This window comes from Lontra canadensis, unplaced genomic scaffold, assembly GCF_010015895.1.
Source record: "Lontra canadensis isolate GAN:19392208 unplaced genomic scaffold, GSC_riverotter_1.0 scaffold70, whole genome shotgun sequence".
Classification (NCBI taxonomy): Eukaryota; Metazoa; Chordata; class Mammalia; order Carnivora; family Mustelidae; genus Lontra; species Lontra canadensis.
The window spans coordinates 166,699-229,139 of record NW_022631064.1 but is presented as its reverse complement, the minus strand read 5'-3'; the positions used below and the strand labels follow the sequence as shown (position 1 = coordinate 229,139).

At 40.1% G+C, this 62,441-nt stretch overlaps 1 protein-coding gene across 2 annotated transcripts; it reads right to left on the bottom strand.

The window, feature by feature from the left end:
* Window positions 1–7,410: 7,410 nt before the first annotated feature.
* On the bottom strand, window positions 7,411–46,307 carry HACD4 (3-hydroxyacyl-CoA dehydratase 4). 2 transcript variants are annotated; one of them, XM_032880501.1, is made up of 7 exons: window positions 46,181–46,306; window positions 44,731–44,834; window positions 42,348–42,475; window positions 27,031–27,143; window positions 21,546–21,652; window positions 9,112–9,237; window positions 7,411–8,247 (listed from the first exon to the last, which is right to left on the bottom strand). In XM_032880501.1, the coding sequence occupies exons 1-7, from the start codon at window positions 46,207–46,209 to the stop codon at window positions 8,165–8,167; spliced, it is 690 nt and encodes a 229-aa protein (XP_032736392.1). In that variant the 5' UTR covers window positions 46,210–46,306; the 3' UTR covers window positions 7,411–8,164. The 2 variants fall into 2 exon arrangements, with proteins under 2 accessions (XP_032736392.1, XP_032736393.1); XM_032880502.1 differs by lacking the exon at window positions 9,112–9,237 and having other exon boundaries at window positions 46,181–46,307.
* Between the last annotated feature and the right edge of the window lie 16,134 nt (window positions 46,308–62,441).

The following is a 62,441-nucleotide window of genomic DNA, read 5'->3' as shown; positions in this document are numbered from 1 at the left end:
CTGCTGTCCACATTTAAACAATAAGTATGCTGTGTGTTAAACATTAGCCAAATCCGATTCATTAGTGGTGGCTGTAATTTGCTTATGCTTGGGCCTCTTGAACGCAATTGAAAGTTCCCCAATTCAAAATAGCTCCAACCAAGGAGGAGAATATTGGGTCATAAGCCAAAAAGTTCAAGAGTAGATCTGAACAGGTCAGTCAGCTGCATCCAGTGAGTGGTGCCATTAGGGGTATAGACAGCATCACTCCTCGTAGTTGGTAGGATGGCGACCAGCCACCTCAAAGGGAAGGAATGGCATCTTTGCTTGTGGGTGTGGCAGAAGCAACCTGGAGAGGACTCTGGTTCTGCGTGGGTCATGTGAGAGTCCCTGCACAACTATGTGGGCCTTGGGAGTTGGGGTAATCTAATTGACTGGTCCTCGGTCCTACCTGAACTGGCTTTCCTCCAGGAGGAAGATGGTGGAAAGCTGGGCGGATACCTCCTTAAAAGAACAATGTGTTTTATTGTAAGCACACATCTCTGTCTCAAGCAGGGCGACTGCTGGCCTATGACAAGTAAATGAAGTCTGTGACGGTGTCCTCTGGGATAGCAGCTTACTCAAAGGTGTGAGCATCAGCCAGCGTTCGATCTGTTTCCTGCTTGTTTTTCCTTCTCGCAGGCATTCATCAGGGCGGGCTTTAAAAAACCAGGCACAGGAGTGTACTGCCAGGGCTCTGTGTATATACAGGGTCTCTGGGAAGAAAGGTTGTGCCACTGGAATAATATACCTTTGTGTCTTCCAGGCCATAGCGGTACCTGGTCCTTAAAAGCACCGTAGAACCTTCAGTATTATTCCTGTGTGACACATACATTCATGTTGTCACTAAGTGAACCCGCCGATGACTTAGGTTAAAAATAGCTCTCGATTTATTTTCCAAATATATGGATTTATGATTCCAGGTTTCAGATATTTGTGGTTCACTGTGTAATCCACACTCCGTTTTTTTCTTTTGCTGAACTTCAATACGACGCCGAGATGCTCACGGAAAAGGGAAGGGAGGGCGAGCTCTCAGGGAGTCACCTGCAGGGCCAACATTTCATTTTTATTACCTCCTCAGAGGCCGGGCTAGAGGGAAATGAATTTGAGGGAAGCAGCCGAACATGTTCTGGGAGCAGCCAGCTTCTCTTTCTTTCCCACTGCATGTGCTTTGTTTTACTTCCCACCAAACAATGATTGAAATTCATCTCGCATTTATCGTTAGGTGCCAGACGGTAAGTTCACCAGAACTTTCACTTGTATTATCTTATTTCACTCCTACAACAAGACTGCGAAGAAGCATTTCTATTTTAAAGTGGAGAAAATACATCTAATAAGAGGCAGAGCTACATAGAATGCCAAAGCCTTAAAGCCCCAGGTCCAGTACCCTTTCTGCTGTATCCAGGCATTTAGTGCCCATTTTCAGAAGAAAACTCCTATTAAGGAGGAAGCCTCACGCATGCGTCTCATAGATTGCTATCATCAGACAAAAGAGAGAACCCTGAAGCACAGGGAATAGAGTCAATAATATCGAAATAATGGTGGTGACGGATGGTGACTACACTTAGCCGTGGTGCCCGTTGCGTAATGTATAGGATTGTCAAACGCCTGTATTGACCCCTGAAAGTAATAGAATGTTGTATGTCAACTACAAAACCCCAAATCAGAAAAGGACACTGCCTCATGTTAAGAAGCTGCTGGAACTGGGAAGTTGAGGAGTTGTAGTGTTAAGGAACAGGTCTTTGCCAGTTGAAGGACTTAAATCCCTGGGCCGGCTTGCAGACATGGGTGGCAGAGAAGAGCAGCGAAGGGGAAGTGGGCACTGAGGAGCCTGTCTGCCCTTCCGCCCTCGGTCGGCAGGCAGAGCTTGCTAGTGCTGGAGGAAGCGATGAAGGACCAGCTTCTAAACCCAGCCTGCCCTTTTCTCCTCAGCCTGGTTTCTTCTCATTCAAACTTTGTCCCTGCTCCTGCCCTTGACAAGAAAACAGAAGAGTACAAAATGGAGGAAATAAAATCTATCTGTATCCCTTCTTCCCTAGCTACACAACCCCCCCCCCTTCCTGTTTTTGTTTTCGGGGGTCTTGAGCTTAAGATTTGTAGGATTTTCCTCTTCGTGGTCATCTCTGAAGAGTCAAAAATATAAGGTGCTAGGGGTGCCTGGTGTTTCAGTTGGTTAAGTGACTGACTCTGGATTTTGACTCAGGTCATGATCTCAGGGTCGTGAGATCAAGCCCCAAGCAGGGCTCCACGCAGGGCTTTCAGCTACTTGAGATTTTTTTTTTTTTTCCCCTCTCCCTCTGTCCCTCTCCTGCTCGCTCGAACTCTCTCTCTTAAAAAATAAATAATGTAAATTTCAAAACCTAAAGGTTCTAAAATCTAAACACACTAATATATTAGGTCACTGGAATAATAACACTCTTTCTCTTGGTTCCCTGTATGACTTCAGGTCAGAATTAAGTTATTTTCTCAGAAGTCTCTGCCTTTTTAGACCAGATGTTCCAAACTATGTATGGAAACACTTCCTTTTCACAAGTCATCTTCCGTTGGATTTTGAAATCACAAGTTGCCAAGACAAAGAGCATGCTGGGATATACTAACAAATGAACATGTGGGGTTAAAGCCTTATTATGTGTCTCAGAACACTCTGACTCTTGATTTGCAAAGTGTGCATTTGGAGCAGATGTTGGGATGGGATCCGTGCAAGGGCCTAAAATTATCTTTGTGTTTTGTCATGTAATGACTCCATGGTAAGTAACTACAACAAGGCTGCTAATTACCTTTTTTGAAGGTAACGGTCAGAAGTTCACTCGAAATGATTTTAACCAAAGATAGCGATATTGTAATTATAAAAGGAGTAAGACTTTGTTAGGGACGCAACTACTATCTCAAAATAACTTAGTCAGTTTGAAAATAAGCAGTTTTAAACTTTTGGTAAACATTTTCATAAATTGCTGTTTTCGAAGGGAGATCAGATCTTGGGCTTAGGAGGATGGGGCCTTCACTAAAGCCAGAGCTGTAGGTGAGGCCTCTGGGTGAGTCTGAGTGAGATGCCCCAACACGCCTATTTCCCAGCTGCAGGCATTTTGGATGAAACCAGGGGACCGGATGTGGCCAGAACAATTCCCATCCTCCATCCTACCATCGCAGAAAAACACCTCATGCTGTCATCTTTATCTAACTGTATTATCATCACCCCGGTCCTAGATGATGTAATATGCTTTTATATTTCCTGGAAGGAAATGCTTTATACTGATGCTAAACTCTCGAGCCTCATTTTTTAAAAAAATGTATGCTCTATATAGTAATTATGAAGTTGTGAGTGTGCATGGAATGTGTTAATCTTCATAAACAGTATGGAATTCTTTAAAATTGCCACCTAGATTGTCTGGTTCTTGTCAAACATAAGGAACTTGTGAAATAATTTCTAGCTAAATTATTGGACGTGAAACCAAGTAAAAATGACAGGGATGACTCCCTGATTTTGGTTTTGTTTCTTGGATACAAGGAATAACAACTCACAAGGATAAAAGAGAAAGGATACAGGATACAGAAGGTATACAGGATACAGAAGGTGTCCTGTATCTCACAATGATACAGAAATATGGTTTATAAATTCTAAAATGTAATAGAAATGTTATCACCTTTGTATGTTTCGCTGAAAATAGTTCTAACGCTTGGCGATCTGTATGTTAGGACTTGGGAAGGTAATGGAAATTTAACCAGTTCTTAAAACATTCTATAAGAAAGTAGCACATTAGGAAAGGATACTTAGAGAAGCTAAAAAACAAAAAACAAAAAAGTCCTTTTGTGTCTTGTAAATATGAACTGCCCTTTGAGAGTTATCAAATACAATGGAGATATCACCTAGTCAATCTGATATTTTTAAAAAATGTTTATTTATTTGACAGAGATCCCAAGTAGGCAGAGGCAGGCAGAAAGAGAGGAGGGGAAGCGGGCTCCTCGCTGAGCAGAGAGCCCCACATGGGGCTCGATGCCACGACCCTGGGATCGTGACCTGAGCTGAAGGCAGAGGCCCAACCAACTGAGCCACCCAGGCACCCCTATCTGATAGATTTCTTAAAACAGGACTTTTTCTGGAGGTACTGGTAGTAATCTCTAAAGTCAGAGCTGCACAGTTATGAGTGTGTACCTGTGCCCGGAGTGAACAAGGCATGATATGCCTGCCCTCACAGAATTTATATTCAGAAAATATAAATTAGTAAGCCATCAGATAATTTTAATGCATCCAGGAAACATGTTACAAATTTCCTGCTTCTGTGTAGCTGTTTATCATTTAGAGAGGTTTAGTTTACCGCACTGCATTTATTCTTTACAACAGTGTGCGGGCAGTGAAGGAAAGGAACCCTGGGCTCATTCACTTAGTAAACATTGGAGCTGGATATCCTATCAAACCCACTGCTCTTACTTCCATCCAGGCCACGTTCTCGGTTACAGGACCCTGTGGCTCAGCAGAGTACCACAAAGTAAGTATGCAGCGGACACCTACGTTTATTTGGTGAATTAAGGCATGTTCTCACTAGTTGATTTGCGATATGGAATTGGTTACCTTTACTTGAGGTTTTAAACTCTAGCTACCCTTAGCAAAGATAAATCCCTCTTTAACATCTTTAAAAACCAAACATAAATGCCATCATCTCCATTCTGAAAACAGAGAAAGCTACCTTGTATGTCCAAAGCTGAGATACTTAAACTAGTGTGTAGGAGGGGCATTTAAGGAGCCTGACAACATGTAGGTTCCTGGGTCCCAGTGGAGCCCAAGAGTCTGGGTCCTAGGTGGCTCCCTGTCCTAGGACTGTTGCTCCCTGGAATATACTTGGCAAGAGCGCCATATCGAAAGGTAACATAGCAATTAGACCTGGAAGTAGAAAGTAAAAGTTAACAAGGGGGCAAAAATGTTTACAAAAGAAAAATAAGCCAATGAGAGGAAGATGTGGGGGAAAGGGGAAATCATTTGTAGCATATTTTCATTTTAAATCATTGATACTTTAACACAATAAAATGTAACTGTTTTCTTTGTACATCAATAAATGTAAGATTCTCTGTGGAAATATTTCGGATACTGATGTTACAGCTACATTATCTCTTGAAAGAAACACAAAGTCTTATAGGTGACAACTTGCTCAAGGTAAGCAGAATAAGGTATCCTAAAACAAAATGGTTTTTCTTGGGGGCGGGGCAGGGGGCTTCAGTGCGATGTGGTACATTCTTTGGTAACAACTTTGTTTGCAGGAAGCCTAGTAAAGTTTTGTAATTTTGTGCCTTCAGTGCGTCAGGCGTCCCACAAGGTGTTTCTTGAACAAAGGTAGACACTTATGCAGCAACTAAGAATCAACTCATTCTAACGTTAACCTGTTTATTGAACAAAAACATAAGACCAGAATAACTGTGTGATTCTTGAAGAACATACTGGAGGGAAAGAAAACACATTAATATTGAATGGATACTTTTGGCAGAAGTGTTACTGCTTTTCATTCAACTATTTTGGTAACATAAAAGCCCAGGGACTTTGATGATATTACAGTGTCTCTGTGTTGTATTTTTTAGGCAGACTTTTGCTGAGTAAGGAAATTCTTCAAAGTAGTTTTCATTCAGAGCAGTTTTACCCCCCACTACCCTACCCTTTTAAGTCCCAGAGGCACTGCTGATGTTGATTACTACACCTTAGCTTGGGTTACTAGGAACTTGAGGCAATGGAACTTGGCATTGAAAGGTCCTGAGAGAGAAAAGGGCGTGGGGAAGGAGAAAGAATCTTAAGTAGCTCCACACCTAGCACAGGACCCAATCTCACGACCCTGAGCTGAAATCAAGTCAGACACTTAACCGACCAAGCCATCGAGGGGCCCTAAGAAAGATCATTTTAAAAGTTATGTGTTATGCTTCTAAAATATCTAACAGTTTGCTATTTCATCTATATTTATTATATTTGAGAAACCAAGCCTTTGACAACACTGAACAAAATGAAATAGAGATTTGATGGACATACAGTTTAAGAAATCAGCCAAAAAAATCAACTTTGCAATCTGGGTAATATCCAGTTAACTAGGTAGATGTTTACTTGTCTAAGTTTCTTAACCTGGGGAACATGAACTTGAGTGGAAGAGAAATGACATCCTTAAGTCCACTAACCTCTAATGAAATTTTTCTTTCAATTATGAATACAGGTAACCACCCGTAATAAGTTGTGACTGTGTTTTACCAAAGGAATCACAGAGCTTTGTTACAATTGTTGCAGAGACCTGATTTTCAATCCATAATTATAAACTGTGCTTTTTAGTCTGGTTTGAGAACTAGGCAGGCTCTTATGGTAATGTGGTTTAAAAATTAAATAACAAGATTTTAATTTCTTATAATAGTCCAGTGCGATATAGTTTCTCTAATTCTTGCTCTGCAACTTTAGTGATGCACGTAATGCTTTCAGCAATCTACGTAGCCATATTTACTGAGAGGAAGCTTGACTGAGTCACCTACAGTTTGCAAATGGATTTTGTTCTCTTTGTACACCAAAACTTTCAGTATTTTTTAATTTTGAAAAATAAGCTTTTTTAAAAAGCTTTTTTTTTTTTTTGTTAAAGATTTTATTTATTTATTTGACAGAGATCACAAGTAGGCAGAGAAGCAGGCAGAGAGAGGAGGAAGCAGACTCCCTGCTGAGCGGAGAGCCCGATGCGGGGCTCGATCCCAGGATCCTGGGATCATGACCTGAGCCAAAGGCAGAGGCTTTAACCCACTGAGCCACCCAAGCGCCCCTACATTTTGTTTATTTAAAGATTTATTTGAAAGGGGGATGGGTAGAGGGAGAGGGACTAGTAGACTTCCTACTAAGCAGGGAGCCCAATATGGGGGCTCGATCCCAGGACCCTGAGATCAGGACCTGAGCCAAAGACGCTTAACCAACTGAGCTACCCAGGAGCCCCTATTTATTTTTTTTAGAGGGGGGAGAGAGAAAGAAGAGGACTCCCTGCCGTGCATGGAGCCCAATGTGCAGCCTGAATGCACATCTTTGAAACCACAACCTGAGCCAAAATCAAGAATTGGATGCTTAACTGACTGAACCACCCAGGTATCTCAAGATGTAGCTTTTTAGAAGGGTAATTTTAAGTATTTTAAAATCCCAAATAGGATACTAAATTTATAAAGATATCAGTTATCTTTACCTAGTTACCAATTTTTTTGTAACTATATTTTACTACCTGGTTTTTATGTCATAAAATATTTAGTAACCTTTTTATATAGTTACTGGATAATAAGATTCTAGACTCCTTTCAAGAAAAGTGAATGTATACTGATGATACAGAAGTGATATTAGTCAGTTTTCAAAACTCTGTGACTTATGTGACAGTGGTTAGCAAAAATAATTCAATAGTAACTTATGTGACAGTGGTTAGCAAAAATAATTCAATAGTAATCTGAAACATCACTAATTAACTGCCTTATCTTCTTTAAAATAATTTACTCTAGATTTTTACCTTTTGCCTCCCTGTAAGGTAAGTAACATGGCCTGATTTCAACCCCTGCCCCAGAAAAGGAATATGGATCAAATAAATATTTGTATATTTACCAAAGATCCATTCTGTTTTCATCAGTCTCCTCTTTTTAAGGCATCAAACTCCAAATATTAATGAATACTTTCTCAGGGCTTGGAAAATGTAGAATTTTCTCAGCGTGTCTAATGTGTAAGATGGGGGTGAGCCCTGGTGAGGGTGACATCTGTCTATAAAATGTTATTCTAGACAACTGACACATATTTCACATTGTTGCCCTCCTGTGGAGTTGCTATTTGCAAACTCCAAAGTGAAAAGAAAAAGATGTAAACAGATAAAATCCCGGCTAACAAGTTTGGTTTCTCAATTTCATTGAATCCATTCCAGTGAATCTATTTCTCATTTGCCTTACAGGAAAAGAATCAATGTAAAGTTACTTGTATAAAATCCACAGCTTTGGTAAAGTAGGTTGCGTGGAACATGCAAGGATAAGAGTGCTGCGATCTGCCTCAAGCTCGAGAAGGCGGTTGTCGCGGAGCCGTGTCCAGTAGCAGGTATTTTTCCAGCAGGCTGCTTCCTGTGTTGTTCGTTGCAGCTGAGTCCACAAGCCTGTCCTTCCTTCTCTCACATCGGAATGCAGTGCTTCACATTTTCTTTTTCTTAAAGGGAAAGACTCGGAGGACGTCTCTTCTTTCTGAGTAAAGATGACTGTAGGTATAATACATGCCTAACACAGGGAAGGAAGTGGCAAGAGTAAGTAAGGTTGATTAACCATTTCTCTGGAAAGAACCATGGTTCTAAAATATAGTCAGAGTGCTGCTTGGAGTCTAAGGACAAGACACTTGCATGGGAGACTCAAAGAAGGACCATGTAAACAAGAGGCCAGGAAAGGGAAGTAAAGTGAACTCCTCTACACTCCTATTTTGTTTAAGGCAAGGAATTAATGTTTCCCTTTCTGGAGGGTAGCGCTCTCTACCAGCCCTGAAGTTTCACATCTGTCTTCTTCCTGATGCATTGTTCCTATCTGTCTGACGATGACTCTAGACCAACTACCTTGGGGATTTGTGAAGGTCAGAGCTGCAGAAAGTGAGATGTAATCACAGAAGTCCTTTGCCAATTAAATTTTCTTGACTCTTAAGTTTTTGTTCCACACATTTTTCTTGGGTTTTTAGCACCTACTCCCACGTGCCTGCTGGGAAATGCTAGCACAAAAAACCAAACAAACAGGAAACAAATAGATATAAATGGGAAAACCAGAAATGGCCCAGCCTGCTTAGTTTGACATCTAGGTTTTCTCTGTAGATCCCTGTATCCAGAGTCAAATTTCTAAAATTCCTACATAATACAGGTACTTTACCTGCTTGTAAACCTGTTCTTTATACAGTGAAACAGTGACATACTTGATCTTGTGATACCCTGCGAAAAGCGTTATAACTTCTAGGTGCTTTACTAACAAGGTCTAATTCACCATGCTGGGTGTCCTCCTCTATTTCTCCTATGTTCACAGACCTTTCTGTTAAAGTAGATAGCAGCACAAACCAGAAAGCACAGGAAGAATGCAGAAACAAAACAAAACAGAAAAGCCACTTACCTATAAAGAGCATCATGAGATATATTTTCAGCACGTATGGGAAATAGATTGATAAATCAAAGGGTAGCTTTGTGGAGTAAGTGCCAAATGATTCAAAATATGGCAGCGACTGATAGATGGCAAATGCTGTTGAAAGAACAGAGAAGGAATTGTGAAAGTTTCCCCTCATACTGCTACAGGGGTGTGTATATATAAATGTCTACAGAGCTCAAGGATATTTTGAATTTTATAATAATGGTTTTGACAGATGCTAAATCCTTTAGCTAAAGCTAGAGCTGAGTCAACTGGCAAGGCTGTTACGGCAGTGTGACTTGAACTTATATCCATTTTATACTTGGTTATACCTACAGAGAAATAATTTGTTTCTTAGAATGGTATCCCCCCACTACATATCCCCTTCTCACAGACAAATGAATTTGAAAAATGCTGCACAGAGTTACTTCTTAGAGTTTCAAAACACATTAGTACAGTAACACATTAGTACAGTAGAGATTCTGAAAAGTTCTGCAGTAAAGAAACTGGTTTTCCTCTACAGTTTCTCAGTGTAACTGGCCTTGGAAGAGCTCCTTCTCCCTCCTTACCCACTAGGAAAATTCAAAGAATGCTGAGGAACTCTGGGAGAAATGTTAGCCAAAACATTTTGAGGGGGGAGGCTGGTGTCAGAGAAAAAGATACGGAGGTTCAGAGAGGGGAAGATGGAGGAGGATCCTGAGCTCACCTCATCCCATGGACGCCCCAAGATAACAGATAGGCATGTACATCTATACAGCTCTGAAAACAACCTAAAGACAGACCAGACCTTCCACAGCTAGCTGCGGAGAGAATGTCACATGAAAAAGGGTAGGAGGTGTGGAGTTGTGGTTGGTGCCCTGGTCAGACTAACCACAAAAGGGAGGGACACCACAAAAGGGAGGGACACCACAAAAGGGAGGGACACCACAAGCCTGAAGAAGCCAGGGGATCACACCCCACACCAGAGATGCCTGGCATTAGGGATCTGCACTGGGAACAGAAGTCCCTATAACATCTGGCTTTGAAAACCAATAGGGCTTATCTTTGGGAGCCTTAGAAATCAGCAGGATACAAAGTTAGTAGAAGGAGGGAAATAGAGACTAAGAAAAAAAAAAAGAAAAGACCAGTAAAACCAAGAGCTGGTTCTTTGAAAAGATAAAATTAATGAAACTCTAGCCATGCTCATCAAGAAAAAAGGGGGACCAAAATAAAATCAAAGCAGCAGAAATAATAACTGCTCTATATAAATACAAAAGATTCTAAGACTTATGAAAATTGATATACCAACAAATTGGGCAACTTAAAAATATCTGAATAGACTAATACTTAGTAATGAAGTTGAACTGATAATTGAAAAAATCCCAACAAAAGTCCAGGACCAGGGGGATTTATAGGTGAATTCTAACAAACATTTAAGTTCATACCTATTCATGGCAATTTATTCCAATAGAAGAGGAAGGGAGGCTTCCAAATATATTCTATAAGGCCAGTGTTACCCTGATATCAAAACCAGGCAAAGACACTACCCCCACCCCCCAAAATATAGGCTATCATCCATAATGATCATAGATGCAAAAATCTTCAACAAATTAGCAAACACTTATTCAATAATCTTTCCCATAATTAAGTGGGATTTATTATGGGGATGCAAGGGTGATTCAATATTTGCAAATCAGTGTGATACACCATGATCAACAAAACAAAGGATAAAATCCCTGATCAGTAAATGAAGAAAAAGCATTTGACAAAATTCAGTATCTACTTATGATAAAAACTCAACCAAGTGGTTTAGAGGAACCATTCCTCAACATAATAAAGGGTATATATAAAAAGCCTAAGCTAACACCATACTCAATGCTAAAAAAACTGAGAGCTTTTCTTCTAAGATCAGGAACAAGCCAAGATGCCCACTCCTCCCACTTTATTTAACATAGTTTCTAGAAGTTCTAGCTCCAGCAATCAGATAAGAAAGTAAGAGGCATCCAGATTGGCAAGGAAGATGTTAAACTTACTGCACATGACATGACACTATATGTAAAACTCCTAAAGATGTCACAAAAAAACAGTACAAATGCAGTAAAGTTGCAGGATACAAAACTAACATCTAGAAATCAGCTGCATTCCTATACACTAATAACAAAGCGGTGGAGAAATTAAGAAAACAACAATCCCATTAACAATTGCACCAAAAAGAATAAAATACTTAGGAATAAACTTAACCTAGACGGTGAAAGACCTATACTCTGAAAACTCTAGGACACTGATGAAAGAAACTGAAGATGACACAAATGGAAAGATACGCCATGCCGGTGAATTGGAAGAACATCACTAAAATGTCCATATTACCCAAAGCAAACTATAGATTCAGTGCAATCCCTATCAAAATACCAATAGCATTTTCCATAAAATTAGAACAAATAATCCTAAAGTTGGTACAGAATCACAAAAGACCTGGGGGTGCCTGGGTGGCTCAGCTGGTTAAGCATCTGGCTTCAGCTCAGGTCATGATGCCAGGGTCCTGCGGTTGAGCCCCACATTGGGCTTCCTGCTCAGCGAGGAGTCTGCTTCTCCCTCTCCCTCTGCCACTTCCCCTGCTGTCCTCTCTGACAAATAAATAAATAAAGATCTTAAAAGAAAAAAAAAGTTAAAAAAAAATCACCAAAGACCTCAAATAGCCAAAGCAATCTTGAGAAAGAACACAGCTAGAGATAGCACAATTGCATATTCCAAGATATATGACTAAGCATAATCAAAATAGTAAACTACTGACACAGAAACAGACAGATGAAGGGGCACTTGGGTGGCATAGTTGGTTAAGCATGTGACTCTTGGTTTTGGCTCAAGTCATGATCTCTGTTCATGAGATTAAGCTCCTCTCTGGGTTCTGCACTCAGTGCAGAGTCTGCTTAAGACACTCTCTTCCTCTGTCCCTCCCACTGCTCTAAAATAAATAAATCTTAAAAAAAAAAAAAAAGACATATAGGGGTCATCTGGGTGTCTCAGTTGGTTAAGCACACAAATCTTGATCTCCACTTGGGTCTTGATCTCAGGGATGTGAGTTCAAGCCCCACCCTGGGCTCCACAATGGGCATGGAGCCTACTTTAAAAAAAAAAAAAAAAAGACATATAGATTAATGGAATGGGATAGAGAGCCAAGAAATAAACCCATACCTATATATCTTGTCATAACAAAGAAGGTAAGAATATACAATGGGGGAAAGAGAGTCTCTTCAATAAATGATGCTGGGAAAACTGAATAGCCACATTCAAAAGAAAAACTAGACTCCTTATATCATACACAAAAATAAACTCAATGGATTAAAGACCTAAACCTGAAACCATAAAATTCCTAGAAGAAAACAGGCAGTACACTCTTTAATATTTCCCTTAACAACATATTTATGTTGTTAAGCTCTCCTCAGGAAAGGGAAACGGAAGCAATATTAAACTATTGGGACTACACCAAAATAAAATTTTGCACAATGAAGGAAACCAACACAACAAAAAAGGCAATCTACTGAGTGGGAGAAGATACTTGCAAATTAATTATCTTATAAAGTATTAATATTCAAAATATATAAAGAACTTACACAATACCAAAACCACAATTTAACTGGAAAATGTACAGAAGACATTGAGCATACATTTCTCTGAAGAAGGCATAAGATGTTCAACACCACTAACCATCTCAGAAATGCAAATCAAAATCACAATGAGCTACCACCTCCCACTTGTCAAACAAGTGTTGGCAAGGATATGGAGAAAAGGAAACCCTCTTGCTTCCACTATTGGTAGGAATGTAAATGGGTGCAGTCACTGTGGAAAACAGTAAGGAGGTTTAAAAAAAAAAAAAATTATATATATATATATATATATCTCTCCCATATGATCCAGTAATTCCAAAACAGTATTTACCCAAAGAAAACAAAACCATTAATTCAAGAAGATACATGATTTACAACAGCCAAGATATGGAAGCAACCCAAGTGTCCATCAATAGTTGAATGGATCAGGATGTGGTATGTACACATACACACACATAAATATATATAATGGAATATTACTTAGCCATGAAAAAGGAGATGTTATCATTTGCAAGAACATGGTGGGACCTAGATGATATTATGCTAAGTGAAATAAGATACAGAAAGACAAATGCCATATGGTTTCATTTATATATGGAATCTAAAAAACAAAAGAACAAAAAGGAGAAACATACCCATAAATACAGAGAACTAATGGTTGCTACAGAGGAGGGGGTGGGGGGCTTGGGCAAAAGGGGTGAAGGGGAGTGGGAGATAAAAGCTTCCAATTATGGAATCAGTGAGTCACAAGGCTAAAAGGTACAAGATAGGGAATCTAATCAATAGCATTGTAACAGTGTTGTATGGTAAGAGATGGTAGCTGCATTTGTGGTGAGCATACTGTAACAGAGTTGTTGAAGTGCTATGTGTAGGGGCTTAAATCCAGGAATGTTAAGAATCAGTAGGCTTAATGCAGGGAGAGCCAGAGGGCAATAGGAAACTGAGTCCCCTCACTTAAGAACCCAACATAATAAGTAACTTGGCGGAGACACTGTGCAGAAGCAGCAGTTTGCAAAGTGCCTGGGGTATATGTCAAGAAAATTTATTGACTAGTCTTGGGTTGTGTGCTGGAAAGGCAAGGATCTTTAGGAGATTTCTCTGGGAACAAAAGTGCTGACAGGTGCTATTTCTCTTCCCCTCTCCCAGCCTAGATGGCTGGTCACTTAGGGGAGCCAGTGCTAACACTATCTTGCTAGCACCATGTGACTGACCTGACCCATCCAACCTGCCCCCTTCAGCAGGCAACCCTCAAAGGGGCTCGTGCCTCCCACACCCTGCAGAAAGCCCTGGCAGGGACAAAGCTACTCCAAAATGACTCCTTCCCTGGGGAGGGAAGAAATAAGCCCCACAAATCAGTGCACCCACAGTTTCAGCAGCCCAGGCTCTTAGCTGGCTGTGTAGGGAATAAGCCCTCTGCTTTGGTGGAACAGATGATGTGGCAGTGAGGCTAACTGCAGACACCTAGGCTGACTGCTGGTCTTCCCACCGACTAGTCACAGAGGCCTCAAACAGCACTCTCAACAGTGTAAGGACCAAACCCTGCCCAGTGTGCCTACAGCAGGCAAAGTGGGTCATGGCAGTTGGCTGAACTGAAAGCAACTGTGGTTCAGCCACAACAGTGGGGCATGTTTAGCCCACACAGTGCACATTCCCAAAGTGCCTGATTTTGAAGACCAAGAGGAAGTTGTGTTACAGGGCTCCACAGGGTGCCTTCAACATAAGGCCACTACTTTCTAGACCAGGAGACATAGCCAACTCACCTACTATACAAAAACAAACACAGAGTTAGACAAAATGAGGAGACAGAGGAATATGTCCCAAATGAAAGAACAGAATCACAGTAGAAGAGCTAAATGAAACAACCAATGTGCCTGATAAAGAGTTCCAAGTAATGGTCATAAAGATACTCACTGAATGTGAAAAAAGAGTGGATGATCTCAGTCATAACTTCAACAAAGGGAAAATACAGAGTTGAAGAAGTCAAAAAATGAAATAAATACACCGGAAGGAATCAAGAGCAGATCAGAGGATTCAGAAGAACAGATCAACAATCTGGAAGACAGGGTAATAGAAAGTAATCAAGGTGAACGGCAAAAACAAAAAAAATTAAGAAAAGAGTTCAGTAAAGGGGACTCAACAACATTGTGACGAGTAACAACATTCACATTATAGGGATCCCAGAAGAGAAAGAAAGAGAAGGGAGTAGATAACTTATTTGAAGAAATAACTGAAAACTTCCCTACTCTGTGAAAGAAAAGATCTATCCATCACATTTCAGGAAGCACAAAGAGCTCCTAACAAGATAAATCTAAGGAGGTCCATAGCAAGACACATAATAAATAAAATGGCAAGAGGCAGGGATATAGAGGGAGTTTTCAAAGCAGCAAGAGAAAAAACCCATTAACCACAGGGAAATCCCCTATGGCTATCAGCTGATTTTTTCAGCAGAAACTTTGCAGGCCAGAAGGGAGTGCCATAATTAGACCAGAGGGCCCTAACAGATATATACAGAACATTCCATTTAAAAAAACAAACAAACCAAAAAACCCCAATGTTCATTCTTTTAAAATGCAAACAGAACATGCTCCAGGATACATCAAATGTTAGGCCATAACACAAGTCTCAAAAATTTTTTTAAAAAGACTGAAGTCCTATCAAGCATTTTTTCAACCATGACAATATGAAACTAGAAATCGATTATAAGAAAAACTCCGGAAAGGATACAAATACATGAAGGCTAAACAACATGCTATTAAACAATGAATGCATCAACAAAGAAATCAAAGAAAATTTTAAAAAATACACGGAGACAAATGAAAATGGAAACATTGCAGTGAGAATCTTTGGGATGTGGCAAAAGCAGTCCTAAGAAGGTAATTTATAGCAATACAGGCCTATCTCAACAAACAATATGACTCTCAAATAATCTAAACTTATACCTCAAGGAGCTGGAAAAAGAACAAAGCCCAAAGCTAGCAGAAAGTAGAAGGAAGGAAATAATAAAGACTTTAGTAGAATTAATTGAAAAACTAAAAAAATAAAAACAAAAAAACCCCCAGATCAATGAAACCAAGAACTGGTCCTTTGAAATAACCAAAATTGAGAATTCTTTAGCCAGACTCATCAGAAAAAAGAGAACTAAAATAAAATTAAAAATGAAGAACTGATAGCAGAGAAATACAAAGGATTATAAGAGAATATGATGAAAAATTATATGCTGACAAATTGGACAACCTAGAAGAAACAGATAATCCTAATATACATCTCCCAAAAGTGATTCAGGGATGCCTGGGTGGCTAAGTCATTAAGCATCTGCCTTTGGCTCCGGTGATCCTGGGGTCCTGGGATCGAGCCCCGCATCAGGCTCCCTGCTCAGCAGGAAGCCTCTCTCTCCCACTCCTCCTGCATGTGTTCCCTCTCTGTGTCTCTCTCTGTCAAATAAAATCTTAAAAAAAAAAAAAAAGTGATTCAGGAAGAAATAGAAAATTTGAACAGACCAGTCACTAGTAAAGAAATTGAATCTGTAATCTAAAACTCCCAACAAACAACAGTCTGGGACCATAATAGCCTCACAGGTGAATTCTACCAAACATTTAAAGAATTATTCCAAAAAAACAGAATAGGAAGGGAAACTTCCAAATTCATTCTATAAGGCCATCATTTCCCTGACTTCAAAATCAAAGACACTGTTAAACTAAAACAAAAACAAAACCCTACACCCCAGTATGATGAACATAGTGCAAAAACGCTCAACAAAATATTAGCAAACTGTACACAGCAATACATTAAAAATATCATTCACCACAAACAAGTGAGATTTATTCCAGTGATGCAAGGGTCATTAAATATTTGCAAATGAGTCAATGTGATATATCACACTGACAAAAGGAAACATAAAACCTATAGGACCATTTCAATAGATGTAGAAAAAGCATTTGATAAATACAGCATCCATTCATGATTAAAAACTCTACTAATAAAATGGGTTCAGAGGGAACATACCTCAACATAATAAAGGCCATATATGAAAAACCCACAGCTAACATACTCAGTGCTTAAGAAACACGGGTTTTTCTCTAAGATCAGGAACAAGACAAGGATGCCCACTCTCACCACTTTAACTCGACAAAGTACTGGAAGTCCTAGCTGCAGCAATCACACAAGAAAGAGCAGTTTCCAGGGTGCCTGGGTGGCTCAGTGGGTTAAGCCTCTGCGTTGGGCTCAGGTCATGATCTCAGGGTCCTGGGATCGAGTCCCACATCGGGCTCTCTGCTTGGTGGGCAGCCTGTTTCCTCCCCTCTCTCTCTCTCTACCTGCCTCTCTGCCTACTTGTGACCTCTGTCAAATGAATAAATAAAATCTTTAAAAAAAAAAAAAAAGCAGTTTCCAAATTGGCAAGGAAGAAGTTAAGCTAACACTATTTGCAGACGACATGCTACACCACATACAGAAAACCCTATAGACTCCACCAAAAAACTATTAGAACTGATAAGTAAGTTCAGTAAATTTGCAGGATACAAAATTAACAGAATTTTGTTATGTTTCTTCTATATGCTACTAACCATTTATACATGCACCAAAAAGAATAAAATACCTAGGAATAAACTTAACTAAGGAGATGAAAGACCTATACTCTGAAAACTGTAAGACTTTGAAGAAAGAAACTGAAGATGACACAAAAAGAAGATATACCATGCTCACAAATGGGAAGACTATCATTAAAATAACCATACTACCCAAAGCAAAGTAGATTCAATGAAATCCCTACAAAAATGCCAATAGCACTTTTCATAGAACAAGAATAAGTAATCCTAAAATTTGTTTAGAACCACAAAAGACCTTGAATAGATAAATCTTGAGAAAGAAGAACATAGCCAGAGGTATCACAATTCCAGTTTCAAAATACGTGACAGAGCCATAGTAATCCAAGGATGGTAAAATGGATACACAGATTGATGGAACAGGAGATGGGGAACCCAGAAATAAACCCGTGCCCATACAGTCAGTTTATCACAAAGGCAAGAATTTAGAGTGGGGAAAAGACAGCCTTTTCAATAAATGGTGCAAAAAACAAAAAGCACAAAAAAACCTGGGACAGCTGCTTGCAAAAGAATGAAATTGGACCCCTTTCTTACAACCCACACAAAAACACAAAATGGATTACAGACCTAAATGTGAACCCCAAAACCATAAAACTCCTGCAAGAAAACATAAGCAGTCATCTGGACATCACCCTTAGCAACATATTATAGATGTCTCCTCAGACAAGGGAAATGAAAGCAAACTTATTTGGAAGTACATCAAAATAAAAAGCTTTTGCACAGTAAAGGGAACTATCAACAAAATGAAAGGCAACCTACAGAATGGGAGATGATGTTTGAAAACAAAATATCTGACAAAGGGTTAAAGTCCAAAATATATGGAGAGCTTACACAACTCAATACCAGACAGTTGGTTAACGCTCTTATTAAAAAATGGGCAGAGGACCTGCACAGCCGTTTTTCCAAAGACATACAGGTGGCAAACAGACACATGAAAAGATGCTCAACCTCACTCATCTATCAGGGAAATGCAAGTCAAAATCATAATGATATAACCTCACACCTGTCAGAATAGCTGGTATCAAAAAAACAAAAACAAAACCAAAAACAAAACAAAAACCGACCCAAAAAAACACATGCTGGTAAGGATGGGAAGCAAAAGAAACCCCATACACTGGGGTGGGCAGGTAAAGGTACAGCCCCTGTGGAAAACAGTATAGAAGTTCATCCAAAAAATTAAAAATAGAACTACCATGCCAGTGAGCTCACACTTACTAGGAAAGTTCACATTCAAATACTAATTAGGAATGGGTTGAGCAGTCTTACAGAGACCCTCAGGTTGAATAGACACGAGTGCACTGTATGTGTGAATGCTTCAAATATACCTAAGATTTTGTCTTAGATTTCTTCTTCTGAGAAATTACTGCTTAATAAGATGGGTAATTACAGTGTTAGCTTAAAAAAATAAAAGCAGTATCATATCCTCCAGTAATTCCACAACTGGTTATTTATCCAAGGAAAACAAAAACACTAACTGGAAAAGATAAATGCACCCCTATGTTTACTGCAGCATGATTTACAATAACCAAGATAAGGAAGCAACCCCAGTGTCATCAATAGATGAATGAATGGGTAAAGTACATGTGTTTATGTGTTAAAGATACACACACAGTGGAATGTACTTAGGCATTTAAAAAAAAAATGAGATTTGCCACTTACATGAACATGGATGGACCTAGAGGGTATTACGCCAAGTGGAATAAGTCAGATAGAGAAGACAAATGCCATACGATTTCATTTATATATGGAAGATAAAAAATAAAAGACTTAAATACAGAGCACCAACTTATGGTTGCCAGTGGGGAGGTATTTGGGGGACAGACTAAATAGATAAAGGGGATTAAGAGGTAAAAAACTTCCAGTTATAAAATGAGTAAGTCATGGCGATGGAAAGTACCGCATAGGGAGTAGAGTCAGTAATACTCTGAGAATGTTGTACAGTGACAGATGGTGGCTACACTTACTGTGGCAAGCAATGAGTAATGTATGGAATTGCTGAATCAATATGCTGTACACCTGAAACTAATATAACACTGGATGTTAATTACTCAATGATAATTCAATGAAAATAAAGAGGAGGTTCTATGAAGTTATATCTCACATACAGGTTTTTATGACATTTTATGAAATGATACTGTACTATGGTTATGTAAGATGCTGTTAGCATAAGCTGGGTGAAGGGCACACATGAACAATACACTGTTTTTGTAACTTCTTGTAAGTCTAAAATCATTTGTAAATTAAAAAAAAATTAGAGACAGAAGAAACGTTGGGCAACCAAGGCTGCTAGGGCTAGCCTGAGCAGGATGAGTGGCTCGGCCACAGGGTCCGCAAGTGACCTGCCGTCTAAGACTTCCAGATGCTGTGCCTAAGTTTCTAGCAGTTAATCGGTATAAACTGATGATCTGGCTGTCTACACACCTTGCTTTTGTCTTTGATGTTATTGGATGGGAAACTATAGTTATTTAAAAATATTAGAGTCATCAAAAGTCGGCCAGGTTTTCTTAACCACGTCTTTTTATACTTTAGGACATTTAAAATATAAAGAAACATGTGAAGGTTAAACTGCAGTTTCACCCATTTTCCGCCACCCAGAATTATTAACATTTTGTCACATATGCTTCCAGACTCCTTTTCTGCATATACACTTCGCTTTTTAATTGCAAGAATAAGTTAATGAATCTAATTTCAAAAAAAAAAAATGGGTTTTATGGCAAACATACTGGAACATGGCTTTCCCAGAAAGGTGAAGGCTTAACGTTATCAAATAATGAGAATGTACAAGTTTTCTATAGTTATTCATCCTTTATTTTTAGGAAAAGATTACTCCTGTCTCTACCTTAGTCCTTTATAATATATTCTTTATGGTATTTTTCATACAATATAATAAAGTAATTTACTTAATAAATGTTTCAATGAGTGAAGAATTTCATTCTCAAAGAAATGAGCAATCCAGTTTTTTTAGTTTTCAGGAGTATTCTCTAGATTCTTTTGGCTTAGTCTGTTCTAAAAATTAGTAATTCTTTTGAAAGCAAAACAAATTTTAAAGTTCTACCTAATATGATTTACTATAAATTTTTCTCTGGTCATCGGTACAAAACTATATACACTTTATGATTATCGCCAATGTCACTATTTTATTTTAAATTTCTTTTTCTATGTTTTCCCTTAGTTACTATATAATATGCTTTCTTAATTTCTTTATGCCTTCTGTTTTCAAAAATTTTAATGTTTCAGAAAGTTCCTTACCAGTCTGCCAAATCCATTACAGAAGGAAGCATATATTCCCCTAATATCCTCAAGCTTTTTGCAAACTGATGAATTTTATTTAAGTTTTAGGTTTACATTTAGGCTAAGTAACTAGCTGAGTTCATACTGTATTCAATAATTTATTCAGTGTTTATTGAGCATATATATTGGGTGCATGAGAAAAAGGGAAGCAAGGAAACAACAAACCCATATCCCCAAGTTGCTTAGAGGCTAGACAGGAAACAGAGATTATTCAAAGAATCACACAAACGTCTAATCACACCTGAGACAGGTCTTATGAAAGAGAGATTCATGGTGCTGTACTGCGGGCAGGGGGCGGGAAACAGACTTAGTTGAGAAAGTTGAGGAATGCTTTCCTGAGAAATCGATGACTGATCTAAACGTAGAGTTAACTGTTCCTGGCAGACAGTGTGATGCATGGTAGATAGTTAAGTAGGAAAGATAATCCAGCCAGGGGGAACTGAATTTCTATGCACTAAAAATAATCATTGGGGCACCTGAGTGGCTTAGTTGGTTAAGCATCCAACTCCTGATCTCAACCCAGGTCTTGATCTCAGGGTCATGAATTCAAGCCTCACCCTGGGTGTGAAGCATACTTAAAAAAAAAAAAAAAAAAAAAAAAATCACTGAGTCACTAAATGTTAAACCCCTTTTGGATGAGTAAACTGAGAGAGGTTAAATGATTTGCCCAAAACTCATACAGTGAGTTAATGAAGTTAAGGGCCTATACTCAGATGTCTTCATTCCTCATCTAATATTTTGTCTACTGTGCAAAGCTGCTTCCCTCTCTAATTTTGTTTCTTAATGTTTTGCTTTTTTGCATCAAGGGAAGTGTGCCAGGAATGATCCATTGAGTCAGCTGTCCGCTAGCAGTAGCAAAAATAGTAATTTAATCATCAAAAACTTAAGTGAACCATTATAAGCAGATTGCTTTTGTCAGGAAGCAATAATGCAAAGTCACTCTTACCTTCAGCAAGAACACACAGAGGATAAATGGGCATCCACAGTGTCTGACTGAGCCAGGTCAAGACGGCATAGGATATCCCTATGACTGACAACATGCTGTAAGTGTACCTAAAACAAGACAAGGAGCTCAGAAACATCATTTCCCACTGATATCTGGGAGAAGAAGAGAAGAAAATACCTTACACTGTAATTAAACACAGAGATACAAGTGGAAAGTTTAAATTCCAAACCTTATTTTCTACCATTTAAGCAGGAGGTTAAAAAAAATAATAATAAGGGGAAGAGAACTGTGTCAGTCTGGCTTGTCTCAGGGGTTGGATCATGGATAATTATGGAGGTAAACAAAGAAAAATGGAACCCTTACCCCTCAGCAAATTACACCTTTCCCTGATGAGTGAATTTAGGTTCACTCAGAAGCTAAGCCCATTTTATCCAGTATGCAGCTGGGTTTTTAAAAACAGACAGACTTGTAAATATTTAGGTAATGAATTTTTAAAACACAAGTGTGACTTCCAGGTCCTTATTGGTCATCCTTCTGCTCGTGCAGTTGGGCTACGCTGTGTGATCAGTTAAAGAGCCAGCCTTAGAAGCTTGTTTGGAGCGCAGTAGGTGGTTTTAAAGCTGCCTTTGTGATGTAATGGAGGAAGTAGTCTGCATCTTCTTGTTTCTCTGACTAGGCAGTGGTTCTCAAGCTTAAGCCGACATCAGAATCACCCAGAGGTCTTGCTAAAGCACACACTGCTAGGCCATATGCCCAGAGGGTCTCATTCTGTGGGTCTCAGGTAGAGCCTGAGAATTTCTATTATAAACAAGTTCCAGGTGATGCGGATGCCATACAGGGCTAGGGTCTGTACTTTTGAGAACTATTGGAATAGGCAGTACGTCATATGGCAAAACAAAATCCAAAACCTTGAAAACATGGAGAAAACTAAACCTTTCTCCCATTCTAGGACCTCGATTCCATTCCTCAGAGACAATGACCAATGCCAGTTTCTTATATATCCTCTCAAATACTCTTGCAATTGCTTATCTGTGTATATAAAAACCATATACCAACAGTGCAAGCCTTCACTAAACACGGCATGTTATCAAACTTGATCTGTACCAATCTCGAAAACAGCATCTATTTTTTTTAAAAGATTTTATTTTATTTATTTGACAGAGATCACAAGGAGGCAGAGAGGCAGGCGGAGGGCCGGGGGGAAGCAGACTCCCTGTTGAGCAGAGAACCTGATGCGGGGCTCGATCCCAGGACCCTGAGATCACCACCTGAGCCGAAGGCAGAGGCTTGACCCCCTGAGCCACCCAGGTGCCCCAGGCATCTGTTTTTTATTACAAGAGTAGACAAGCATCTTACATGTTTAAAACCACTTTTGATGAAGTCCAGTGTATCTTCTTTCTTCTGTTGCTTTGTTTTTGGTGTCTGAGAATCCTCTGCCAAATCCAAAATCACAAAGGTTTACCTCTATGCGTTCTTGGAGTTTTATAGGTTTAGCTCTTACATTTGGGTTTTTTGATCCATTTTAATTTTTTTGTATATGGTGTGAGGTAAGGATCCACGCAGATGGACATGTCATTGTCCCAGCACCATTTGTTGAAAAGACTATTCCCCCACTCCCATTTAATGGTCTTGGTCCCTTGTCAAAAATCAATCATCAACTATAAATGTGAGAATTTATCCCCGGACTATCAATTCTATTCTGTGCTATATCCTTATGCCAGTATCACATTCTTGATTATTATTGCTTTGTAGTGAGTTCTGAAATTGAGAAGTGTGAGTCTTCCCACTATGTTCTTCTTCAAGATTGCTTGGGCTAGTAAGTTCCTTGAATTTCCATATGAGTTTTAAAATCAGCTTTGCAATTTCTGCAAAGCAGCCAGCTGGGATTCTGATAAGGATGGCACTGAATATGTAGATCAATTTGGAGAGTGTTGCAGTCTTATTAAGTTTTCAATCCATAAACATGGGCTATCTCTTAATTTAGGTATTTTTAAATTTCTCCCAATAGTATTTTAAAGTTTTCAATGCATAAGTTCTGCCATCTCTTGTTGAATTTATTCCTAAGTACTTTATTTTTTGGATGCTATTAGAAATGAAATTTTTCCTTAATTTTATTTTAAAATAGGTCATTGCAAGTGTATAAAACACAATATACAAAAAGGATTTTGTATATTGGTTTTGTATTCAACAACCTTTCTTACTGATTTACTAGTTCTAGTACTTTTAGTGGATTCCTTATGATTCTATGTATAAAATCATATAACCTGCCAACAGACTTTACTCCTTCCTGCCTTTCACATCATTTTCTTGCCTAACTGCCGTGACAAGTATATCCAGTACAATGTTGAATAGACGTGGCAAGGGTTGTACACTCACCGTAGTTTCACTCATCTTAGGAAGAAAGCACTAGTCTTTCAACATTAACAATCATCTGGATGTGGGTTTTTTTTTTTTATAGATGCCCTTTTCTAGTCCTTGCATTTATTTATTTAAGATTTTATTTATTTGAGAGAGAGAGAGTACACACAATTAGAGGGGGTAGCAGAGGCAAAGGGAGCAGCAGACTCCTCACTGAGCAGAGAGCCCGATGTGGGACTCAATCCCAGGACCCTGAGATCATGACCTGAGCTGAAGGCAGATGCTTAACCAACTGAGCCATCCAGGTGTCCCTCTAGTCTTTGCCTTAAAAATAAAGGAATTTTAGGGTATGTTGGGAAGATAATTCCACCCCAACATCACAGAGGGAAAAAAACTGAGTTTTGAAAAGGCTACATGCTTAGAAATTTTACTTCCAAGTTATGAGAAAAGAAAGCCTATGTATATACAAAAGCTTGGATATGACTGATTATTCATAGCGATATTCCTCAGAACCAGAAAGTATGTCCATCAACTGAAGAATGGATAAATAAAAGTGGTATATTGCTATAATGGAATGTTATCCATAAAAGGAATAAAATACTGATAAAAAGGAATGAAATACTGATACATGTTATAACATAGATAAACCTTGAAAACATTAAGCTAAGTGAAGGAAATCAGTCACAAAAGGCCATATACAGTATGGTTCCATTTATATGAAATGTCCACAATAGGTGAATTCATAGAGACAGTATATTAGTAGTTGCCAGGGGCTGAGAGGAGAAAATGGGGATTTTACTGCTAAGGGGTTTAGGGTTTCTTTATAGAGTGCAGTGAAAATGTCCTCAAATTAGTGATGATAGTTACACATCTTTAAATACACTAAACCCCACAAATTTTCTATTTTACATGTGAATGTTGGGTGCCTAGGTGACTCAGTCCGTTAAGTGTCTGACTCTTGATTTCAGGTCTGGTCATGATCTTAGGCTCCTGAGTTCGAGCCTTGTATCTGGCTATACCTGAATGTGGAGTGCGCCTGCTTAAGATTCTCTCCCTCTCCCTCCGCCTCTGCCCCTCCCTACCCCCACACTTGCTCTAATTAATTAACTAATTAATTAAGAAATAAATAAAAGGTGAATGTTAAAGTACATGAATTATCTTAATTCTTTTGTTTTTGAAGGTTCAGTGGGATGTCCAAGATTATACAACAAGTAGTGGCTGTGGAATGCATCCTAAGATCTACTCTGTTAAAAAGCCCTTCCATGACATCATGATACTACTCTCAATGTTAAAATCATTTTGTTCTCTAATGGGTTTAACTGTGCTCATTAGAGACTGAATGGACACCGAAAGAGTCAGGCATACCAGAGAACAGTATGTCAGAAGGTCCCAGTCCCAGATGGGGCTCCTTGTCTCATGAACACAAAGTCATGGGCTACAAAAGTCCATGAAATTCACCCCAAGTCTACAAAACTATCAGTTAAAAATGAGGAATAACTTACTAAATTATATATACAAAGAATGCTACTCCTTTTCATTCAACAAAACATTTCATTCTAACTCACTCTAAGGCTCAACCTATTACTCAGAAATACTTTAATTCAGCTAAGTTACTGACAACATAGTAAATGAATAATTTATTTAACTCAGCTAATATGCTAGGGCACTTTTGTTACCTATCCACACCCAGATCTTGCAAATAGAAGGGGCAGTTCTCATTTGTGAAAGCCAAAGAAGCAGTTAAGACACCTCCCCAAGATGAGCCTCTGAGCAAAGGGGACTGTTTACCCAACTGCTGGTAGAGACAAGACTAGACCCATCTGTTTGCAAAGTTTTAGAAGTAGAAGGAAACTGAAGGTGATCTAGAGCAAAAGTTCTTAATCTGAGGTTCAAGAATTCCTAGGGTATCCACAAAATAACTTCAATAAGTCATTTGGACCCACTGGAATTGTATATAAAATATATCATGGAGATACAAGTAGAACCTAGGGGATATAGTAAAAAATATTGTCATAACATATGGGGACAGATGGTGACCACACTTATCATGGTCACTGCTGATTAATGTCTAGAACTGTCCAATCAGGGGCACCTGGGTGGCTCAGTTGGTTAAGCATCTGCTTTCTGCTCAGGTCATGATCCCAGGGTCCTGGGATCCAGCCCCATGTCAGGCTCCCTGATCAATGAGGAGCCTGCTTCTCTCTCTCCCTCTGCTACTCCCCCTGCTTGTGCTTGCTCCGTCAAATAAAGTCTTAAAGGGTGCCTGGGTAGCTCAGTGGGTTAAGCCTCTGCCTTCGGCTCAGGTCATGATCTCAGGGCCCTGGGATCGAGCCCCATGTCTGGCTCTCTGCTCAGCAGGGAGTCTACTCCCCCTCCCCACCTACCTGTGATCTCTCTCTGTGTGTCAAATAAACAAATAATCTTTTTTAAAAAATTGTACTTCAAAGAAAAACAACACAAAATAAATGTATGTGGAGGTACGTTCTTCCCCAGAGTGATAGGCCCTGTATTTAAAGTATTCTGGAACTCACAGAAAACAACTTTGTAAATCCTAAGACATAACAGAAGTCTTGCTTTGCTTGTTACAGTTATATGTACCAGAGCAATTTCAAGGAATGCCTTTCATTAGCAAGCAGCTGTGAGGTTTATCCCAAATTGGTGCTATGCCAAATCTTCTGCTGGAAACCTGAATGCACTGATTTGCTCTTGTAATACCACGGGAGGTTTGCATTACCTCCGACATGCCCATTATGGAAAGCGCTAAGAATACATTTCGATATCAAGATAAAATAATTTGGAAAGGGGTTATGTTTTCCTCTCTCCTTCAGGGTAACCAAATGTAGGCAGCTATTACTGGTTTCACTGTAGAAAAGCAACTTGGCTTTAAGATATTATTTTGCTGGGCACCTGGGTGGCTCAGTGGGTTAAAGCCTCTGCCTTCGGCTCAGGTCATGATCCTAGAGTCCTGGGATCAAGCCCCACATAGGGCTATCTGCTCAGCAGGGAGCCTGCTTCCCTTCCTCTCTCTCTCTGCCTGCCTCTCTGCCTACTTGTGATCTCTGTCAAATAAATAAATAAAATCTTAAAAAAAAAAAAGAAAAAAAAAGATATTATTTTGCCTCCTTACCTAACCATATCCAATAGATTCCAAAAGATGAATAAAACACACACCACATATTTTTCTTGGACTTCCTCTTGACTGGTGATCACCACAAAGAGGATGATTATTCTCTCTGTGAGCTAAGAAAGAAACAGCAAAGTCAAGAATTAGGATCCTCTGTTAAGCATGTAGGTCATTTTCTAATTTCAAAACCCAGAGTTCCTCTTCAAAGTAAGTATGCTTTAACTGGAAATAGGTATGCTGAACTGTTAACATGATCTCTGAGGGAGTAGGGTTATAGGTCAATTTCATTTCCTCCTTGCTGTTTTTTGTATTCTCCAAATTATATATAATGAATAAAAACATATTTTATGTAATCAGGATATTTCTCCTCCTGCGCTCCTGCGATATATGCACACATGTTTTTATTCACTTTGGTAAGCTTTTATTATATGTCCACTATGTATTAGATGCCAAGGTTTTTATACACACACACACACACACACACACACACACAGAAAGCAAGGTCCTTGCTCCAGAGGGTAGCAGTGGTAGGAGAATGTGGCGGTAGAATTATGACATAGTGTGAATAATGCTGTCATTTAAAGTGCTCTGAATGGGAGCACAGGTGAGGGACATAACTGCCTGGGGAAAGGATGCACAGATTTATGAAGACAGGCAACACCTCAGTTGGATCTGAGAGAAGAGGCAAGAGTTTCTTAGGTAGACTGATTAGGAAAAAGGACATCCTAGGTTAGGGGAACAGGAAAAGCAAAGAGGCAGAGGTGTGAAAATGCAGGTGTATTAGGGAGTAAGGAGAACCCCTGGAGGCTAGAGTTGGGGGAAAGGCTCAGAAAGGGAATAAATAGGAGATAAAATTGAAAACATGGCGGGTGCTGGGTTATAAAGGGTTTTGAATGACAGGCCAAGAAATTTCGATTTCATCTAACAGGGAAGCTATTGTAGCTTTTTTTAAGGGGGTGGATGGAGGGGGAAGAGAAGTAATATAATCCTAACCTTTATAAGCCAGTGGAAAATGAAAAGAATTCAACATCCACATTTTTTTCCAATCAGTAAGTGCAAATCATTGAGAATTCACACACTATGGCTTAGCTCCAATTACTGACCTCAAAAACTAAGTTCTTTCCCAATCTAAATATAATGAGCCACCTTATATCATATTAATGCCCCCTGCAGAGTCCACAGTTTTTGTTGTTTTTTTAAACAAAACATTCTACTTTGCTCTCAATGGTCAAAGGAAAATGTACTTGAGATGGAGGGAGCATATTAGTGATAGGAGAGGACTGCTTTATGTTTTTCAGTAGTTATCCTTATTTTTAAGGCAGATCAAAGAGAAAAGAACAGAACCATCTGTGACTTAGAATCATAGGCTGTTAATCCTGGAAAATCACCTCGTGCAGAGAAATCCGAGATTTGCCAACACTGGGCCACATGATCAGCTATGCTCTATCAGCATAGAGTGTACACGCTCTATCAGCAAGTGTGACCACAGCAGTGAGTCAAGAGGGTCTGTGCTTGGCTAAGGGAATTAGATATGATTCAAACCTTAGTCAATCTATAGAAGCCATTTACATAGCTGTACTGATTGTCAGTATTTCTTTAAAATGCTCTAGTTTCTTGATTTAATTATATTTATAATAATGAAGAATACTTAACTGCAATTATAATTACCAAATGATCCAAGCTTGCGGTCAATGACACCTGGCAACCTTTGGATAAAAGATCTTAGCAGCAAACAAGTACTTAGGAACCACCTAATCTTATGTTTGGTCAGTGCCTGCTAATTAGGAAAGTGATCTCCTTTTTTTTTTTTTTTTAAGATTTTATTTATTTATTCGACAGAGAGAGAGATCACAAGTAGGCAGAGAGGCAGGCAGGCAGAGAGAGAGAGAGGAGGAAGCAGGCTCCCTGTGGAGCAGAGAGCCTGATGCGGGGCTCGATCCCAGGACCCTGGGATCATGACCTAAGCCAAAGGCAGAGGCTTAACCCACTGAGCGACCCAGGTGCCCCTGATCTCCTTTTTTTGATAAAAATCTCAAGATACATATACATGAGTACATACACGTAACATATATTTCTAATTATATGGCTGACTACAGAAAGCAAAAACCTAGATAACTCTTGGTAAGATGAATCTCTAGGGTCCACTCTAGATTAGCCCAACCCCACCTTCTTACAAATAAAAAAATGAGGAACCAAAGAAGTGACTTGCCCTAGTGGCAGACCGGGAAACATATATCCCAAGTTTTGTGGTTTCCAGAGTTATAAGCTATCTGTGATGTCAGACTACCCATTAACTGATGAGTACAGGGAGGGAAATCTAAAACAGAAATGGTGCTGTACAATAGAATTCATCCTGTTGAAAATCATGACTTAAAGGGGGGGTCACCTGGGTGGCTCAGTCAGTTAAGTGTCTGCCTTCAGCTCAGGTCATGATCCCAGTGTCCTGGGATGGAGTCCCACATCGGGCTCCCTGCTCAGTGGGAGCCTCCTTCTCCTTCTCCCTCTGCCACTTCCCCTAGCTTGTGCTCTCTCTGTCAAATAAATAAATAAAATCTTTAAAAAAATCATCACTTCAGAGTGTGACATGTTACTGATGCAATCCCAACTACACAGAAATTAGCACTCAACATGCCCCAAACCCCACCATCACGTACATACATGTGGGTATGTGAAGACCCCTGCGACAATGTCAATTTAATTAACCAAGTGTCTGATGGTTACCTCTGACTTGACCATTCAATGGCAATACAATGTGAGAATAGCTCCACCTAAATGCTCCAAGTGGTAACAGCCATTATTTATTGGTTACTTTGTACAAGTTTCTGAAGATGTATCATATCTCATTTAATCTCCATGACCCTAACAAATGAATGTTATTATTTTTTGCTGCCTTTTATAAAGGCACTGCATCTTACAAAGTGAAAATGATGGGCGCCTGGGTGGCTCAGCTAGTTGCGCCTCGGCCTTCAGCTCAGATCACGATCTCAGGGTACTGGGATCGAGCCCCACATGAGGCTCCCTGCGCAGCCGGAAGTCTGCCTCTCCCTCTACCCCTCCCCACTCTTGCGCACATGCTCTCTCAAATAATAAATAAATAAATAATTTTTTTTTTTTAAAACAACAAAGTGAAAGTGCCTTCCCTACAGATCTGCAATAAAAACCTGGACAATGTGATTCTAAATCCCTTGTTCTGAAACACTAACAATTTCCCCCTTTTTATGTTATGTTATGTGCTGTCCTTGTGCCTAATATCCAGGTGATAGTCTATTGTTTCAAAAAGCCTCTCGGCAAAAGTTAAACCTTAAAACAAGAACCTCCTTCATATTCTAAATCAACACCAAAATGTTTCTGAAGAACAGATTTTTAAAATTTATTCCCTTTTTATGTATAATAATCTGACCAGTCATTTGGGGCTTTACACTTGTGAGAACTCAGCACTTTGTCATCTTAAACAAATCCTAAGAGAACATGACTAATTACTAATGGTCCTTTAGTGTTTAGTGTAGCTCAAACTAGGTAGAAAACAAGTACAGTAAAAAAGAAAAAAAAAACAAACAAACCCTATTAGGCCAAATTAAAACACTGTCTTAATGTGGTCTACTGAGAAGTATAGTAACTATAAAACAAAAATACTTTGCATTTTTAGGTTCTACTTGGGAATCCTAAATTTCAAATTAAGCAGTGACTAAACCCAAGTTGTTACTTAATAAATGGCAGCTGGCACTTCAGTTATCAATTATGTGATTATAAACTACTCCCTCTATGGAGAGAATTTCTAGAATTAAGTAGCAGAAAAAAGAAATTAAGAAAACAATCACATTTACAATTACATAGAAAAAATAACAAAATAACCAGAAATAAATTTAGCCAAGGACATGAAAGCTCTGTACTCCAAAAACTATAAAACTCTGATGAAAGAAATTGAAGATGACATGTAAATGGAAAGATATTCCATTATGGATTAGAAGAACAAATATTGTTACAAAATGTCCACACCACCCAAAGCAATCTACCGATGTAACGCAATCCCTATCAAAATGCCAACAGCATTTTTCACAGAACTAGAATGAACAATTCTAAAATTTGTGTGGAACTACAAAAGACCTCAAATAGACAAAGCAATCTTGAGAAAGAAGGACAAAGCTGGAGTTCCTACAATCCCAGATTTTAGGATATATGACAAAGCTGTACTAATCAAAAGACAAAGCTGTATTAATCAAAACAGTACGGTACTGGCACAAAAACAGATACATAAATCAAGGGAACAGGATAGAGAGCCTAGAAATGAATCCATGCTCATATGGTCAATTAATCTATAACAAAGGAGGCAAGAATACACAATGGGGGAAAGAGAGTCTCTTCAACAGATGGTGCTGGGAAAACGGGACAGCCACATTCAAAAGAATGAAACTGGATCGCTTTCTTACACTACACACCAAAATAAACTCACAATGGGTCAAAGACCTAAACATGAGACCTGAAACCATAAGAGTCCTAGAAGAAAATGTAGGCAATAATATCTTTGACATCAACTATAGGAACATTTTTCTAGATAGGTCTTCTGGGTCAAGAGAATTAAAAGTGAAGTTGAACTATTGAGACCCAAATAAACTTCTGCACTGTGAAGGAAACCATCAGCAAAAAGGCAACCTACTGAGTGGGAGAAGATATCTGCCAATGGTATATAGCCTATAAGGCACTAATTTCCAAAATATAGGAAGAACTTCTACAACACCAAATATACCAAATAAATTGATTAAAAATAGGCAGGGGACCTCAACAGACATTTTTCCAAGGAAGACATACAAATGGCCACAGACACATGAGAAGATGCTCCACATCACTTGTCATCAGGGAAATGCAAATCAAAACCACAATGAGATACCACCTCATATCAGTTAGAATGGCTAAAATAAAAAACACAGGAAATAAGTATTAATGAGGACATGGAGAAAACGGAACCTTCGTGCACTATTGGTGAAAATGCCTGTGGTGCAGTCACTGCAGAAGACAGTATGAAGGTTCCTTAAAAATTAAAAATAGAATTAGCATATGACCCAGTAATTCCACTACTAGATATTTACCCAAAGAAAATGAAAACACTAATTTAAAAAGATATACACACCCCTATGTTTATTGCAGCATTATTTATAATAGCCAAGGTAAGGAAGCAACCCAAGTGTCCATCCATAGAAAATGGCAAAAGATGTAGTATAATTATATATAATGGAATATTTTTAAAAATTATTTATTTAAATTCAATTTAGTTAATATAGTGTAGTATTAGTTTCAGAGGTAGAGTTTAGTGATTCATCAGTTGCATACAATACCCAATGCTCATTCCATCAAGCAACCTCCTCACCCAGCTACCCCATCCCCCTCCCCCAACTCTCAATTTCTTTCCTATACCTAAGGGTCTCTTAAGGTTTGCCTCCCTTTTAAAAAAAATTTATTTTTAAATATTTTTTTAAAATTTATTTGAAAAAGAGAGCGTGCACAAGCTGGGGGAGGGGTAGAGGAAGAGGGAGAAGCCTGCTGAGTGGGAACCTGATGCAGGGTTTGATCCCAGGACTCTGAGATCATAACCTGAGCCAAAGTCAGCCACTTAACCTACTGAGCCACCCAGGTGCCCCAACTCCCTGTTTTTATCTTATTTTTCCTTTCCTTCTCCTATGTTCATCTTCTTGCTTCTTAAATTCTACATATGACTGGAATATAACTCAGCCATAAGAAAATGAGATCCTGCCATTTGCAACAGCATGAATAGACCTACAGCGTATAATGCTAAGTGAAATAAGTCAAAGAGAAAGACAAATACTGTATGATTTCACTCATATGTGGAATTTGAGAAACAAAACAAATGAACAAACAAAAAGGAGAAAAAAAAACCAGACTCAAATACAGAGAACAAACTGATGGTTGCACAAGGGGGAGTGGGTGGGGGGAATGGGTGAAATAAAGAGGATTAAAAGACACTTATTGCGATGGACACTGAGTAGTGTATAGAATTGCTGAAATCATTGTATACCTGAACTATATAACACATATTAATTTTGCTTCATTTAAAAAAATACAGATTAGTTTTAGCCTCAAAGACTATAATTTTACTAAAATAATAACCCAAACTATTTTGATCCTATGAACTTTTGTTTAGAAACATATCCTTAATATGTTCAAAACCACCGATTACCTTCTTCTATGAGACATAAGCATTTACATATTTCTATCTACATATATTTTTTTATTTATCATTCAGTAGATACTTATTGAGTGCAGTGCTCTTGGTCCTGGGAGTTGTAGCTATGAATGGGACCAAGTTCCAGCCCTCAGAGTATTTCCATCCTACTTGGGAGAAACACAATAAGCAAATTTAGAATAGTTTAGAGTTCAAGACAAATAGCCTAAATCCAATTTTCACTTCACCATCCACAATACATGTGGCCTTGAGTAATTTATTTAGCTTTTGTGTTAAGTAATCATACTGCAGATAATAATTAGCATTAGCATTATATAGTAAACTATAAAGGATAAGGTTATGATTGAAGATTTGAAGATTAAATGAGTTAATGCACATGAAGAATGTAGAGAACTATGTGGCACATAAAAAATCCCTAAATAAATGTAAGTTATTACTAGTTAAATAAATATAATTTAACATAGTGATTAGTATATTTACAGAAAATATATTTTTCTTTTTTTTTAATTTTTTTTTTAAAGATTTTATTTATTTATTTGACAGAGAGAGATCACAAGTAGATGGAGAGGCAGGCAGAGAGAGAGAGAGAGGGAAGCAGGCTCCCCGCTGAGCAGAGAGCCCGATGTGGGACTCAATCCCAGGACCCTGAGATCATGACCTGAGCCGAAGGCAGCGGCTTAACCCACTGAGCCACCCAGGCGCCCCAGAAAATATATTTTTCTATATGGATCATTAAGACTATCATTGAATAAAAAAGGTTAATCTCAGCATTTTTTACAATTTTTTAAAGGATTTTATTTATTTGAGACAGAGAGATACAGAGAAAGCATGAGCAGGGGGAGAAGCAGAGGGAGAGGGAGAAGCAGACTCCCTGCTGAGCCAGGAGCCCAATGTGGGGCTTGATTCCATGACACTGGGATCTTGACCTGAGCCACCCAGGTGCCCCTAATCTCAGCATCTTTAAAATTATACTATAAATACAGTTTTATAATAATCACACTGAATAATTCCATGGATCAAATAAAAAAAATCTTAAAAAAATCTAAAATCTTACCTACAGAGCGAATTAGGTCATTCATTCCCGGGAGTCTTCAATACCGAGAATGTCAGCTTGACACAATCCCCAGTACGGTTTTTATCTAACAGTACAAACCTGTTCTCAACTCAAAACTGGAGAGAAAACCCATATGACTATATGGAAAACCAGATTATTTAATCTAGCAATGCAAAGAGGCACCTGCTTCACAGCTAAAAAGAAATTAGGGTGAAACTTGGCTGTTTTCCTTGAAGTGTTTATGTTAAGACACCCCTTGGTATTTTCTTCATATTTGTTCTAAGAATCTAGGACTGTGAAAAATCTTTGGAGTGATTTTTGGCAACCAGACCCTTGCCTGCCCTTAGCAGAAATAGGTGATATTCATAAATATAAAAGCGGTTTTTGCAATTTGGGTTCGCAAATGAAGTTTTTGTGGGCACAGTAATCTGGGGATAGTAATTCCTAGTGTTTTGATTTACGGATTTTTCATGTTTTGTAAAATTAACACATTTGCGGCAGTGTTTCCTACAACGCAAAGGACAAATGCAGACTTTAGTAATTTTAATTCAGTTATATATGAAGTCTTTGAATTTCAAGCATTTCTCAAAAGGTAAAGGGGTAAACGGGATTACTCGGAGGGTTTCCTAAATGTACATGGGTCGAAAGTCCCCATCCAAAGGCTAGTTTTGTGGATATTTTCCCACCTCCTGGAGTTGAGAACAACCCAAGGCTATGTCAGTAAAAACCTCTTTCTCAGGCTTCTGCACAATGTTAGAACAAAGTCCTTCAAAATCAGTATATCAGGGTTGGCAGTGTTTCCACACTATAAAAACCAAGTTGTTTTTAAAAAAATAACATAAAATAGAAAATAAAAGCCTAGTTGATTTGATTATATCTACTGAAATATGAATTTCCCAATCCAACCTTTTTTCTTTTTTACCAAGCTAAGTATATGAGCCTTGTGGAAGGAAGGGGTTGGAGAGGAAAGATGTCTACTTTTCACCTACATTATCATGTCTTAAAATAGTTATGTGTTTGGGACCTAAATTACTTTCCCATTTTATAAATTAAAACATAGAAAATTTGTTATATTTCTTTGTATGATTTTAGTGGACATGTAATTATTTCCAAAAACGGATGTCTATAAGCAACTATTTATATTATCATCTTGCCTTTTCCCCCTAAAGTATATTTTAAAAAATACATAAAATTTATTACTGTTTATTGTATCTTATTGTACATTGTCTATTTTGAAAATACATAAAAATTTTTTATTGTTACATTATTTTAGTCTTACTGTCAATTGTGTGTAATTTTAGGAATTCATAAAGACTTTTCTCTGTCAAAATAAAGATGTGTGTACAAAACATCTAAAAATGCACAGAACGAGACACAGAAAATACACAGACCTCTTGTACACATACCACCACCATCTGATACATGGCTCAATTAGCTCAATTTTCCTACTGCTTTTTGCAATTACTTATCTTGACATTTTATAAGGCCAGTTTCCAAAATGAAAATTCAATCATGCCTCAGTCTCACAACAGTAATGGCAAAATAACATCACAAATACACGGACGTGTTTTTTGGCCCACTGAATGCAGCCGGGCACCATGCATTTTTCAAGAAACTGTGTGCACTCAGCTAGGATTACTGAGTAGCTTAGCCACATTCTTAACTATGCTTTCTTCACTTAAAAATGGGGAAACAGGAAAACCAAGAAAGGTTACACAATCTTAGAGTTTTGTTTAGTTATTTTAAAACAGAGGCCTCGGAGTCACCTCATAATTCTTCTAACTGTTGGCAGAACTCAAAGGAAGGGGGTAGAAAATGAAACTTTGAACATGAGGATATGGGTTTTCAAAGCTCTTTCTAGCACTGGCTCCTTTTGGAAAACTACACAGAAGATAGGAAATGAGTAATCCAAATAACTACAGATAAAAATCGCAAAGAGATTTAAAAATAAAAAAAAAAAGAAGCCAAACAATCACAACAAAAATTAATAGTAGCCCATGATGAAAATGGTAGCCATCTTCCCTGATGTGATGAATCCCTTTCCTGTTATCCCTGACAACAAAAAAGACTTAAAAATCACTTGAGCCCCATTAACAGTAGGCACTACAAACTCACTTTGAATAAAAAAGATTCAATGTGGGCTGCCTGGGTGGCTCAGTCCTTAAGCATCTGCCTTGGGCTCAGGTCCTAATCCTGGGTCCTGGGATCAAGTCCCACATTGGGCTCCCTGCTGGGTGGGAAGCCTACTCTCCCTCTCCCACTCCCCCGATTGTGTTCCCTCTCTTGTTGTGTCTCTGTCAAATAAATAAATAAAATCTTAAAAAAATTAAAGAAGATTCAACATATATTTGCCATTATTATTTTAAATTACCAAACCAGGATATAGTTTGATTACAGCGATCATAGTTCTATAAAGCACTACATTAATATGATTAAAATCACATTTAAATACTCCGGAACTTCTGGAACTCCAAGAAATCAGATTTCTAAGTTGTATAATAATTTCTATTACTGGACAAGCCTACCTAATTTTGGAAATAAAAAAGGTGCACATTTTCTAGGCATCATTAAGGTGTTCTATTTTCTTGCCTCCAAGTCTACCTGTCCCATTTCTCACTTGCATTCCTCACACTGTCAATAACTAAAAGAACACTACTCTTAATTTTGAAAATGCTGTTTTACTATGAAACTATTATTCACCAATGTAGCTTAAAGAAGTAAAAAGTCCAGGGGTGCCTGAGTGACTCTATCAGTTAAGCTTCTGACTGCAGCTCAGGTCATGATCTCAGGGTCCTGGGATCGAGCAGCCTGTCAGGATCTTCACTCAGTGGGAGTCTACTTGTCCCTCTGTCCCTCCCCACTCGTGTTTTCTCTCTCAAATAAATATCTTTCACACTCTCTCAAATAAATAAACATCTTAAAAAAAAAAAGTAAAAAGTCCAAAAAGGTATTAGCGAAAGAAAACATGCTTAGACTTTCAATGAATTTGGTCATATTCGAGGCAAAATAATTCCATATGATGGACTACAGCTTTCATTTAACCTGGGTAGTTCATTCTGTTCTTTAGAATTAGCATGAAGTTGTTAACAAGGAATAAATATCAATAAATCTTGTTCCCAAGTAATATGCTTTTTTTTTTAAAGATTTTATTTATTTATTTGACAGACAGAGATTACAAGTAGGCAGAGAGGCAGAAAGAGAAGGAAGCAGGCTCCCTGCTGAGCAGAGAGCCCGATGTGGGGCTCGATCCCAGGACCCTGGGATCATGACCTGAGCCGAAGGCAGAGGCTTAACCCACTGAGCCACCCAGGCGCCCCAATATGCTTCCTTAGGGACAGATATGTACCCCTTTTTAATTTTATAACGAAGTACACTTAAGGGAAGTCCATCTAATTCCTGGCTACCTGGCTACTCTGTTATTAGGAGTCCAGACTAAATATTATCCTGATTTTTATTTGACATTTGATATTTCAACACTTAAACGTCTTCATCCTAATGAATACTATTTCTCTATTTTTATTTAATATGTAAAATTTAAAATCTCCCATAAACTTGTAATGCTAAGTTTTTTGTTTTTGTTTTTGTTAAAGATTTTATTTATTTATTTGACAGAGATCACAAGTAGACAGAGAGGCAGGCAGAGAGAGAGAGAAGAGGAAGCGGGCTCCCTGAGGAGCAGACAGCCCGATGCGGGGCTCGATCCCAGGACCCTGGGATCAGGACCTGAGCCGAAGGCAGAGGCTTTAACCCACTGAGCCACCCAGGCGCTCCTAATGCTAAGTTCTTAATAGGCTCCTTAGGATTATATTCCTATTTCCATCTTTAAACTTTCATGGTATTTTAAACAGATTTTAGTTTAAGAATCTGTGTCACTCTAATCAACAAAAATTTAAGGCATACGTTTATCCTAAATACTTTGCTAGATGCTAGCAGTAAATGCAGATTCTGACAAATTATTTTCACAATGCCAATTTGTCAAATTTAGTTATTTCCATTTTTCCAATTTATTTTGCAAATAGTTAAAGTTATCCTCACCGAAATCCCTTTTTCTGCATATTTTAAACACATGTTCACATAGTCACCTAACTTATCTCTCTTCATATGGAAAATAGCATTTTTTTTTCTTGCCTTACCAGCAATGATTTCTTGTATTGAGTCTCCACCCGTGAATTTCTCATCTTCCTTCAACCTGCCTTTATTTATTTATTTAGATTTATTTATTTGTTTCACAGAGAGAGGAAAAGACAGCACAAGCAGAGGGAGCTGGAGAGGAAGAAGCAGGCTTCCCACTGATCAGGAAGCCTGATGCGGGGCTTGATCTCAGGATCCTGAGATCATGAGCTGAGCCAAAGGCAGTTGCCTAACCAACTGCGCTACTCAGGCACCCTTAAACCTGGCTTTAAAAAAGGAATATGGTGAGTGCACCTGGATGGCTCAGTAGGTTACGTGTCCTTTGCCTTAGGTCATGATCTCCGGGTCCTGGGATTACCCAGGGTCCTGGGATCAAGCCCTGTATCAGGCTTCCTGCTTAGTGGGGAGTCTGCTTTTCCCTCTCCCTGTCTCTGTGCTCTTCTCCCCCAACCCCCAAATTAGTGTGGGCTCTCACTCTCTTAAATAAAATCTTTAAAAAAAAAAAAGAGAAAAAGGAACATGGTCATCTAGGGCTAAAGACCTGGTACAGGAAACAAATAGCAGCTAAAATAATAGCAACAGCTTCCAGATACTGTATTCTAACTAAGCACTAGGAACTTATCCCACCCATTTTTTCAGTTACTCCATGAGGTAAGTGTTATTTTCACATCACATGAGAAAATGAGGTTCAGAACAATTTCCATGTTTAAATGGAAATTGTTTAAATTCATACTAGTTTCTACTCCTGAAACTATTACACTATCTGTTAACTAACCAGAATTTAAATAAAAATTTAAAATAAAAAAATAAATTCATACAACTAATAAGAGCTAGAACTGGGATTTGAATCCAGGTCTGTAGGAGTCCCAAGTCTATGATTAGATGTATATTAAATATACTAGATAAACATGAATGGTCTCTCCTTTGCATTTGTATTCAGTAAAAATTGGCAAAAAGAACAAGAAATGGCTGAATATTCTATTCTTTGGATATTGGTGAAGGAAACTTTTTTGGGGGGATTATTTACTTTTTTTTTTTCTTGTAAGATTTTATATATTTGAGAGAGAGGACATGGGGGTCGGGGGAGAAGCAGGCTCCCTGCCAAGCAAGGAGCCCATGCAAGGCTCCATCCCAGGACAGGACACTAGGATCATGATCTGAGCTGTAAAGGCATATGCTTAACTGACTGAGCCACCCAGTGCCCCTGGGCCGTTTACTATTGACCAGATATTTTGTGTGGTGTCTTTTCCCTGAAACAGCTCAATGGCTATGGATCTGACCCCACAGTGTAGCTAGAGGAGCCAGGAGTCAAACCGAAGTCTGAATGACTCCAATCCTATGACTCTCCTCTATCCTCCAGTGCCCAGGACAATGGCACAGGTAGAGTGGCAAGTGGCTCTGAAATCCAACTCTTTTTTTTTTTTTTAAAGATTTTATTTATTTATTTGACAGAGAGAAATCACAAGTAGGCAGAGAGGCAGGCAGAGAGAGAGAAGAGGAAGCAGGCTCCCCACCAAGGAGAGAGCCCGATATGGGGCTAGATCCCAGGACCCTGGGATCATGACCTGAGCCGAAGGCAGAGGCTTTAACCCTCTGAGCCACCCAGGTGCCCCTGAAATCCAACTCTTAAGAGAAGATCACCTCCATGCTTCCCAAAGCAACAGCCTCGTTGCCTTGAATGTTTCCAACTGCCTAGTCTAATGGTGCAATGTCTTGGAATAAGGTCATTTTTTTCATAGAATTCTTATCAGTGACTTGAGTTGCAATTTTTCAGGGGTTTGCTTTTCAACTGCTCACTTTAAGTCAAGAGAGCCTGAAATAGTATAAAGTATAAAACAGATTCTATAGGGGCGCCTGAGTAGTTCAGTGGGTTAAGCCCTCTGCCTTCAGCTCAGGTCATGATCTCGGGTCCTGGGATCGAGCCCCGAATCGGGCTCTCTGCTCAGCGGGGAGCCTGCTTCCCCCCCCCCCCCGCCTGCCTCTCTGCCTACTTGTGATCTGTCAAATAAATAAAAAAATTAAATTAAATTAAAAAACAGATTCTATAATACTGGTAATGTGATTAAAATCTTCCTGCAGAACCAAGCTCATGAAGAATTATCATTAAAATGTCCATACTATCCAAAGCAGACTACAGACTCAAAGCAAACCCTGTAAAAATACCATAAGCATTTTCACAGAACTATAACAAATAATCCTAAAATTTGTACAGAACCACAAAAGACCTTGAATAGACAAAGAAGTCTTGAGAGAAAACCACACAGTGGAGGAATTGCAATCCCAGATTTCAAGATAATATGACAAAGTTGAAGTAATCAAAACAGCATGGTACTGGCACAAAAAAAGACACATAGATCAAAGGAATAGAACAGAGAGCCCAGAAATAAACCCATGATTATATGGTTAATTAATCTTCAACAAAGGAGGCAATAATGTCCAATGGGGAAAAGACAGTCTCTTCAACAAATGGTATTGAGAAAAATGGGACAGCTACACGTGAAAGAAAGAAACTGGACCATTTTCTTACAACATACACAAAAACAGATTCAAAATGGATTAAAGACCTAAATGTGAGACCTAAAACCATTAAACTCCTAAAAGAAAACATGGGCAGTAATCTCTTGGACATGAGCCTTAGCAACATATTTATGCATATGTCTCCGCAGGCAAGAGAAACAAAAGCAAAATTAACCCACTGGGACTACACCAAAATTAAAAGCCTTTGCACAGCAAATGAAACCACCGGCAAAACAAAAAGGCTACCTACTGAGTGGGAGAATGTATCTGAATGAGAAATATCTGGTAAGGGGTTACTATCCAAATATACATGAAGCACTTACACAACATCAGAAAAACAAACAATCCAATTAAAAAATGGGCAGAAGAACTGAACAGACATTTTTTCAGAGAAAACATACAGATGGCCTACAGGCTCATGAAAAGATGCTCTAATCATCAGGGAAATGAAAATCAAAACCACAATGAGATACCTCCTCATACTTTGCAGTGTCTAGAATCAAAGAGACAAGAAACAAGAAGTGTTGGCAAGGATGAAGAGAAAAGGCAACTGGTGGGAATGTAAATTAATGTAGCCACTGGAGAAAACAGTATGGAATTTCCTTAAAAAATTAAAAATAGAAATACCATATAATCCAGTAACTCCACTACTGGGTATTTACTCTCAGAAAACAAAAACACTAATTTGAAAACATATGCACCCCTGTGTTTACTGCAATATTGCTATTGTTCATATGCATTATTTCTAACAGCCAAGTTATAGAAGCAACCCCAAGTGTCCATCCATAGGTGAATGGATAAAGATGTGGTGCGTGTGCACACACACACACACGAATATTACTCAGCCATGAGAAAGAATGAGATCTTGCCATTGATAAGAACATGGATGGATCTAGAGGGTATTATGCTAAGTGAAATAAGTTAGAAAGAGAAAGACAAAGACCACATAATTTGACTTATTTGTAGCACCTAAAAAACGAATGAACAACCAAAAAATAAATAAATAAATAAAGGGCCCAAACAGATTCCTTAATACAGGGAACTAACTGATGGTTGCCAGAGGAGGGGTATTTGGGGGGATGGGCAAAACAGATAAAGGAGATTAAGAGGTACAAATGTCCAGTTTTAAAATAAGTCACAGGAATGAAAAGTACAGCATAGAGAATATAGTCAATAATATCATGTGTGTGTTTTTTCAATATTGACTTATTTGACAGAGCACACACACAGGTGGGAGCGGAAGAGGGGGAGAGAGAGGGAACATGAAGCAGACTCTGTGTGGAGTGAGGAGCCCGACACAGGGCTCCATCTCACAACCCTAAGATCACAACCTGAGCCGAAACCAAGAGTTGGCTGTTTAACTGGCTGTACCACCCAGGAGCCCCCAGTGATAAATCGTTAACAAAACAAAACAAAACCTACCTGCAGAAACCTAGGAAAGAGATGGTTTGGTTCAATGCCAACATATATGTGCAGCAACTCCAGGAGGGAAATGGACTGGCAAAGACGCATCACAAGACCAATAGCGTAGAAAGTATCAACCATGGAATCTGTGTCCAGGAATTAGAAATAGATACAATAAAGTAAAAGCTAGATCACAACCCAAATCTATGCAGCACTTTGAAATAAAAATTGTGATTATTTACTTCTTTTCTCATTGTACATGTGAGAAATTTCCTAACAGCTACTAAATTACTAATACCATGCAACCAAAGAAAGTACTTCCTACTGTAGTATATCTTAATTGCTCCTCTGCTAAAAAAAAAGCAAAATTTTGAAAAAGAAGGCCCATGACCAAGCTGTAGTATTTACTCTCCATATATATAATTCCCAATATGTTATAAAGCAATTCCCAAATAAAAGTAACCCGGTAGAATCTAAACCATCAACTGTAAACAGGTTGGAGGTAAACTTACTGAAGAAGCTGGTGTGCTCACACCTTTTTCATTGACAAGAAAATGACAAAGATGAGAAAAATAGGATACTAGAGAAGCTTTATGGAAAGGATATTCATAATGATGTCATGCTTAATAACATCTTATTTGTGTCCTATATGTGTTTGGTTTGGGCTTTCTAAAACTTTATTAGAACCTGGGCCTCTGGTGGGGACTTTTGAAGTCTGCACTGCAGAGAGCCCACACTGCATTTGGAAAAAAACGAAATAGGAGAAACAACTATTCCTCTAAATAGGATGTATTTGTTGGCTTAAATTTTAAAAGGAAATCCCACCATGTTAAGAAACATCTAGGGAAGAGTTGGCTGTCTTTATTGCCCAGTGATCATTCACATGATGGTAACTTATGGAGCACTAAGGGTTTCTCTTCTCAACAGCTCTATAAGGTGAGCACTATTATCATCATTCCCATTTCGCAGATGGTCCCTGAGGGACGGAAGTCCATGCTCTCATCCACTGCCCCACACTTGCTATAAAAGAGCATTTCCCATTACACAGCTCTGGGATGGAGAAGGTAGCAGGTGTTACTCTTCAGGTGATTAGACTGCTACTAAGCTATTTAATTTATACATTGACTCAGGAATTATACTGAACTCCTACTTAGCTGTTTTCAGTCCGCTTTCCATATGAATGGTTGTGTTACTTTAATAAGAGGCTTCTCTAATTTTAACAGTAGGATAATAATTAAGAAATAAACACACTGCCAACTAAAGCAATTTTTCCCACTGGAAAGGCCAGGCAGGATAAGAAAGAGTTCATTGCTTGTAACTCTTGGCGTGAATGACTTGTAATATGCCCACAATGCCCCAGCTAATTTTCAGGGCCTAGAAGCGCTGACTTTTTTCCCTATAAACACACAGGAAGTTTTCCCACCGCTCATGTTTTCCCCTGATTGAAGACTCCCAACATTCATAGTTGGAATTCAAGCCTTAGGTTGTGTCTTTGGAGGTTGCTGAAGGAAAGACTTTAACTGCAGATTCACAGTAAGAAAAAGCAACCAAAGATAGTTATGGCACCTCAGAATTAGATGAATTTCCTTATGATACAGAAGTCTGAATTGATGAGCACAGCATGGTTTTTCTCGGGTACATTCTATGTGTTTGTTTCTAGCTGGAAACCAGCAGTTGCTCAAACTGTCAAGCCACCCAACAGTTGTAAACTGTGATGACACTTACCCATGTGGGGATGGAACATGAAATGAATGTTATTTTGACAGTCACTTAGTGATTCATTTCTTAAAAATTGAAATGCTGGTTAAAATCTTTACTTTTTAGAAAACTGGAGGAAACATGACTTTACCAACTCCCATATGGATGGTGAGTCATCTAGAAGGTGTGTCATTTACTTAGGGACACATTACTTCTTAAGGGGACCATACAGTTTGACTTTTACTTATTAGTAGTCTCTAGTTATGTTAAGCCTGGGGAATAAAAACACAAGGAAAGAATCTGGTTAATTCCTGAGTTCTCTGGGCAAAAGGTTATACTAGCATTTACAGATTTCCTCAAAACCCAACAAATATGAGAAGGTTTGCTGCAGAACCAAAAAGGAAGAGTCAGATGGCACCACCCCAATGCCATGTCTGTGTTTTCAGAGCAAACTGCCTAGTCAGAGGGAAGCCAAGTCCCTCCCCCCTCCCTCCCCCCTCAACTCACCTGCCCCCTTTCTCCAAAAAGGTTTTGGTTTTTGCAATGAGCTAGAAGAATGGTTACTGAAAAATATGGCTACTAAATCTTAGAGCAGTGAAGGATATTCGGTGAAGTTCGCAGAAGTTGAAAAATTAACATAAGCAGGACTAGGTGAAAACAAGTATTGAATGTTAAAAATCCAAAATGATTTCTGGAGTTTTACCTTCTCCAAATGAAAAGAACCGGACTGTCATATTGGTAAATATCCATGAGTGGCCACAGAATTGGATTAAGTAGTAGATGAAAAGATAGGTATTCTTCCTATACCTATAAATAAAGGAAAATACCATTAAGTACTTCCTTCATAATAATCTTTTCAGCATTACACACAAATCTTTTAACTAACCTGCTGGCCCACCTAAGCAAGCAAGAGAAAACCATTCCATATCAGAGTCTTTTATTCAGATTTTGAAAGGACCTACAGCATACATTATCTGCTAAAAGGAATATCCTGAGTTTGCTTAAAGTCAAAGATGGCTCTATTTCAAAATTCACTTTCAGCTTTAAGAAAGTTCTAACCTTGTTTTCACGAAGGGCTAAAACATTGCAAAGAGGGCTTTGAATACTTAAAAAAAAAAAAAAAAAGATGGTGAGGGCTCCCTTGACATGCTCATGTGTTCCCGCAACTCAGTCTGCAAAGTGCAAAACCTGAGATCACGGTTACAAGAGGGGAGTAGTGGTGGTAGCATTTCCCAGTGGTGGGTGATTCAGTAGTTGGCCATACCTGACTTGTGAATGCATTCTCTGATGGGGGGTGTGTGTGTGTAGTACGTTGCCACTGCCCATTATATTTACAAGGGCAGACGTTTCCTTCCCCAGACACACACAAAGCAGTTTAGTGGCTCAGGCCAGAAAAGGGAAGTCAAGCCGGGTTTAAAACTGGGTTGCTGGGGAGATGACTCAGGAATGATTGACAGATACACAATTTGAGGTAGTTAGGGAAAGCACTGTTTGAAATGTGCCTTGGGGGTTCAGAAGGGTGGTGGGAGGGGCCCTGACAGTATAGACAAGGATTTCTTCTAGTTGGAGACGCGAAACCTCTGAGAAATAAGGCAAATAAGCAGGAAGCAGATCCAGTGTAGCTTGATGACAGGCACCCTACAGATCACGCGAACCACTAAGAGGAGCTGGCGTAAGGAGGCCTTCCTTAAACCCGCACCAGAATAACCTGGCGTTGGTTAAACACACAGCCCCAAGTCCCCTGAACTGAACTCTGGAATCTACACATGCAACAGTTGTTTCTGCACCTGGCAGGTCTGAAACCCACCCTGGGTCAGCGGGTCCGACAAAGTCAATCGAAGGACTCCCGGTGGCCAGAGGGGGAAGGAAAGCAGGACTGACTGGTAGAGGGCGCACAAAAGGGGTGGCAGGGTAGCCTGTCCTTCCCATTTCCTAGCCTGTAGATGGGGTCAGTAACAGAGCCTTCCTCCTAGGATTGCAGAGACAACTGAAAACTAGCTAATGCCTGTTTAGAGTTCAAGAGCGCACTGGGCTCAGGGTTGCGCCGCGCTGTGCTGCCCGCGCAGCCGCCCGCGGGCGTGCGGGGGGGCACCCCGCCCCTGGCGCCTCACCCACCTCACCCCTCGCCTCCCGCCACGGGCCGGGCGCCCTACCTGGGCTGCAGCCAGGCGGGTAGCGCCATTGGGTTTCGTGGGCCGATGCAGGGCCCTCCAGCGCCGTCAGGGAAGGAGCAGCTGCCGGGGAGCACGGGAGGGGCGGCCCCCGAGGCCAACCCCCGGCCTGGAAAGGCGGGGCCTCTCCCCACTCAGCAATTTAAGAGGGAAAAAAAAAAAAAAAAACAAAACAAACAAAAAAAAAACCCTAAGGTCGTGCTGTGGGAACTAGATGAAAGCCAAGTTCCTGAAGTTCCTGGTGGGGCGAGAGCGCGCTGCACCACGAATGCCGGACCGGCGCGCTGCATGCGCGCGAGACAGGGTAGGGCTGCAAGCCCTAGCGTTCACGAAGCTCCTGCCAGGACTTCCTAATCTTTGCGTTGACACTCCGTTGCAGCTGCGTGGAAACTAATGGACCCTCCCCATTAATCTCTAAAAGCTGGCTTGCAGTCACGCCATCCCTAAGGATGCTTGGGCTCCAGGTGCGTGCCTGCTTCTCTTATTACCCTCACCTGTAAGAGGCCGTCAGTGAGGTAGCCTGTGGTCACTCCTTCCCTAATCCCTTCTCTCCAGCTATAGGGTCTCATTCCTCCAGGATCAGGCATCCTTGCCCTCTAACTCTCCCCCTGGGTCTTTACACATGCTTCCAAAACCTTTTATTCACGTTGTGTTTTTCTTCCTATCCTATGCCCACCCCTCAGAAAAACTGATCACTGAGGCCTACAGCATTGTCTCCTGCATGCTAAGAGGACCCAACTCCTACTTTGCTTCTCCACCCTCTAATGGAAACATCCCCCAAAGAAACTCAAAACAAACAAAAAGCCAAGAAAGCACTTGCAAGTAAGTGGGTCAACACCACCTGATTTTTGGAGCTGGAAGGTAGTTAACGCCCATTTTACCTACAGGGAAGTTGAGGCATTTGAAAAAACGCTGTCACTTGTCCTCCCTAGCAGTCCATTATGACCTCCCACCGCAGGGCCCACCTTTCAGGTCTACATTTCTCAGTACTGCCCCCCCCACCGGGCCCCGCTAGAGCTTCATTCCCTCCACTGCATCCACCAGTCCCTTTCAGATTCACTCCATGCGTCATGACCACTGCCTCCCCTCCCACCCTCAACCTCTCCTTTCCACGGGTCTGTACCACAGTGTAGGAACATGTTCAAATCTCACCTACCCTAGAATTAGACATTTTATTCTCTCCCCTTCTTTCCTGGTGATCTCTCTCCCTCCTCTTTTTCTCATAACTGCCTGCTTCTTTCATTTCTTACCATCATCCTATTTCATCACAACCTACACTTTGGCTTTCCTTTTCAACGCCTCCCTGAAACTGCTCTCTCATGGAATGTCCTTAATTTCCTGATTCCTCATCCTATACTCACCATGCAGACAACTCTACACAGTCCTTGCTCTTTGCGGGCATTTGATCTAATGGACACACAAGCAAACGCTGGTGACTAACCAGTCAACGATGCCAAGCCATAAGAGGAAGACAGTCTGGGATAGCCTGGAGTGGGAAGACTGCCCAGAGAAGGGATCCTTTATCATCAAACACAGCCCCTGCGACTATATCCGCCTCCTCCCCCCACCCCACCCACCAGCCTACTGCATTTACCTACATCACGTCTCCCTTTTCCTCTCCAGCTCTGCATGCACTACTCGCATGTCCTTCCCCCTTCTCCTGCTCTATTTTCTGGAATTTTAACATCCCCCCCATCTTGTCTATTTGCCATGTTATCCTCCGCACAGGCATCCACCACACAAGGCTTTATCTCCATGCAGACAACAGCCGACTCTACTATCTCTAGCCCCTACTATTTTTTTTATGAATACCAGCTCTGGCCTTTCAACAGCTTCTGGATATTTCTGCATGAAAAAGGCTCTTGTAACTTCCAACTAATCCCATTTGGCATACTTTCTTCTCAAATCATGGTCTTATTTCTCACATGGAAACCACTCTTTTCCTAGTCATTCAGGTTTAAAATTTGGGAGTCTTCATTACATTTCCCCATCCAATCAAATTCTATTGACTCCATCCTTTCCAGATCCCTTACTGATCCTAGCACTCCACTTCCTTTCGTTAGGACTCAGAACCTGAGTAAAAAGAACACAAAAAGAGCTCCCTTTTACTTGACAGATAAATAACAAACTACAAACAAAAAGCTTTTACAAGTCAAGCAGTCAGGGAATTCTACTTGTTTTCCAAGAAATACGTGCAGGAGAGAGCCTCCTAGAGAACCATTTGGGGTAAGAAGCAGGATTCTCCCTTTCCTCTGGAAGGGCCCAGGGCAGATCCTCTTTGGGTTCTGCCAGCATTACCCAAACAGCCTCCACTGGCCTTCCTGCCTCCTCCTTCTACCCAGACTGGCATACGTTAGTGGAAGACTGCTGGAAGAATTCTTAAAACACAGTCCTGTTCCCGCTATTCCCCTGGTCAAAACCCTTTGCCACTTCCTTGCTGCCTGTTAGTTATATTGTTAGAGTGGCAGTCAATTAGGCCTTAACAGGTTGCCTGAAGACCAGCAAAGGGGGACCTGAGCCCTGTTATCAGGAAAGTTAGGAACGTGTCACTGCAGCATTTCACAAAGCCACAAGAAACCCAATCACACCAGACAGGCCTAAGATGAAGAAGGCCAGAAGCCCTGACCAAGTAAGGAGAAAAGGCACAAAATCCTGTTCTCAAAGAAATCCCCTCCCCAAATAATAAATATTCCACTGCTTAGTTAACAACTGTCAATACAAGATAGAGACCCAAAACCCAGGGCACAGCTCTCCCCTGAGCTGGCCCACCCTCACATCTCGAGAGTGTGCTCTAAGAAACCTTTCATTTGCACCACTCAAACATGGGCTCATCCGTCCCTGAATTCTGGTGATGAGACCAAAAGCCTCTGGTGATGTCAGGGGGACAGGCTGGGTGAGAGCTGCAGTGCCCAAGGTCTCTAGCTCATCTGGCAACAGGAGCTCATCTTGTCTCCAAGTCTGTCGCAGGTGCGGACATCCTGAACCATCCTATCCCCCCACCAATTAGAGCATCTCTTACAGTTTCCTGGCCACACCAGGTATTTTGCTCATCATGCCTCTGTGAAACTTTTCTCCTCTATTCTGACCTTCTCTTTTGCTTCCTCCCCATTTCACAGCCCAGCAGTTACCTGTCAAAGTTCTAGACATCTTTTAAAGCCCTTCCCAAGGCTTCCTCAAGGAGCCACTCAGGACTAATAAAGGTCTATGATGGGACTTGTTTGAGGTTTGGTTTCTGCCTGCTCTACTAGATTACAGATTCCCAGAGGACTAGCCCTCTTATGAACAGTAAGAATTGAACAAATTTTGGGGTGCCTGGGTGGCTCAGTCATTAAGCGTCTGCCTTTGGCTCAGGTCATGATCCCAGCATCCTGGGATCGAGCCCCACATCGGGGTCCCTGCTCCGAGGGAAGCCTGCTTCTCCTTCTCCCACTTCCCCTGCTTGTATTCCCTCTCTCATTGTCTCTCTCTCTCTGTCAAATAAATAAATAAAATAAAAAAAAAAGAACTGGACAAATTTTAACTTCTCTAAATAAGGTTTCTTTCCCCCAACTACATGACTGTTGGGATTAAATAAGAAAATGTATAAAACATGTAAAATATATGGTATGATTTTCCTCTCCCAAACTTATAACCAAAATAAAACAAACTTTCAGCAATACTTGCATTTTTGGAATATGTACAGTGGACTCTTAATTGTCTCCCTGTATGGATGTCAGAGGCCAAGATAGTTCAAGTAACTTAAAATTAATATCTTGTCTTTTGAAGCAATTTTAACATCATTTGAACATGTCAGTTTTGTTTTTCTTGGGCAAATGTTTAAATGTGTTTTCTTCCCTATGAACACTAATGGGGAGAATAAAGTTGCAAAATATATTTCGTAGCAATAACAGACTGACTCGAGAATTTTTTTTAAAGATTTTATTTATTTATTTGACATACAGAGATCACAAGTAGACAGAGAGGCAGGCAGAGAGAGAGAGGAGGAAGCAGGCTCCCTGCCGAGCAGAGAGCCCAATGCAGGGCTCGATTCCAGGATGCTGAGATCATGACCTGAGCTGAAGGCAGAGGCTTTAACCCACTGAGCCACCCAGGCACCCCTGACTCGAGATATTTTTAAACCATGCACAAAAAGTGATAAAGGATACTCTCTCACAATGATCTTCAGAAAAATTAAGTCCAGGTTGCATATCCTGACTTTGACACTTAACATCCATTCATTTGTGGTTTTTTCCCTCGCATTCCCCAGTAAGCTCATTTTTAAATGCAATACTTCATGCAATATTCACTGAGAGCAGAGATTCTGGGAAAGTGGCCCATCGCTCACTTTTGCTTCTATTAACCACAAATAGCTATACAAGGAACCAGTTATAGGCTGACAACTTTCAATTCTAGATTTTTTTCTTTCAACTACCTAGAATTGTCAGGGATCAAAACCTCCCCCTTTTCTCCACTCCCAGTTCCACAGAACAGACTGGAAATTTCACAGGCTGCTGGACCCAAATAAAACCATAGAGATTATGTGGCCCAATCTCCTTATTTCACAGGTACCAAAAAGCTAGTGAAGGCTGGGTTGAGAGTGCCTTCCATCCCACTGTGCAAAATTCTGGTCCCATTACTTAATCTTACTCAGGCATTAGTCATAGTTATCTCTTGTAATCTTTGTTGTAATACTCTCAGCCCTCATTATCACTCTTTTTCAGCTGTTCCAAGGCATTGCTTGCACTTCTATGTTAGAACTTTAACTGTCCTTCCTTTAAATAGCTTTGACCCTTACTACTATATTCAAAAGATCAAACCTTGGGGTGCCTGGGTAGCTCAGGTGGTTAAGTGTCTCTTGATATTGGCTCAGGTCATGATCTCAGGTTCATGAGATCAAGTCCCACATCAGGCTCCATGAAACCTGCTTAAGAGTCTTTCTCTCTACCCCCTTCCTCTGCTCCTCCTCACCTTCTTAACATTGTCTAAAACAAACAAATAAGATCAAACCCTTGGCTTGGATACCTGCCTTGTTGCATCATCATTCCCCGATCTATCCCCGGTCCTATTCCAAGACAAACAGGTTCAAGTGTGTAACTGCTTCATTCAATTACACAGGAGACATTTTTAGATTGGTTTTTCTATGCCATAGACCTTCTCCTCCTCCACATATCTGACTCAATCCTCAGAGAAATCCTAGGAGATGGTAACTATTCTCAGCCAATTTTACAGATGAGGAAAAAAGGTCAGAGCAGTTAAATTATCCTGTCTAAGATCAACACAACTAGTAAATGTTGGAATTGAAATTAGAACTTTAGTCTGTCTCCAGATATGAATTCTTAACCACTGTGCTATATTAACTTGTTTCATACGATTGTTCAGTATTTGTTCACAAATACTCCATTATATATAATAGAGTCAAAATGTAAGTCTACATAAAATCTAAAACAACCCAATAAAACTCAAAAGATTTGAGCGCACCGTTCACCAAAAGAGATACCCAAATGGCCAGAACAAAGAAAAGATGCCCAACGTCATTAGGGAAATGCAAATTAAAAACATAATGACATATCACTACATACCTATGAAAATGGATAAAATGAAAAAAGATTCACCATACCAACTGTTGGTGAATGTGGAGTACAACTAGAACTCTCATACAGTTTTTGTTTGTAATAACCAAAAATTGAAAACAACCCAAAAGCCATCAGAAGATGAGTGGATAGGGTGCCTGGGTGGCTCAGTGGGTTAAGCCGCTGCCTTTGGCTCGGGTCATGATCTCAGGGTCCTGGGATCGAGTCCCGCATCGGGCTCTCTGCTCAGCAGGGAGCCTGCTTCCCTCTCTCTCTATCTCTCTGCCTGCCTCTCTGTCTACTTGTGATCTCTCTCTGTCAAATCAATAAATAAAATCTTTAAAAAAAAAAAGAAGATGAGTGGATAAACAAAGAGTTTTCCCTGCTGGCCTCCCAATTCTATTCTAAATGAGATTTCCTTTTATTAATTTTCACATTCGGCTTTTGATCAAGATCTTTCTTCGGAAGCACTGCTGATTGAAAGTCACATTTTCCACTACTTAGTAGTTATGTCCCTCACTGCCAGGAGGGACCGTTCCTGGGTGTCATGTCCTACACTAGAGGAAAGGGCATAGCAGTTAGAAACCACCTAAGGCCACATTGGAGTTACCGAGGAAGGTTAGGAGGGAGAAACTCTCAGGTACTCCCTAAAGTCCTTATCTCCTCCAGGTCATGTTAATTGGAGATCATCTCAAAGGATTGAGCCAGCATCACCTTACTGGGTACATAATTTTTTTTTAAATTTTATTCATTTCTTTGACAGAGATCACAAGTAGGCAGAAAGGCAGGCAGAGAGAGAGAGAGAGGAGAGAAAGTAGGCTCCCCGCTGAGCAGAGAGACTGATGCGGGGCTCAATCCCAAGACACTGAGATCATTACCTGAGCCGAAGGCAGAGGCTTTAACCCACTGAGCCACCCAGGCGCCCCTTGGGTACATAATTTTTAACAAGTTTTATAGGCAACAAAACAAAAAACTTAAACTAATTACATGAAACAGAAGTGACAGTGATTTCAAATTGTATCATGGTTCTAAACCAGGCCTCTAGGCCTACAAGTAGCCAAATGAAATATTTATTGGCATTTATTCTAACTTAAGAGGAGAGAGATTTACCCTACTGAGGACAAACCCGAATTCATGTGTGCCTTCTGGAACTCTCCACTTAAAGTGACCATGAAAGCAAAATAGTGAACACTATAAGAGCGCAATGGAAAGAATTACACAAGTGCATTTGAGAAGACACAGTGCAAGTATAAACATGAAACTATAGCTGATGAACTTTCTGCAAAAAAGCAAAACTTCAAAGGTATTTTAATACAGTATTGTTATCTCAAAAGAACTGTTTGGAATGAAATGTGTTATTGATAATATAGCCTGTAAATTTGTAAATTCAGAGAACATCAGTCTGGGTAAGAATCCAAAGACAGTTAACAGTTTAAAGACTTCAGTGATTGTGAACCTTCTAACCCTTCAGAAAAAAGCAAATGAAAAATTTAATTGTCCTGGGATTGTGATGAGTCTGTTTCCAAAAGGCCATAAACAAAAGAGGAGGTTCCTTCCTCTCACAATGGCTTGGGAAATGCAGACAGGGGCACTGTCTTTGTACAAAGGAGAAAACGCAACAGGGATAAAAAGGTACACAGGCCTGGCCCGGACATCTGGGGACCAAGTGTCTCATCAGATGTCATCTGCTTCAGTTCCAGGAAATCTTTACTTTCAGGTCCAGCCAGGGTTTGGTGCTTTCTTTTGATGTGTCACATGAATCTAACAGTCTTTTCCCTGGAGTTTGGTGGCACAATGGTTGCCTAGCAGTTCCTGGTAAGAGCCTCTCCAGTGAGGTAGAAGACTCTGGAGGGTTCTTTCTCCACAGAGGAAACCTCTAGGTAGCAAGATGTGATCCTTAAGGTCATAGTTTCCCAGCGACTGCTCTGCCAAAGCATGGTTATTTTTAATAGAAGTAATTAGGCCTTTACACTATTGAGTTATATTTCCTTTTATCAACTATGGGCCAAAGGAGGTAGGGGCCAAGTGTGTTGGATATCCTCTATCTCAAAAGCTGTCTATGAGCTCCCAAGGGATAGAGCTGTGATTTAGAAGACGAATGGCAATGCTTTAGGCCAAGGTATCTGGAAGGTCTCTACAAATTTTGCCATCTCAATAGTGCCCTTAGTACATGTGACTAAAGATGGTATATATACAATCAAAGTGTTCAAAGCTGGCCAGATAGCACAGACTTCTCACACCACCTGACTAGTAAAATGGGCTCCCGGGTAGAGATAATCTAACAGAAGCAGCAGTGCCTTGTCTATAAGAGGAAGTCTGGGTCCGGTGAGAAAACCTATAAACCAAGACTAAAACATGTATCTACGAGAGGGAATTGTATGATCCATCTGTAGGACGAGGTTTCCCGAGGATGTACTTGGGACAGGTGGGACAAGTGAGGCAGGCAATTTTTGCAGCCTAATTAACTTTTTGCCACCACTACTGGTTCATGAATGCCATGATTTTGTCAACAGTCCAAGAGTTTAATGCAGATACAGTGGTAAGCGCTGAGAATTTTAGAACTACTGGCAAGGACATATTGTTACTTGGCTCAGGCCAGAGTTCTTTTTATTGAGCCAACAATGATTAGATTTCCATATTGTTTTGCCCTCTCTGGGGCCAATTCCTGGGTGTCTCTTGTCAATTTTTCCAAATGATCATTTGGGAGAACATCCCTTTGGACCATGACTGATTTGGCTATTGGTTTCCTTGGGAGCAGCATTTTTGGCAGAAACATTGGTGAGGTGGGTTACTTTGGCCTCCAGGGAGTTGAATCTGGAATGCCCAGGAACCTTAATAGCCAAAGCAGTGGACAAAAGCATTGCATGTAGTAAATTCTGGACATAGAAGCCATTTTAAATTTTATTCCCATCAGAAGGAAGGACATCTCACTGTTTCCATAATATTCCGAAGTCACGAGCTACCCCATTACTATCAGTATAAATATCTGTGGTTTTACCCTTGGCTAAAGTACAAGTCAAGGAACAGTATAGAATTCAGTCTCTTTCGCTCAAGTGGCCAAACATAAAGGTGCTTTTTTAATGACTTCAAAAGGAGTTTCGATTGCCATACCCAGCATGGTATTTTCCATTTTTATCCTTCAAATAAGAACCACCAGTAAACCATGAAAAATCTGCATATGCTTAAGGAGTTTCCTGTAAATTGTCATGGGGACTCAAAAGGTAACCTGTGAGCATTAAGCAGTCATGAGGGGTTTCATCTGGATCCAAATACAAATCTTCTTGAGATCAGATGCCCCAAATATTAAATGTGAGTCTGAGGAAACTGTAATCTTCTTTGGAAACTTTATGTCCCTTTAAAGCCAAAAGTTTTAACAGGTGGATGCTATCTTCCTGTGAAGAGGTCTGAGAGGAGGGTTGGGGAAGCCAATCATCTGTGCACTGTTAACTCATAGAGCCTGCAGAAAACCGTGTATCATCCAAGTCAGCTTTTAAGGTTTGTGAAAACAAGAAGGACTCTCTGTGAAACCCTGGGGCATTACTATCCAGGTGTATTTCCTTTCCTCCCAAGTGAAAGCAAAGGCATATTGACTATCCTGATAAACTGGAATACTAAAAATGGCAAGGCATAGGTCAATTACAGTGAAACATTTACTTTCAATGCAATGGATGTCTGCAGGGTATGGGGGGTTGCAAACAAAAGGGTGCAAAGAAATAACAGTGTTATTTTTTGCTCTGAGATCCTGGGCAAACCTCCATGTTCAGCCACTGAGTTTTCTCATAGGTATACTGGGGTAACACAGGAAATAATGCAGGAGATAATGAGGCCCTAACACTTGGAATCTTCTATTAGGAGCTTGATTTTTTTTTTTTTTAAGATTTTATTTATTTATGAGAGAGAGAGAGAGAGAGCGAGCGAGCACAGGCAGACAGAATGGCAGGCAGAGGGAGAAGCAGGCTCCCTGCAGAGCAAGGAGCCCGATGTGGGACTCGATCCCAGGACGCTGGGATCATGACCTGAGCCGAAGGCAGCTGCTTAACCAACTGAGCCACCCAGGCGTCCCAGGAGCTTGATGTTTTGAAGGACTTTTTATTTTTTATTTTTTTTACTAATAGGGTGTTAATTATGGGAAGAGGTTTTGAGGGATCTACATCAGTCTTGATGAGAAATGTCCCTGTGGAATTTGCCAGCATCAGTTGAGGATTCTGCCCATAAAGACGATGGTAGCTGATCCAATAAAAATTAATAAAAGATGTCAACGTGTCATTTAATTCCCCTGGCTGGCTATTTTGATTACTACTGTCAAAATCTTGAATTATTTCCCCCTTTTGGGAAAAAGAAATTCAGGCATGATACTTTAAGAAACCTCAGAACAAAAAATGAATAGGGTCAGAGGAACTAAGGAGACAGGAGTGTCTCTCTCAAAGGGTCTAGACAAAGGGAGCAGGTTCAGAGGCAGGAATCCATGGCGGGGGGGGGGGGGGGGGGGGGGGGGGAGTAGTGGGGAAGTGGGGGGAGGGGGGTTAACTAGCGCTCCCCTCCCCCAATCTGAACTGTTCTGGTACTTGGAGCAGGGGCACTGAGAGTGCAGCTCTGCTGTCAATATGGACAGAGATTCATTCTGAATCTGAAGAGTGGATTCTCTGAGCAGATTAAGAGGAGGGATTGGAAAGAGCACCTGTAGTTCCCTGGAGCCTCATTACTGGGAATTAGGAGGACACTGTAAACACTAACTAGAGGGCTGAAGGTGCCTGGAGCACTTAAATTTGTAACAATCTCCCACCCCCCCCAATCGCCCTAATCTTTGCAATAACAGCAGAAACAGATTCTGGCTCTGTTTAAGGGTCATTTGGTGGAGTTGAAAATTGAGAATTTCAGTTTTCTGTTTTGTGTTGTTGTAGTGGTGGTGGTGGGTTTTTTGTGTGTTTTTTGGTTTTGGGGTTTTTTTGGTCATCGGGGGGGGGGGGGGGGCGTGTTGGAGCAGAGGGAAAGAGGGAAAGCCAGGATCTTAAGCAGGCTCCAAGCCCAGCACCGAGCTGGATGTAGGGCTCGATTTGATAACTCTGAGATCACGACCTGAGCCAAAATCAAGTCAATGCTTAAGAGACTGAGCCCCCCAGGTGTCCTAGCAGTCTCTTTTTTAGGTGACTCTTTTAGGTGACTCAATGGAGTCTTTTAGGTAACTCAAGGGAGATGGTTTATCAAATTAACTAAATCTTGAGTGGTAGTTTCCCATTCCAACCTGGTCCTAGCTAAAAGAGGAACATCCCGGTTCAACCTGTTAATAAACACTTAAATGCTACCTGGATGGACTCAACATCTAAAGATCAGAAGATTCTTAAAAGATAATTTAGAGTTGACAGTCATGAACCAATTCATGAGGCTTTTGTGAATTTGGTTCCAATCACCAGGAATGGGGACAGCTACTGTAATTGCTCTGCTGTGCAATTACAGCCAGTGCTACAGCATCTTGTCAAAAATTAGGGATTGCTGAGGCACCTGGGTGACTCAGTCTGTAAAGTGTTGACTCTTAATAAAAAATTTATTTAAAAAAAATCCTTTACTTTTCTAAAATTTTTAATAAGATTTTATTTGAGAGAGAGTGAGTGAGAGCATGAGAGGGGAGAAGTTCAGCGGGAGAAGCAGACTCCCTGCAGAGCTGGGAGCCTGATGCTGGACTCAATCCTGGGACTCCAGGATCATGACCCGAGCCCAAGGCAGCTGTTCAACCAACTGAGTCACCCAGGTGCCCCCCCAAAATAAAAAATCGTTTTTAAAAAAGTTAGGGGTTTGGAGGCATCTGATCTGGCTGGCTCAGTCAGTAGAGCATGCAAAGACTCCTGATCTCAGGGTCATGAGTTTCAGCCCCACACTGGGAATAGAGATTACTTACAAAAGAGAGGAGAGAGAGAAAATGTTAGGAGTTTGTTTCTCTAAATTTCCTCCAGAATGTTCCCTTCTGGCTAGTTTCATCCAACGTTTGGTCTGCTCCTCAGCAACAATCATGTGGACTAATTGATATAAATCTGAGAAACCAGGTTGGTAAGTTTAAATAACTAGATTAAGTTCTTCAGCAAACTTATGGGCATTATCAGTCATTTTAGGAAACTCAATAACTACGGATCACAATTGAGTCTTAGGCCAGGTAACATAAGAAATTGAGTTTTGTTTAGATCCTCAGCGACTTAATTTTAAAGAGGCAGGTTTCATAGGTTCAGGAGAGGAGCAAGTGGAGTAACAGGAAATGCGAAGTTTGGCAAAGACAGGAAAATGGCCGCGGGGGGCGGGGTGGGGGGCACAAACCTGAGCACAAGGTGGCTGCTACCTGTCTGCAGACAAAGAAAATGGGAGAGGGTAATAAGTCATCAGAAACCACTTGACTCCTTTCAGTTGTTTGCCTCAGTGAATTTAGAAACAGTATTTTGCAGAAGCAAACTTAGAACCCTCAAAACAGCTGGAAGCCTCAAGGTACCATTTGAAATAGGCATCCCATTCAGGTTTTGAGTTGTTTTGGAGTCATGGCTTTCTAATTTAATCTTGAGTAAAATAAGTTTGGGGAAATCAACATGCCCCTTAATGGCCACTGAATTTCTCAATTACTGGTTAAATCAGTCCACTTGATTATACATACGCACACTAAGAAGCCATAGTTTTTAAACATAAAACTGGCCAGAGTTCCAGTTGGGGGAGTGGCGGGGGGCGGGGGGGGGCACCCTCAAAGTATTTTGATAACTGGAATCCCATTTTAGAGGTTTTTCTCTAAAGAGAAAAGCTCCCAAACAGGGGAATTGCAGCAGGAACAGCCTGGTTCCAGAAGGAATCAGATCAAAGACTAACCTAGTTCCCATAGAACAATCTTGTCCCAAACAAGCTGGACCAAAGGCCAGTAGCTGCGCCAGAAATGGTCTGGTTCCGAAAAGGAGGCAAACTAAAGGCCAAATGAGGATCCTCAGAGAAAGAAAACCCGAGCCCTTAAAATACGTCCCAAATAAGGCCTGAAGGGCGAGCTGCCCAAAATCCAGGAACCTGCCCATAAAGACTTACCCTCAGACGCCAGGGTGGGAGAGGAAGCAGCGAGCCCAAAGGGCTGTGCGGGTACCCACACCTGTTTGCTCACCAGCCTCAGTTGCTGGGGGTCTTCTCCGGATCCCACTTCCGATTACCAAGTAATGTTAACCTTAGAAAATAAAACTGCCAGTAATTTTACCCACAAAAGTGAGTTTTGGGGGAGGGGGGATGGCAGAGAATTGCAACAGGTGAAGAACGAGCTATAGGAAAACCATAGGCAAGTGCCCCAAACAAAAAAAGGGAAGGCTCTTTTAATAGAGGAAAAGGGGACATTGGGAAGGCTGCTATAAACAAAAAGCCCATTGGAGTAAACTGGGAGTTCGAACTGTACTGGCTTTTCATTGGCTGAGTTGTGACGCTCTCTCATTGGCTGGGCCGTTGCCAGGGCGGAGGACAGCCCTTCTTCCTCCCGCTGGGATAGTAAAGCTATACCCCCCTGGAAGATATGTCTCTTCCTTTGAGTTTGCAAGTGGTAGGGCATGACAACCCCCCTCAAGCCTCCCAACTCCATCCTAATTGAGATTTCCTCTTATTAATTTTCACAGGAGTCATGTGTGAACTTCTGGAGTAAGCTGTGAGCAATCAGCCACGTTATTTCAGGCTGTCTCTGCAGGCGTCTGTCTTTCCCACATTGTGCTGGACATGGCACTGTACAGAAGGGGAAGCTACTTTCAGAGCCCACAGGTCTGTCAGCATCTGCCTGAGAACGTAGGAAACTAAGCTTATGGCTCTCATTCTTCGAAGTCACTCAGGATGTTTCTACAACCATCTTTGTAGCAGGGCTGGGACTGGAGGAGGCTAGCAAGCACTCAGGGTGCATAATTTAAGCAGGTTCGCCCTCAGCATTGCCTGCCTGAAAAGAAGCACTTCCTTAAATTTTGCAACTCAGACATTTCTTGTCCTTCCCAAGTTCCTGCCCTGCTTGGTGGTTTGGTTTCCAGGTGGGTGGGGGGAGAGAGAAATGGACTTTGGCTACAGATATTTTCATATAGCTTGCTTTTTAAAGAATCTCTAATTCCTCCTACCCTAGAAATCAACCCCCACTAATTCCCTAGGCAGGTGTATTTTCACTTACTGTCGTATACTAAGTTCCTCCCCTCCCCCACCCCGTGGTTTATTGTAAAACTCAATCCATACCTCTCCAAGTTTTGCTATGATGAAAGGAGTCTTTGGGGGAATTTAGAAATGCTTTTTCCTCCTGACAAAGCATGACTCTCAAAACCATTGCCTCACTAGGACCTGGAAAGGCCACTTTGATGGATAAAGGCTGAGACTCCTTCTATCCCTTGGCAGTCTTACTAAACCAACTCAAATCTCCTGAGGCAAAAGGATGCCTCTGGCAGGCTAGAAGGAAGGTCACAGACAAAGAAATGCAAAGGAGATAATCATATTAGTATATTTCAAAACTATTATCCCTGTTATTTAGAGTTAAGGTTTTATTTAAATTCACACACAGTTTTCATTTCTGTATATTCTTGCTCCATGCCATTGTCTATGATTACTGAAAATTGCTTTTCTTAGATCAATTCACTTTATGAACTAGAGGAGTCACCCACAGCAAACTAACTTATTATGATAATTTTTGAGATAAGGTTTAATTTTGCAATGATGAAAGCATTATTTGGGTTGCAGATAGAAATAGTTTCAAAAAGATAGCTTTTATATTGATCTCATTAAATAAAATTATAATCATTAGCATTTAAATCACTTTTAAAGGCTTTCACTTTTTGGTGTTCTAAGGTAAGAGATTTTAAAAATGAATTGGGCTTTAACAATTTAAGACTGTATGATAAATAGAGAGTCAAGAAGCAAAACCTGCCATGTCTTCTGTAATCACTTTTGACTAAGGAAAGTAAAAAAGGGATAAAGTTAAACAATCTAAACACTTAAACATGAACTTATCTAAAAGCTATTGAATTTTACTGGCTGTTTAAATAGATGAAGGTAGCTCAGATTATGCATTTATATAGCCGAACAGTGGTAGGTAATGCTGGTCCCAACAGAAAAATGATGGAAAGATTCCTTCTTTGCATAATTGGTTTCTGACAAAGAAAAGGGGCTTATACTTCAGCTTGCTTTACTTCCTGTTGCCTTCTCAATGTTGACTATTCTGTCATTTGAAGGGAATTAGATGAAAAGATCATAAAGATCTTTATGATCTGGTTCTAATATTCTATAACCCCATGATTTATTCCATATCTCAAATATGAGTTCTCTGTAAAAGCTGTTTCTAGAAAACCATCAGCTGTAAGTGATGTTAATGTTCCTACTTCCTCATTCATGCATTGGTTTTATATTTTCATTCTGTTGTTTGTGTATACTTTCCACAGAATTATTGTTTATCAAAAATATTGTGCATGACCTTGTGCCTAGTGGGCCCTTATTAGATGTTTGGGAGACAGAATGAATTTAAAGACAAAAAGAACTGGTCTGTAACTTCAAGGTATTTTAAAATGGCCATTTTTATTTTAACTATGCTGAGAAACAGAAAGGAAGAGTTTCCGGAAGGAAGGAATGTTTAGTCGGAAGACCAGTGTTCAAGTCTAGATTTTACTTCTGTGTGATTGTGGGCAAGTAATAATGTCTCTCTGAACCTCAGCAACTTTGTTTCTCGAATAAAAGTCATATGACAGACCCTAGGCTACTTCCCATGTGAGGATCAAATAAGATCTCTGTCAGGCTTCAGGGAAGAATGAGACCAGAGTCTACAAGCCCAGCAGATGACTTGTTCCAGCATTTTAAAGGTAGAACCCTGGGGCACCTGGGTGGCTCAGTGGGTTAAAGCCTCTGCCTTCGGCTCTGGTCATGATCCCAGGATCTTGGGATCGAGCCTCGCATCGGGCTCTCTGCTCAGCGGGGAGCCTGCTTCCACTTCTCTCTCTCTCTCTGCCTACTTGTGATCTCTGCCTGTCAAATAAATAATAAATAAAATCTTAAACAAACAAACAAAAAAAGGTAGAACCCTGGGTACTGCCTGTCAAATTTGTTAGAAGCCTGTGGAAGATGGAACACGTATGTGTGTGTGTGTGTGTGTGTGTGTGTCCCTGCTGGGGGGACACACACACAAAAAAACCTCTAAAGAGGAACCCAAATCAGAGAGTAGCTAGGTAAAGGAGCCATGAGGAGACAGATTTACAACAAAATTTGGAACTGGTCCTGATTCATCCTGATGATCTTGTGAGCTCAGGCTTGCCTTCATAGGGCTGGGTGATCTCATCCCACATTTCCAAAAGGCCAGATATGAGCCTTAATTTTAAATTGATTTTCTAAATCCTTTCTTTATAAAAGCAATAATTGGTTAAAAAGAAGACAGAATTATAAATCCATTCACAAGAGTAACAGAACCAAAGATACCTAGAAATAAGAAGAAAGATACAGATTCTTTAAGAAGGAAGTTATAAAACCTTCTTGTAGGATATTTAAAAATGATACAGATGGAGAAATAGACCATGTTCTTAGGTAAAATCCTTAATAGACCCCAAATTTAAATTTTCCCAAATCGATCCATAAATGAAAGGTAATTCCAATTAGAAACATAAGCAGAGTTTTTTATTGAATAAAATACTCCTAAATGCATACAGAGAAATAAATAAGAATAGCCAAGAAAGTAATTAAAAAGAGGAACA

What these genes read in the sequence shown, in the direction of transcription:
- HACD4 (XM_032880501.1), bottom strand. Translation starts at nt 46,209, where the DNA reads ATGGCGCTACCCGCCTGGCTGCAGCCCAG. An exon ending in AATCTATTGGATATGGTTAG is followed by an intron (nt 21,653 to 27,030) that starts GTAAGGAGGCAA and finishes GTCTTGTTTTAG; the next exon opens with GTACACTTACAGCATGTTGT. An exon ending in TCTCATGATGCTCTTTATAG is followed by an intron (nt 8,248 to 9,111) that starts GTAAGTGGCTTT and finishes TCCCTGTGTTAG; the next exon opens with GCATGTATTATACCTACAGT.